At 36.0% G+C, this 66888-nt stretch overlaps 2 protein-coding genes across 2 annotated transcripts in view; one reads left to right on the forward strand and one right to left on the reverse strand.

The window, feature by feature from the left end:
• The window catches only part of LOC109096986 (opsin-5-like), a 10471-nt gene extending 1576 nt beyond the window's left edge, over positions 1-8895 (forward strand). Inside the window, exons 2-7 of the mRNA XM_042778016.1 lie at positions 463-614; positions 3420-3539; positions 6640-6810; positions 7331-7665; positions 7745-7989; positions 8379-8895. Coding sequence (XP_042633950.1) covers positions 494-614; positions 3420-3539; positions 6640-6810; positions 7331-7665; positions 7745-7989; positions 8379-8442 — 1056 coding nt within the window. The 5' untranslated portion in view covers positions 463-493 and the 3' untranslated portion in view covers positions 8443-8895. The remainder of the gene's footprint in view (positions 1-462; positions 615-3419; positions 3540-6639; positions 6811-7330; positions 7666-7744; positions 7990-8378) is intronic.
• A 12378-nt stretch (positions 8896-21273) lies between these two features.
• LOC109080396 (patched domain containing 4) lies at positions 21274-40427 on the reverse strand. The gene is made up of 3 exons (XM_019095463.2): positions 39351-40427; positions 35657-36137; positions 21274-23721 (listed from the first exon to the last, which is right to left on the reverse strand). The coding sequence occupies exons 1-3, from the start codon at positions 39954-39956 to the stop codon at positions 22058-22060; spliced, it is 2751 nt and encodes a 916-aa protein (XP_018951008.1). The 5' UTR covers positions 39957-40427; the 3' UTR covers positions 21274-22057.
• Positions 40428-66888: the final 26461 nt, after the last annotated feature.

Raw genomic sequence — 66888 nt, forward strand, 5'->3', positions numbered from 1 at the left:
CGTTTTTGGAAAAAGTGGTCTATAGTGGAGGCAAATACCAGACTCACAAAACAAAAATTTGACATAACTACAAAATCAAATGTAACTTTACTGTAATGGGAAGCAATTATTGTTTATTGCACTAGCATCTGTTCTGCTATTCTCCTAAAATGCCTGACGGGAAGAAGAAGACACTGCCATCTCTACAAAAACAGTGTTGTATAAAAATCCTGATGTAGCAGTTTTTCTACATGTTCTTTTGTCTTCGGACTAAAACTAACTAAATTGGTTTATTCCCCAAATTAATATAATTCTAAAAATGTTAAATAAATACTTAAATTCAACAAATCTCAAGGACTGCCCTTAAGCAGTCTATAGACAGTTTAATAGTCTAAATAAATAAGTAAATACATTTACCGAACTGAGTTCAAAGATGATTCTGTTTTTGTTTTTTATTTAGAATTTTTCCCTTTTATTCTGCAGGAAAGTAATCACACTCCTCAGTAAGGCACTAATGGAGAATGAGACCATCTCTTCGGGCTATGTCCCACATTACCTTCTTAGATCACATCCCTTCGCAACTAAGCTGTCCAAGGAGGCAGACATAGTGGCGGCGTTCTACATCCTTATTATCGGTAAGTGTACAAGGTACATGTTGATGTGAAAGTTCTTTATAAGCAGCATGTGAATTGTCATCAGAAATGATAATAACTTGAATTCAGATATTTAATTTAGGTTACAGCAGAATGTCTGGAGTTTTAGTGGGTGTGATTGTACTTATTTCTTGTTGATTTTAAGAAGTTTGTCTTGTAAAATGTCTTCAGACAAGTATTTGTAGTGAATTTTGTAGTGAATTTACTGTACTGAAATTTTCATTATATTTTAGTTACCAGCAATGACATGATAAAAGCATCAGATATCTTACTGACACTCAGTGATGTCATAGAATGAGGTTTTGCAATCAGATTTATTGTGTTACGTAATCTTGCCTGAACATATAACAGCCTTGGATAAGAACCACTTAACGTCATATTGGTTGGTAGGGCCTACATGCTAATGAACAGTCTTGGGAGCAGACATATTGACATAATCTTTAAAACAGTGGGTCCAAACCCTGATGGTTCATTATGAATAAAGCCCACCCTGGAACTGGAACTTAACTGAATATGGCTTTAATGGGTTTGTTTTTAATAAATATGTGTGCACCATTGCCATGTGTTCTGCCAAACGAGAACAATTCTGCAAGATTCTTTATGCTTTATTTATGAATTGATGGATTTCATTTGAAAATGTTTGTATTGACTAACAATAGTAGCCTGTGTACAGTACATATAAAATATATAAGCACATTATAGAGCTTTTTCTAACACTAGGTGTTATAAATGCCTATTTTCCTTCTGAATTTAAAAAAGTTATCAATTTAAATGAAATGTTAAAGAGAGGCTAAAAGGTGCAGAAGGTTAAAGCTAAACACTTTCTGAATTCTTAAGAAAAGAACCAAAACTTGACTTGTAACATTCACTCAACATATTTACTGACATATCGCTCAAGGCTTACTGATATATAAATTATACTTAAACTTTATTTGGAGTACAACTTGTGCACAATGCACTGTTCTTAATATTAAGCCTAAAATGTGTTTTAATGTCACTATTGACTAAGATTGTATGATCTTTGAATAATATCGGTCTTCAAATGCAAGATATTTCAAGTGTACCTGAAGTATACTTGCAATAGTTCCACTTGAGTACAATCAAATATACTTCAATATCTGTTTAGTTGGACTTCAGCACTACTTCTGCACAATTAAAGTGCATTAAGTACAAAATTAGTTGTTTCTATTCAGGAGACTTTAAGTATACCAGTTTAATATACTAAAAGTACATAAATACATTAGTACATAAATATGTAAATGTATTCATAGTATACTTAGCATGAAATAAATGTATTTCAGATAGATTTTAGTGTATTTATCACAAACCAAGTCATAAATAAATCATAACTAACATAAACTCTCAAATATGCATAGTTTTTAAAAAATAATTCAGATGTTTTCCCAATGCAATGTCTGTCATTTATGCAATACATTTTTGAAAAGTTTTATTTGAAAACATCATTTAGTCCAGTCGTCCATCAGCAACCATGGTATTAAAACTATTATTTGAAGGACGTTGCATTGCTTTTTTTTTTAATTGTTCAGATAGTTTCCTTTGCCAAGATTTCCATGTAATGGAAATTCTCTTTTGACCTGAAAGATGTGTGTGATTCAGTGAAAAGTCTGAATCAATAGTTCTTCCTTGTTATATTTCACAGTCTGTTCTCCTCTGTTTGAATCACGGGATCAGTCAGAAGGTGTTGCAGTAGACATTTACTCTAAGTAACACATACAGATCAACAAATGCCAGTGATGAACAGGGTTCAGTTTAGGTCATTTGGTAGGTAACTTTTGGACAACATGATAGTACTTTCATTTATGGATAGACTGTTTAAGAGCATAAAATGTATCTGTTAGTAATCTCGATGTGCGTGATCCATGCACATTGATTCATGATCATATGAGAACAGCAGTATTTTCACTTATGGATGGACTTGTTAAGAGCATAACATGTATCTGTTAGTGATGTTAATGTGCGTGATCCATGCACATTGATTCATGATCATATGAGAACAGCAGACTACAGGAAAGTGAAAGAATTCATTGAATAGTCACATGAAATAAACCATCTGTTGCATCAGTCAGCTGACACAAAAGGACAAGATGTGAAATTACTGTATGTGGCACTCACAATGACCTCGGCATTGGAAATCTGATTTTCAAAAAGGGGCCTTGGACATTATGGATTGAACATAAGATTTTGAGTAACAGATGTTTTATTTGATTGAATTTTCTGACATTTTGAAAGCTCTTTTAAGACAAAAATATTTTAGCAGGCACATAGTGGTCATCAAAATCAAAAAGAGAGAAAAGAGGAATAACATGAATGGAAACATTGTTTTATTTGAATGTATTTGGCTGTAACCAGAAAAGACTAACTATCACTTTGCTCTTTTGTTATAGTGACCTTTTTTTGCCCTTTCACTGGGAAACGGGATAACCAGTAACCTTCGACTCTTATTACTTCTCTAAAAATAACTGGTACAACAGAAGTCTTAATATGCAGTCATTGTATTTCAACAAATAGACAGCTCGCAAATACCTGTGACTCAAACTGATACAAATGACTCAATATAATGGAAAGAATTAAAAAGCCTATTTAAGGTCCAATTCTTTTTTTCAGGCATTTTAAAAACAGCATCAATGTCTAGTTGTGTTCACTATTTAAAAAGGTAATAATTTTTTGTTTCCCAACCCCCCCACCACCAGATATTATGTATTGTGTGCGTAATTACATCTTTTTGAGAAAACATGCGGTATTACAGTTTTTCTTATGTTTTCACAGGTATCTTGTCAGCCACTGGAAATGGTTATGTCATATATATGACCATCAAACGGAAGAGCAAGTTAAAGCCACCAGAGTTTATGACGCTAAATCTAGCTGTGTTCGACTTTGGCATATCAGGTGAGACTGTGAGTTTGACTGACTTGATGTCATGCTGCTGAAATATTGTTATTATCTGTCAGATGTGCTTTTCAACAATGAATTCTTATTTATAAAGTGAAATAGAAGCGAAATGATGTATTGGTTAACTTAAAGGATCTCTTTGTTGTTTATAGGATTTTCTGTCTTCTGTGTGTGTGTGTGTGTGTGTGTGTGTGTGTGTGTGTGTGTGTGTGTGTGTGTGTGTGTGTGTGTTGAAGATACATATAAGGCTTTCGGTGTGTAGTAAATATATATTAAATATAGCTTTTATTCATTACTTTTCACTGACTTGACAGCATGGCAGTAAATCAGCCAAGGTTATTCAGTGCTGCCTCTTTTATGATACTTTTCACTGTCATGTCCTTCTTACTGATTTATTTGCTGTTATTGAAATGATGCACCTCCATAAATCATACACAGAATTTTAAGCCACATGCTTACATTAGTGAACAAAAGATCAAATGAATGCCTTGATTGACTCTCTTTTCCTTACTCTGGTCATCTTTTTCTTATTTGAGTGTTTAGTCAGTAAAATACAACATTACATGTCATGAACACATCCCTCTTAATGTGATTTTGCACTTTTTTGCTATGAAGTCAACTGTAGATATTTATTATGTATACTATAAGCACTTTATGTGAATAAGGACTTGCTCTTAAAGCATGTTTCACAACAACCGTGGATATAAAGTGCATACATTACAATTTGTGTAAAAGTCATTGATTTTGCTCACAATAAACACTAACAGTATATAATTTTTAATTACTCTTTATTTAGATCATCATTTATTTTTAAAGCAACAATTCATATTTCATGATAGCTTTTAATTTTATACAATAAGAATCATAACAGTAATATATATTTTATGTATATTAATAGTAATATAGATCTATATTTAACATACATTTAGAAAGATGATGGCGGCATGATGTAAAGTTTCCAAGAGTTAGATGTGACCATATAACAAGAAAAAGTAAAAACTATGTTAGTTTTAATGAAAATCGTAAAGTGCTTATGATTATTGATTAAAGTGTGTTTCATTCTCAAATTTGACATTGTTAGTTCTGACACTAAACAGCTAATAGAAAACACACAACATGATTGCTGAAATATTGTCAGGGAAAATTATTATTCTTAAATTGGTATAATATAATCTCCATTATAGACATTATACATTTATACATTACATTTATGCATTTAGCAGACACTTTTATCCAAAGCGACTTACAGTGCATTCAGGCTATAAATTTTTTCTTTACCAGTATGTGTGTTCCCTGGGAATCGAACCCACAACCGTTTGCACTGCTAATGCGATGCTCTACCACTGAGCCACAGGAAGACAAATCTATCAGTACATTTTTTTAATGGGGCACAGAGGTATTTCATTGGGGCTTGTACCCCAGTAAAAAGAAACTACTGGTTCCAATGTCCTGACCTTTGTTCCTTCTTCATAACAAAGATCAAGAAATTTGTATTCATTCTTGTACTCTAGCCCCACCTAGTGGATGTTTAGTATCACTTCTTCAGGGGAGCAGTGACCACTGATGATATTACAAGCTCAATTTTCATTCAAATAGATCCGTTTTTGGTAACACTTTGCAATAACAGTACATGAATAATCATTTACTAATGCCTAAATTAAATATATCATGAAGTAATGATTATTAAGGCATGTACTAATCAAGAACTAACTTTTATTATAGCACAAGTCATATGAATTCATGTGTAATTAATGACCACTTTGACTACATGTTAGTATATGTTTGTTACACACGTATTCATATGACTCATGGTGTAGCAGTTAATGTTAGTTCTTGCTTAGTATATGCTTTAACTCATTAGTTCATATTTAATGAATATTTAATTTAGGTGACAGTAAATGACAGTAAATTGTATTAATCTGCATAATCTGTTTAGTCGCCATCATCCTTAAACACTCACTTTCTAAGATTTGCAGAACAAACTACCTTCCGTGTAGCTCATAAAGTTCATTCCAGTTAATTAAAGGTGGGGAGTGTCATTTTCTGAGCAACTGTCAAAAATAATGACTGTTTTCAAATAAGTTTCTCTCCACCTGCAACTGGTGAGTCGACAGTCCTGCCCCAAAATCACAGCATTGGTTTGATCAAAACAAACTGAGTAATAATGTTTTTTGAGAGAATCAATTTGCAAAGGGTTTACTTATAACTACATTTGTATATTATTTGGGATAGGAGAAAGTAAATTACATCGTAAAGTTGTGCTTGTCAGCTATAGCTTGAGTGTGAGGGATGAGAAAATTTAATTATAGATATATAAAATCAGATATGAGTTATTTTAAGCACTTGGAATCAAATCAATAGTTACTTCCAAAATGCCACTGAAGAAGACTGCCTTTTAAACTGGTCACCTATTATCAGGATGGCATCGCTGTATTTAAAAATAATGAGGCTTTTGTTTCCCAGGAGTCATGCACATGGCAGACTACTCTAGTGTGTAACATTTACGCAGACTTGGGGTCATTGTGTGCTTTGCACCTCTGGCTACTCTTCCTCGTTTTTTGTCCACATTTATGTAATCTATATGTATTAATGAGAATCTGCAGCATATATCAAATGTAAATTTAGGTATTTTAGACAGGCAGTAATCAAAGATATTAGAGCCATTTGGAGTGCTTAAGAGATTTTTTCTAACATTTTACAAAATTTTAAGAAACATCATGAACTATAGTTTGCACTTTGCTGTGCTCTTGAATGTTATTGTTGAGGACATGAATGAGATCTTATTTTATTTAGATTATTCTAGACATTCGAACATCTGCCATCACCATTCTCTAATTACGAGTTTCAATTACGAGGCTTTCATTTTTCTCCTTTTGCTGACTCTTTGCTAGTATCACTCTGTATAGTTTATCTATGGTCTTTGCTCCAAAACATGGATACTGCTCAGGTAGTTTTGGTTATTTCCAGTTTCTCTCTGTGAAATTGCCCTCTCAGCTGAGAGCTTGCTGTAAAACAAAAGTATTCTTTTGTCAGTGATATCTGCTTTGAAAATTTTGTGGCTTGTTTAACATCAAGTTCTTTTTGTATGTTTTGTCAGTCACTGGAAAACCATTCTTCATAGTGTCTAGTTTTTCCCATCGCTGGCTGTTCGGCTGGCAGGGCTGCCGCTACTACGGCTGGGCCGGCTTTTTCTTCGGATGCGGAAGTCTCATTACTATGACGATTGTCAGCTTAGACCGCTACTTGAAGATCTGTCATTTAAAATATGGTAATTAAAATGAGCCTATCTGTCTGTCTGTGATTCTGTCCTTCTAACTGTCATTCTATATTTCTATCTGTCTGTCGTTCTATCAGTTGTTCTATCCATCTATCTGTCACCGGATGTGTCTGTCAGGCGTTTTATTTGTCTGTTATTCTATCTTTTGTTCTATATGTCTTTCTGTGTTTCTATTTGTCTGTCATTATATCTATTGTTGTGTCTTTCTGTGTCTGTGATATCTATTCTATCTGTCTGTCTGTCAGTCTCTATCGTTCTGTAATCTGTCAATCTATCTATTGTTTGATATTAATATCTGTTTGTTGTTCTTTCTATGTCGTTCTTTCAATGATTCTGTCTGCCTGCTTGTCATTCTTTACTGTTGTATCTGTCAGTTTGTCTGTTGTTATATCTATTCTATTAGTCTGTCATTCTGTATTTCTACCAATATTTAGATCTGTCATTCTGTATTTCTAGCTATCGTTCTAGCTGTCTAGCTAGCTTTACTAACATCAATTTACTCTGCCATCAGGTGCATGGTTCAAACGGCATCATGCCTTTCTCGCTGTGGTTTTTACATGGATCTACGCTGCCTTCTGGGCCACCATGCCAGTGGTGGGCTGGGGCAACTACGCACCTGAGCCGTTTGGCACCTCCTGCACGCTGGACTGGTGGCTGGCCCAGGCCTCAGTGTCTGGCCAGAGCTTTGTTATGTGCATGCTCTTCTTCTGCCTCATCTTCCCCACCTGCATTATCTTCTTCTCCTATGTCATGATCATCTTCAAGGTGAAATCCTCAGCCAAAGAAGTCTCTCATTTTGACACACGGAACAAGAACAACCACATCCTGGAGATGAAGTTGACTAAGGTTTGCATGTTTTAATAATCAGAAATGCTATTTGGAAATGCCATGTCATTTTTAATATGGTTCCATTTGCTTCCTCCAGGTGGCGATGCTGATCTGTGCAGGGTTTTTAATAGCTTGGATCCCTTATGCTGTGGTATCAGTGGTGTCTGCTTTTGGAGAGCCTGATTCAGTGCCTATCCCAGTCTCTGTTGTGCCAACTTTGCTGGCCAAGTCCTCTGCTATGTACAATCCAATCATATACCAAGTCATCGACTGTAAGAAGAACTGTGCAAAATCATCCTGCTTTCAAGCTTGGAGTAAAAAGAAACACTACAAGACATCAAGGTATGTGCAACGTTCAGATTCTAGAGAAATGAGGGATGAACTGGCTTCTGATGACATTTTTATATATGTACAAAGGAATATTTAACCCAAATTTGCTGAAAATGTACTCACCCTCAGGCCATCCAAGTTGTAGATTTGTTTCTTCATTTGAACAGATTTAGAGAAATGTATCATTACATCACTTCCTCACCCACCAACCATCTTACCTGAGGGTATTTTTTCTTTTTCTTGGGTGAACTATTCCTTTAAAATACTTTAACTTAGAACATGAAATACTTGGGTACAAGCAACACATTGCTGATATTTCGATATAATAGTAGTTGTTTTACAAATTTGGTTTTAACTGATTGACTGAAGACTACTGAATGCAGCTCTCTTGTTTTTCCCAGGTTCTACTCCATCTCTGCCTCCCTAAAACAGAGACCAGCCAAGGAAGTTCCAATTGAGATATGAGGAAATGACAGGAACTCACAATGGGCCTGTGATAGGACACTGGCCAATTTGTTATTGTGCAATTTAGACATCAACAGTCTAATTGTATCCTATTGTATACTCTGCAAACACATTTCTTAAGTTGATCTGTGTGTGTATAAAATAATTAAATGGTAAATATGATGTATTTTTATATTTTTTATTTTTTATTGTTTATATTTTATTCCAGCATTCTCAGAACCACAATCGTTAAATCATCTGCTTGAAGTCTAAAGTGACATAGCTTTTCAACAAGTCTGTGTTCAGTTTATTCTATCTTATTGAAACCGGTCACACACACACACACACATCTATACAACAGCATGGTCACAGATAAACAACAATATAGAGATATAGCTGTATGCAGTATACACAACATGAGTGCATAATGTTATTATTATTATTTATCAAATTAAATGGGCACTGATCCACTGATTGAGACTACTGAATTTTGTTTACATTATTATAACAGACGTAGCATGATAGTTTCAGGGCATGTGCAATGATTGTATACTTACATCAGAAATTTTAAATAGAAAGGTGTCCCCCAAATATTCAGCCCATGGTCTTAAGAATTTTTATATTTTCTTCATTTTATTTTTAAACATTTAACTAATTTAACATTCTTTTTATATAGTAGCCTCTTTGCTTGTTATCAACCTGCAGAAAGCCTCTAAGGTTAAAAGAAGAAAGTGAACAGTTGGTAAAGATAAGTTGTTTACAGGTCCTAGGTCAAATGTTCTGTGGAAGTTGGACAACTAATGGAAGTTCTAACAGGTAATACTGTAGCAAGCTGCATTTACAAAATGTTAGATGTTTCTTAAAAAAAAAAAAAAAAAAAATCGAGACTAGCTTATGTAGAATATTAGCTCTTAGAGGGCCTAAAATGAACATTCACTGTATAATGGTGTTTTATTATAAGACAGAAACTCGTAAATACTCAAAAAAAATGCTAGCACAATAATAGCTAGTATTAAATATTAAATAGGTTAAACTTATTTTGATGCAGATCACTGTTTTACCTGAATGGCAACCAATAAGATTGTTGTAACTGGAGGTTTGGTTATACAATAGACATATTATCACTACAAAAATTGTACAAAAATTGTAGAAACAAGAAGTAACATTGAGTTAACTTGAAATTTTGAAATAGAAAGACTGAAATAATATTTTTTTTTTTCACATCTTTGAAAAAAATATTTTACAATGTACGGTGATAAAAACGCAATAAACAAAAGCGAATTGTTTAGAAATATATTTTCTTGGAAGGCAAAATATTTAGTAGAATGTCCAGGTTAATTTTATAATGAAAGTGGACTTTTACTTTTTGAAACTATTCTGATTTTTTTTTTTTTTTCAGCAGAAAAATCCTTTTGAAAAAGTGAACCACAATTTGAAAAGCTTTGAACCACAATTGAGTAAATGAAAGATTTTTGAATGAAAGATTTCTTTTTTAAATGCATCATACTGTATGTAGCTCAGACAATGGTTTACAAAGGTCTAGCTTTAGTGTAAATGAGTGTCTTTGTGGTGTGCTCTTATCGACAAATGCTAGAATAAAGTTCAGCTTGCAAATGCAAGGTTTGATCTTGTTGGGTTCAGTACTGAGCCTCTGACAACTGTATTACCAGAGGTACTTCAAATCCTTTCAGTCTGTTGGTAGATGATCCTTATGTTGTTGGATTTCCCTCAGCAGTTTATCCCGTTTTTCAGCTGTTCAATATAATGCCCACGTCTTTTTTTCTGATGCTTTCATGCCATTGGGACAGAGAGGGTGACTTCCCCTGCAGATCAATGCCCCAGTTGCAGGAAGTAAAGAATGCACTGGATGCCTCAATGCCTGCCTTCTGTTGTGCTTGTCGTAATGCAGTTTACAGCATGCAGGAGCCAAAATAACAACCAGACAATACGCTAAAAGACCATTCAATTTCCAGTGAAAGCTTTAAAAGCCACCTCTTATGTTGTCTTTAAGTGATGTTTGAATTGAAAGCCTTTTCATGTATCTTATGCTTTAATCAGCTTGATGAATTATGTAATGTACCGTACAGTATAGTATGTATGAGTATGAGTGATTAGTACCTGAAGTGAAAAGTAATGAAACCAAATGTAAACCAATCATGACATTGTTTCATGTAGGTAGATATACTAACCTTTTCAATCAGACCTGACAGGCTTGTCAATGGATAAGACTGATAAACCTTACAAAAAAAAAAAAAAAAAAAGAAGCTTTTAAAGAATTAGGAATTCCTGAAATCACCATTAAATGATAGAATAAACTATGCTACAATAAATAATATTTTATTTTGCTTATCAAACCTAAGAAAATGGTTTTCACATATGGTCACAGAAAGCACTTAGAAGCAACCAGAAAATGTATTGCCATGTGAATTTATGTAAAATGGGATAACAAAAGTGGTGATCTGGGAGACAAATAAAGCTGTCAGATCGAAGGATACCAAAGATCTGCATTTTTCACAAGAGGGAGGCGCACAATATATCTTCTATACTTTTTTTTAGGGCTCTGCTACTGCAATAAAGCATTTCACAACATACAGTAACAAATTATTGTTCTGATGCATTCAGTTTCAAAATGCCATTGCATTAGTCATTTAATATGATGCATTAATTCAGGCCTTGAGGATATCAGCATTTTGTCGCAGATGTCTTAGCACAACCCTTAATATTTTTATTGAAGTTACTGTAAAAGATCACACTGCACCTTGATTACTTCAAGCAATTGGATTATATAAGAAATTATAGTTCTCATTAACCTTTTTTAACCTCATCAGAGTACAATTTTACTGCAGAAGTGTTTAGCAATATGTAAACAGGGTTTTAATATTTCATTTCCACAGGTATGAATGTTTCTCTGTTACTGAGTTGATTTTGCATTTTACTAAAAACCTGCAAATTATGTCATCTATTTATTCTTACATGTTAAATTAATAGAAATTTGCTTATTGTGCTCATCAAATAGTTGGAACTATAATTGTTATAACTTGAAAATTCACTTTTAACGGATGACAAAGTAGTTGGCTGGATTTATGAGTTAATTTGTTTGTATCCATGTCATAAAATGTAATGTCAGTGTATCATCTACAATAACGATAAAAAAAAGTGAATAAAGTCTGTTTAAACACTTGAGCTGTGTTTGTGTTGGACAAAATTGCATGTATGAAGATAGTAAAAAAAAAAAAAAAAAAGGTCTTGATTGCCAATATTTCCAGTCAAGTACTTCTTAGGCTGATTAAAAAAAATTGACCAATGTAAATGTCAAGCGTTAGCAACCCAATAGGGAGGAAATATTATATATTAAAGTATTTTAGAAACTAAATAAAATAAAGAGTGCAGAAATTTCTGACACCAAGCCAGTTATGAATTTGAAGAAAACACAAAAATTCTCCAGTAACTGAGATATACAGTTCAAAAAAAAAAAAAAAAAAAACTTTGGGTTAGGGTTAAGAACCCTCACAATGTCATATGGAAAATCACATCAATCAGTTATTAAATAAAAGAAGTAAATAAAAAAAAAAATCATAAATTTTGGGGCATGAAGTGCCATTTTAAATTTTTCTGGTTAACCACTGTGCCAAAAAGCCCCCCAATACATGCTGTATACAGTACATACACCTTTTTAAATGTTCAGATAAAATAAACTACAACTTAAGATTTTTTTTTTCTGTAGTTTACTCACTGAAAGCCTTTGATAGCAGCATTCCTTCATCAGTCATTCTGCACCAGATAAACACGTGTGTCTCATCTGTTCCTGTAACATCCAGACATGACCCTCGTCGCTGTTCTCTGCCATGTTCGATATCCTCTCGCCTGGCCTCCTGGGATAGAAAAGTATCCATCGGATGAGCACTTCAGAATCTGGGCTGAAGCAGTAGGACATCCAAGGATTTCTCGCCTACTCTTTTATGATTACTGAGATTTCGGACATACTACTTTCTTCACATACTCTTTCCTCATACTATATAATAGGTAAGTGGGCATATTCAGATGTAACTTAAGTATACATACGTATGAATCTGTCTATGAATCTGTCTATGGGAGAATGCATTAAAAATATCATAATTTGTGCTCAGATAAACAAAGGTCGTAGGGGTTTGGAACGACTTGAGGGTGAGTAATTAATGACGCGTATGTTACGTAATCTTTTTCAGCTGTTTTGAATCAGAGAAGGTGTCCGATGCTTTTCAACCTGTCAGTTTTATTTTGAATCAACCAGAGTAGTCCCTGGGTAAATGAGTCACTCAGATTAATCAGTTAGGAGTTTCCTTTAAACTGGACATAGATTTCTTCTTATCTCTTACTCATCTTTTATTCAGAAAATACACATGAACACCAGCTGGAAATATAATCTGTTTATACTTTTTTGAGGGATTTTAAATAAACAATCATTTGATCAAAGTACAGTTTGAACTAACAACAATATATTTTTGTTTTCTTAATAGATAGAAAAATATAAAGAAAGACATAAACAAACATAGAAAAAAAGATAGAAAAAAATACAAAAATACACACATAGTAAACATTAAATATGGTTAAGCAAGGCTTGAACGAGCATAGCAGAAATGCTTGGAGACATGTCCATAAGTCCCTCAGGGATGGAGAGAGAAGATCATAATAATGAGAATAATGTGAAATATTATTACAGTTTCAAATAACCGTTTTCAATTTTAACATTTTTAACATTTAATTTATTTCTGTGATGGCAAAGCTGAATTTTCAGCAGCCATTACTCCAGGCTTCAGGGTCACATGATCCTTCAGAAATCATTCTAATATGCTCAAGAAGTTGAGTCAGTCATACTTAGAAAACTTAGAGTAATTAGTCTCAAAAATGTTTTCAAATCATATTTTTCCAGGGATCCTTTACTAGGTGAACAAATGAGAAGAATGGGAAAATTTCCTCCATGGAGAAATGGTCTCATAGACCTCCTTGGGTAAAATACTGTAGCTGACAAGCATGAAAACGCACTTGGTGGTGTCACTCTCTATTATTATAAATCTTATTAGAATATGTGTCTTAATAATTCATGGAATCTATAAAGACAAAAACTGTTACATTATGGATGACACTAACGAAATTAGTTTGATTCACACTAATGGTAAATACTAGGATTCTCATTCATCATTCTATGTCACCAGAGAAGAAAGATGCTAATTTTGTGCAAGAGAGAAAGACGGCCGATCCACCCACCCGGTAAGCATTATACACAGAGGGCTCCCAGTCATAATGCCATGAAGTTTCATAGACAAAGGCTTTAATGAAAAAAATCCATATTTCCATGTTTCCATATAAAAATGTACATCAGCATAATATTTATAGCTTCAACAAAGCAGGCAGTAAAAAATAGTTTACAATGAAAATATTCAGAGCATTCAAATGCATACATCTTATAAATTCAGACTTAAAGACATTCCTTTAAATGATCGCTTTACTATGGTTTCTATTTTTGGCTGATCGATTCAGTTCACATTACTTGCTACCTTGAACTGTGACGAAACTCAAATGGAATGGTGTTCTGGTGCGTCTAAAACTGAACACCATATTAATGGAAGACATATTCATTTAATGCTATGCTCACATCTACCGTTGTGCATTCTGTGACACAATAAAACAAAGTCATTGCATCAGAATGGAATCTAAAACATCATGTTTTTAAGTCTGACATATCCACTTCACAGTGAACTCAAAAATTTCAAGACACCCAACAAGTGTACAACTGCACAAACAGACTCTTATCAGTATGTGACATCAATCTTTCGGTTCGCTCACTCTTTTTTCTTTCGCCCGTTTGAAAAGATTTGATCTGCATGAGAGACTTTCGCTTTGGGCCTGTTTTCAGGGCTATTCACACTCTTTGAACAAAGCACAGAAGTAATCAAGTAAGTAAGAATACTCTGCAGATAGGTTATGTAACCCATTTGCGGCAGTTCATTGAATTAAGCAATGGAGCTGCTGAGAGCAAAGCAGTGAGAAATAAGAAAGGAGGAAATGGGGCTACATGAACACAATTCAGAGTCACACAAGTAAACACAGACTAGGAATTACGTAACAGGGGTTTTAGGCCACACAACCATAACATTGTCTAGCTTTAAGCCATTGTGAGCATCACAGTTTCATTACTGATGTGTTTTGTTCTTTAGAAATGGGTCCGTCACTATCACCGGGTTTAGAATCAAACGTCCCGTTTACATTACACCAATGGCTTCACTCCCGTTCCAATGCAAGCATGTCCGTAAAAGTAAACTTTTTATGAGCATCACAGTGTTATACACAAGCACAGGAACTAAACCTTCATGCTTTAGAACTAATGTGTTAATAAAAAAAGACAGAGAGCACATTGCATACGTACTGTAGTATCTTAACCATAATTTCAAATGTGGTGATCATCTTAGTGCCATTTTGAAAATGTTACACTGCTATTTTACCTAAAGATCTCACTTAGTGTTACTCTTAGATGACCCTAAATAATAAAATGCAGTAGACTACCATGTTACTGTAATACCATTTCACATCCCTATTATGTTTTGTAATCTCACATATTTTGGCTCATGAATGGATTTGACTAACTGTTAAATTTGTCAGTAAAGTTATACTAATTAACTACTTTGTATTGAGGTTGACTTGTGAAATTTTCTTTTTTTATTTTAAGAACTATCTTATATACTAAGCAGACAACAGTGAGCCTTGTAGGTTACATTTCATTTAGGTAGTCTCATTATTATTTACCAATTAGGTATGTACTAATTGCATTAGATGAACCAATGAAAATTCACATTACGTTTTGCATCGTGTATGCAGCTTATAAAAATTTACTGCTGGTAATACATACAACAAATGGTCACATTAAAATATATTTAGCACTTTGAACTGTCTCAAATTTTATGAACTTGTGGGACTCTGATCGTAAATGCTAACATTTTAAAAGCTTTGATATGACACAATCCATGGCAGTCTAATTCTTGTCTAATTCTTTTGTTTCAACGAAGCTGATGAGCACTTGATAACACGTGATAACAATCGCACATATTCAGAGTGCTTCATTAACATTATCTTAAACACTAAAGAAATAAATGCCAACAAAATTACCAAACATAAAGAACAGAACATTATCTTAAACACCAATTACTCTGCATTGTCAAGTATCATTTCCTAATATAAGTCGCCAAATCAGATCACTGACAAGTCACTCCTAATTAGCACCGACTTAAAAAAAATTAATTAAAACTTGCCCTCACACATATTATGCATGATGATGGTTTTACTGTAAAAACTACACAGCAGAGTTTATACAGATACAGCAGTGAACAACTTGAAGAAGCTGCCTTCTCTTCTTATTGTTGGCTTATACAAACACAAGACATGAATGTTTTGGGCTCATTATGTGAACTGGGGTCACAAATTATGTAGCCTCTTGTAAATCTAAGTTCTCAACAGTGAAGAGCTTGTTATACCATTCAGCATGGTAAAGCTGATGTCTAAGATGTCAGATTTATATTTAGCTTGGTCATTTTAGCTGATTTGTTTTGATAAACCTAGCTAAACACTGGACTTGAAAACAAGAGATGGTTATATATCATTGCTATGGCCAGGATCCAAAATGAACTTTTTTGTTACACTTGTCAATGCGTTGAGAAATTTTACATCATTAATATTTGTAACCTGACATGGAACTGTTTCACCTTATTTTTATTTTACAAAAATCCTGATGACAATAATTAGCAGGTCGTCATATAGTCTTGCAGCGAAATATGACTGCACAAATATATGAAGATTAATTGTTGCTTTTGTTCTTAATATTTTTATTTTGTTGGCTTAACTGTGAAGAATATTTCACATATAGGGGGAAAAAAATTATTATGTACATTTGTACATGTATTTTGTTGAAGTAACTGTTGAAGTAAGCCATCAAAGCCATTCTACTTGCATTTTCGGTTTAAGAGTAAGAAAAAGAATACTGATATAGTGCCTTTTCCAAGCTCAAGATCACCTTACAGAATTGCACTGAATTTAATTTAAAAAGTTTAACTTTGGACCCTGGCAGAGTCTGAAAAAGACTTGTACCAGAGGGGAAACAACATTTTTTTTTTTTTTGTCCATGGCAAAGTTAAATGTAATGTACAGTTAAAACTACACACAACAGAAAACCAAACAAGATCTATGCTGTTATTTGTATTCTATATAGCAAACCCCAGTTGTAATGTAAATGTTTAGTTTGAAAAAGAATATGCATGTCATTAAATTAAATCTTCAAATGTGTTGTTTTTGACCTGTTGTTTATACATCTACTGAGTAAATAATCAGAAGTTGACCTGAAAATTAAAATGAGTAAAATGAGCTTTTAAATATCACAGAGTGGTAAAACAGTAAAACTATCTGTTTGTTGTTTGACCTCTGAGGCTGCATTTCCAGAAAATGGGGTACAGCAAAATGAGTCCCCTTTAATGAAAACAACTAATATGTTCAGCAATGACTTGCAGTCTTAGCTTATGAAATCTAATGTGACATGATTGTTGTCAAAATGATTTGAGCCCAAAAGTGCATATTTGATTTATGGCCCTCAGAATACGTAGCTGCGTGCCTGAAGTCTGTAGTTTTACTGAAAACGGTGTTGACTTTGTGTTGATTTGTGGGCCACTTTGAAGTTAAATAAAGAAGATAATAAGAATGTCGACTAAGTGATTTATGGTCTGATCCAAGAAAATACATCACAACAAAAAAAACAGTATGCAGATTTTCATCTGTATAGTCTTGATTCTAAAGTTATGATCAGCAGTTTAGTAGACGAATATACACACTTAATTAAGTGTCCTGAATTGTCAACATAGTTATTTGGCGTTTTAATTGCTTTATTAATATATTCCGCAAATTTCTTATAAACTCTCTATACCTATGACTACACATTGCATTATAATTAAGATTTATAATTAAAATTCAGTTTTAGCCACCTATAAAGAAATGGATTATGCCGGGAGAGATGTTGTCTCCTGCAAAATTACACTGTGGTTTTCATGTAGGCTACTAAATATAGTAAGTAACAACAAAAGATGTGGTAAGAACTGACTTGGGAGGATGCAAATAACATTCCATACGTTATTACTGGCCTACTGACTATATAATTATTTTACTTTTATTTTACTTTTACTTTTTTTGTTCTTTATTGCTTTTTATAATAACATGACCTTAATCTTAAAAAAAAAAAAAATCAAATTCTTGTTTCTTAAAAAAAAAAAAAAAAAAGTAAAGAAAAATATATACATTTATTTTACAATTCATAATTTTTCCTACTGGCATAAAGCACACCAGAAAAAAGTAAAACAAAAATGTCTGAAGATGGTATCAAGTATGCATTAAAACAAAGTGTCCACTCCAGCAACTACAGCTCTCCAAATGTCAGGGAAAAATACACACACTAACCAAATACATGCATACATACAATACATGCATACACAGTCATTTTGGGAAGTAAATGATTTTTCATAATTTTCGTTATGCATCTCGTGTCTTTGTATAGTTAATTTTCATGCCCTCTTCCAACACAAATTATGTAGCTCTTACATATATGGGGATTCCATCGATATTAGACACTTAAGTACATAAAAAGCTCCATTGACTAATATTTATGAAACCTACTGGTTTTGAAATGTTGCATCTAAACACGATGGCCATTATCTCGAGGTGCCCAATACCTGTGACATTTAAACAACAGTCAATGACAACATAAGATCACCACTGTACATAAAGTGTTTTATCATTTCTAATGGACTTTTCTATAGCAAACCTTTGGTCCATGTATCTCAACCTCTCAAGTAAACTCTAGTCAACGAAACTTTCCCCAACTAGAGGCCTTCTGCCTTTGGAATGACTCCACAATGAACCCAGCTGTTTGACTGGATCAGTAAGGCTCTGGCAACCACATGCATTTCGCACAGTTTGATGATTGCGAAATGTGTACAATATACACAGCAGGACAAAAGCTAGCATTTTTTTTGGGGGGGGAAGGGCATGTTGACGCATACATTGCAATGATTGCTCTAGAATCAATCTGAATCTACATCTGAACCAATTGAAACATGGTACGAACGAGAACAGTTTGTGTATGAGATAAGGATATAATTACTTTGATTACACCTTTACACTGCTGATTAGGACAATCAGAGGTTGATGAAATATTTATACTAAAGATTGTTAATTTGTGATTATTGGAACATTAACCAAAAGGCTTCCCGGAAACAGGCATGGGGGGAATACGACTGGCAAAAAACAAACATCTGCTGATTTTTGCCTCCTTCTACACAGTCCATTCCAGATACTTTTACATTAAAAGGATAGTTCACCCAAGAATGAACATTCTGTAATCCTTGACTCACCCTCATTTCCTTCCGAACATATATGGTGTTGTTTTGGACCCCAATGTATGGACAAAAACAATCCTCAAAATATCTTTGTATGTGTTCTGCAGAAGAAAGAAAGTTATATAGGTTTGGATTGACATGAGGGTGAGTAAATGATGAGAGAATTTGCATTTTTTGGGTGAACTACTCCTTTCATGTTTACATTTTCCACATTACCTTTTGTGTTGCTTCTTAAAGAGTTACAGTACCAACAGGTTTGACTGGTGCTATACATAATTGTGACACATAAAATAACCCATAGTTCAAAATGGTCTGGATCGACTGCTCTGATAATACACAACATCACCTGATATCTTGACCTCTGGACAAGAGAACCGACAATTCTAACATAACAGACCTACTAATTTCCACCAGAATGTACCTTTATATTGATTTGTGCAAGATATTACTTCAGCGTGAACACAGTGTATATCATCTGCACTGCTCATCTGCGCAAACACACACAAATACAGACAAAACATGCTACACTCAAAAACAATATCTACTCTTGTCTTTTGACACTGTACTGTATTTTAGACGACAGCCATCAGTGAATCTGTCTAATGTGCAAATAACAAAACAACAGAAAGGAAAACACTCTAATCTCTTTTTCATTGCTCAGTTTAACTACATGAACAGGTGCAAGATTTGTGGTTTTGTAACAAACAAACAGACCATATCAGTGCAGCTTTAAGACATGCTATACGTCTCTTTTCTCATGAATGAGTCATTTGGGTGTTTTGGAAAATCTTTTTTAAACGGCATATGCAGTTTAATATTATATGCAAAACATTTTAGTGATTCATGTCTGTGGTCTCCACACAAAAGACCTGCTGACACTGTTTATTTAACCGGAAGAGTAAAACAAATTACACTCTAAATATCTGCTAAATGTCAAATTTGACAAATGTACTTTCACCGAACATTTAATGGAGAAAAACACCTTTTACAAGCCTTAATAATTCATTCTATTGACTAATGCATTGCTCGGAGGATATTTTCTAGGTATAAGGTCGGACCTCTCGGGGGGAGTCTCTGTGAATACGTCTAAATAACTGCTACCAGAGAAACTGCAAACACACTATTAGATTTGCTACAGGACATCTGTGATGAATGCATGCCAAGTGTTACTTGTAGGAGAGTGCTGCGTAATTTGATGGACGCTGAAAACTGCTCCTTCCGTTCGCTACTATTTTTCACATAGTTATTTTTAAACAGAGTTGGTCTTGATTAATTATGTAAGCAAAAGGCTGAAGGAACGTGAGGTGCATAATGGTTACCCTTACGAAAAAGAAGTTTATTCAAGTGTGCTATTAGTATACTTCTTTTAACCTAAAAATAGGAAAGTATGCTTTTAGTTTACTTTTTATGTACTTCTCAGAAATGGGCTTTATTTACTTCTCAGAAATATACTTAAAAAATGACATTTAAGTATACTTGACTTATACTTACAAAAGTCTAAATATACTTGAACTTTACTTAAGTATACTTAATAAAATAAACTTGAAGTATACTACTTTTTGGTAAGGGTAGAAATACACGGAGTGATCAAAAAGAATCATTTTGGTGCTAAATAAGAGTAAATGTACTTGTTTTGATATCTGCTCTTACAAAACAAATGCCGCGTTTCCACCAAAATTACCTGGAACAATTGTATCAGGAACTTTTTTCCCCGGGAACTTTTTTCCCCAGGAACTATTTTCCCCTACAGACCTGTTGCTTTCTGCGTTTCACCGTGGTCTAAAGTACGGTAAAGATTAGGCAAATAGTCTGGTGAAGTACACCTGCGCGTGTTTCTCAATACAAAGTACGCAAATTTCGGACTTGCATCCTCGGTAGTTCGGACTTCGACTCGGGAGTGTGATCTCCCGCGGACGAAACGACGCAAGTCCAGTAATTCTGCAAACAGCAGCGTACTTGATAACATCAGTCAAGCTCGCCTTGGCTACTGCAGTTTTCCTCACTGTATATTTACAGTAAGACGAAATATGATATCAAATACCACTGCCTCCTTTCGTTTTCATTTAAACATAATAATAGCCGCAGAAATGTACTTCGTTCAGGGAAATGTGTATATATACAGCCTACATTACAATGAAACGAAATATTATATCAATTTCCTCTTTTTATTTTCATTTTAACATATAGATAAATTGAAAAAAAAAACAAAGATTACCTGTTAGATTTACCCTAAATGAATTATATTTTATGTTTAACCACTAAAGAGATATCAGAGCCAGCGGAAAAAATATCAGAAGGACTAGCCGAGTTGAGACTGCTCTAGGCGGATACATAAGCACTGAGCTCCCACTGATCGCGTGGAGCTGATCGTCTCCGAAATCAGCAAAACAGATTTTTAAATAGTTGCTGTCTTTATAAATAAACCGCAGATTTGAGTTTTAAACAACTACATTCTCGCCTGAAATACTTTTTAAATTACATTTCATTACACAATAACAGTAATATTTGGAAAATGATCAGAATAAATGGTGGTGGAAATCACAATGCTGCGTGAACTCAACCAATCCGCATGTTTATTGCCCAAGTCCCACCCCCGAAAGTTTCGGACCTTTGAAAAAGTACTACCTCGTGAGCAGGGACTTTCTGAGGGGCATTTTTCTACCTGGAACTTTACTTAGATCCTGGTTCCTGCGGTGGAAACACACCGAGTACCAGTCCAAAGTCCCTAGTTCCTTGGTAAAGTTCCAGCGGTGGAAACGCGGCTAAAGTGAACAAGCACATTTTTGTGATCTAACGCCGTTAGTGACCTTAACACGTACCCTCAGTCTATATATGAATACCCTTGAGAGTACCCCTAGAAATCTAAAATAAGCAGGTAACCACCTGCTTAGATTCAGGCTAACATTTTTGGAGGCCTTCTGTTTAGGTCTTTTGTATTAGTTCGTGTATACAGACAAACTTCTAACGCAAACCTTTCATGTTAACAGCTAATGTAATCTAGCAGCTGCAGATGTTATACACTGTTCTGGACGAAGTGTACACAAGAAATGAGTGAGAAGGGGTTTTTAACTCTGGACAGCACTGCTGTTGATTGCTAGGGTCGCAAGGGTCATCCCAGGGGCAAGAGTGCCAGACTCGGCCACCTCTGGACCTGTGAAGTGCTGCCTGACGTCGCCCCCTAATGGACAGGAGCTGATATCATACCAATTATGTTCACACACATCTTTCAATCAAACACTGGTTACGTGGTCTGGGTTTTCCCTGACTTCAATGCACTCAGTTTCCTCTCTCTCCCTCTCCCGCTCCCTCTCTCTTTCCCGCTCTTTCCGTTTGGCCCGTTTCTTTTTCTTGTGGCGCTTTTTAGAAGGCGGGAAGAATGTCAAAAACACAGGTAGGATGACGAAACAGTGCAGCACTGTGCAGCCGGCTGTGAGAAGGGAGCACTTGAACAGTGTGTAGGTCAGGTTAGAAGGCACAAATAGAAGAGGCATTATCCCAATCACAAAACACGAGGTGTTCTGCAAAATGGCCGCCCCATGCTCCTCTAAAGAGATCTTGATGCACTGAGTCCGCGTGTGCTCAGTGGCCAGTACGAATGTGTAGAGGTGGGGGGCACAGTGATCCATGGCAAAATTGAGAGTATAAATAAGGCACAGGATAGAGATGCTGTCCATGTCTACATTCCAGAGCGTCATGAGACCCAGGACACCCAGTTCCACAGAGGTGACAGTCAAAATCAACCAGAAGTTCCCCAGTGGGTTTATGACCAGGAAGAAGGTGAGGATGAGAATAGTGAGCACGCTGAAACCTGATGTTAAGATTGGGGAGATGATGGAGGAACTGTAGCGGTCCATGAACACGAACGTTGGGTTAAAAACAATGAATTTGATGCTGTTTATGAGGGAGAGAGGTCGAAGTCTCTCCAGCAGCTCCACGACCTCCTCCCTAGTCTTCTCAGTCGTCCTGGCCACCAAGTACATCTTGGACGCGATGATATCATACTCGTCTCCATTTTTGGAGAAAATGATGTCGTCTACAAAGTGTTGATATTCTGGGCTCCTCAGAAAAGAAGTCTTGAGGATGTTAATGAAATCACTTTTGGTTGAGGCGCTGACATTCACAACCCTCAGATAGTGAAAGTAATTATCGATCCATGAAATCTTATTAAAGCCCTGGCCCAGTGTCTTGAGGTGCTCCTGTACTGTGGAGTTCCAATACTCAATGGGTTCGTAGATGTAAAACCCGATTACCGGACTGTAGCTGCTAAAGTATTTCTGTTGGGTCAGGGCGAACGACACACTGGGAGAATTACTAGCTAGCAGATTAATGATGTTGGAGCCATCGCTGATTTGTAAACATCCCATGAATGAAAAGGAGGCATAAATCAGGTAGAGGATAACCACAAAAGGCTTGACGTAGGTGTTGGTAATCCATTCTGTGTAATGCTCCCTCAGAAAGTGCTGAATAAAGTGGTCCTGGTACGGTACGCTGTCGTGGTGCGTAGACAGGTCGTGGCCGTCACTCATCATGGTCTTAAACCAAGTGGGCTGGCGGTCCAGATACTCCACCGAGGGGATCTTGCAGCAGAAGACGCTGTGATAGCGGTTTTGCTCCAGTTGCCCAGCAAACACCAGACAGGAGCCATAGAATGAAAATACGTAGAAGTAGTTCACCAGGATTGCTACACACATGCTCTGGCAGAAGACCTTCACGGATTCGATGTTGGTGAAAGGGCTGGCACCCATGCCGAAGGTGATAATATAGAGCGAGCTAGTCATGGTGTAGCACACCATCACGTCGGCGAATGCATCTGCTACTCTCTCCTTGAAGGGCAAACTCTCTCTGGTTCTTCTCCAGCCTGCCAGAAGCTCAAACACACCCTTTGTTCCATGTCCTGAAAACAAAAAAATAAGCAATTTATAGTTTGATGCATGGAAAATTCACAGAGAAACTTCTACAAAAAAAAAAAAAAAAAAAAAAAAAAAAAAAACCATGAGTATTGAAAGACCAATATATCAGCCAGGGTGATTAATTGGCAATTTTCATATCATTAGCATTGGGTGAAAACTGTGTCCACTTGGCTGATTATAGTGATAGTTGTGTCAGTTCCAAAATCTAACAACAGACTAGTTTCAGTAGGCAATATTTTTTATTATATCATATTATATGTACAAAATTTATTTTTTTCAGTGAAATTTAAGCATCTGAATTAAATTAATTACAAATATATATTCCAAACTACTTATACTAATATATACAATTTACTTTCATCCAACAGCCCTCAATCAAGTTTGATTCTGAATATTAATTTCTATAAATAGATAAATTAAATAATTTAATTAAATTAAATAATTATTTTCAGCAATTATATGAATACTTAATTTTTTTTATAGATAGATAGATAGATTTACTTACAGTAAAATCTGTAAATCTGCATTGTTTCTTATATATTTTATGTTTCTTTGTTTTAAAAAATCAACAGTTGTCAGAAACATATGACTTGTATTAGAATTTCTGGTTTTCAAAGTGCCCTCAGACTTTTGGACCCCACTGTATCAGCATTTTTTCAGATACTGGCATATTCATCGGTCATAGTGGTCAAACATTAAAGTTATGGAATAATAAGCCTTTCATGATAGTTGTAAGATGAGCAGTAATTCAATTACTCTTCTACCATCCACCTATGAGATCACTCAAGCTCATACATCACATCTAGTGTGTGCACAATGATTCCTTTGAACATTTTTATACTTTTGACTTTCATCCATCAACTAAATATTTCACTCAGCATCAAGGACACCGCAACTCATCTCTACGCATGCTTTCACTGTCAAGAATATGTCACAAAAACTACTCTCTTACCTCTTTCTACAAAATCATAAATTTTTATTGACCTGACAAGACACTGAGAAAAACCTAATTAACCATAAAGGATTATGCCAATGTAATGAGTCAGATGGACTGGATTTCCCTGCTTTTAGCTTTATTAGTAGGAAGAAGAAGTCCATTAGCTTGTGTGAATTCATCTGCAAGATGAGGAGGGCACGTGGTGGGCTGGTGGTCACCCAGTGGTCGTAGATCCAGGCTGCTAATACAAAGACTGCATGTTCAGTAGCATACACTTGCCAAATTATATAGATCAAAAAAACCAATGTACAAAGATATTAATTTGTGATTAACTGCTGACCATGCCATCTCATGAACAACACTATTACTGCTTGAGCAATTCTTTTGAATTCTCCAATTAAGAAGATTAATTAGATTCACAAAGTGAGTGCCATTTATTATTTGGAAAATGTGCAAAGAATTGTAAAATTAATGCATGATAAAAAAAAGTTTCACTTCATCTTTGCTAAATGGAAATGGAATTGTAATCTCTTGGCTGATGGAGGCTAATTTATTTAATTCAGTGATTCCCAACCAGGAAAGTTTTATTCAGTAGCCCCTCACTGCAGAACACAAGATCCAGGGGGTGTGGTTAGATCCACATCTAGGGGCATGGAGATTGGTAGGTTTAGGGGTGGAGATGGGTGGGTTTAGGGATCAGGGGGTGGAGACTGGTAGATTTAGGTAGCATATGTATCAACAATTAGTGTGTGTGTGTGTGTGTGTGTGTGTGTGTGTGTGTGTGTGTGTGTTTTTTTAATATACTACAACTATTACATTTAAAAAATAAAAAAAATACTACAACCATAACATTAAAAAATTTAAAAAAAAACAACAAACAAAAACAAGCAAATTTCAACAACAATTACAAAGAAACAGCAAGTAACATTGAAAAAAACTCAAAAATAAAAACTAAAAAAACTTATCTTTTAAACATATTCCAAAAATATTCCAACAATATACACACAATCAACACACACACACACACACACACACACACACACACACACATATATTAATTTCTAACAACCACAGATCATAAGAATAAAAAGAAGAATGCAAGTATGTTTTGTACAACAAGCACAAAATAATCAAAGCAACATTTCTGTAAATTTTGTGAAAACAAAATAATACTTTCCCACTGAATGTCTCAAAGCAATATACTTGTCAAAATTGCCTCAGAACACTGAACTCATGCTATTAACTGTTAATAATTAATTAAATAAAATTTAACTAATTCATTAACTAATATTTTTTTTTAGTTTTTCATATAGTTTTTCAAATGGTGGAATGGCTGTAGTTCAACTAGTTTAAATTATATTTAGCTTGTAACTTGACAGTCTACACTTTAAAAGCTACTCCTACATTGTCTACTAAAATGCACATACTGTATATATGCCATGTTATATTGCACTTTCCCATCACTAAGGGCATTTATGTGAATAAAATAAAATTATGTGAATAAAATGTAATCTGTGCTATTTTGCATGAAAAGGGTTTGTGACGAAAAGAATGACACTTCATTTTAGCATTTTGGATCTAGTCAAGATGTATTGCAGGTGTGAAAGGACAATATGCAGTGAAATATTGTTTAGTGGGTTTGCTCCTATATGTCCTTACTGTTGTATGTTAATGATATATGATCATGTTGAATTATGATAGTGAAGTAAATGTATGTATGTCTGGAACAGTGAGAGCCCCATTGGCCCTATTACACAAGTGCTGGTCGAATGAAATCATCCTAGACTTTGTTGAAATGGTCTTATTCTGTTCTGTATAAGCGGCAGCCTCATACCAGGGCTTTGTGCTTTCACTTTTGAATACACTCTATTTGCTGCTGCACTTCTTAATGTTTGGCGCTGCTGCTGTGGCAAAAAATGTCAATCTTGTTTCAAGATGTCACTTTACTACACGCTCCTTTAGTGGCCCCGATTTAATTTACACCCTTGAATGGATGGACCCCCTTTGACATAACTTGTTTGAAACAAAATTACTGGCGTACAGTAGATGTAGTATGCTATTTTAGGAGTAAGCTTTTGCATACCATCGCAAGACTGTCTAAAATTAAGTTTGTCACAAAGAAATTATGTTTCAAAGGAGAAGCGAATAAAAGAATGACATAATAGTGGATATTAATAACTGAATACATTTATAATGGATAGAATATAATGGATAATATTTTTCTTATATTTATTAAGTGCTAGTGCAGGGGGCACTTAAGCAAGTTTGTGGAGGTACTTAGCAAGATTAAACCTATAAAACAGAAATGAGAAAATATTAAGGTTACTAAAAGATTATAGTAATTAAAAGCTATTTAACTTTTTTCTTTGTAATTAACAGGTTAACAATTTTCTGACTTTTTAAGGGAAAAAAGGTGGAACATAGTAATACTGGCCATTTGGATTATATGAATGTTAATTCTAAATGATTTGTAGTATAACAAGAAACTTTTTTTTTTTTATTTGGTGTAGATGAAGATAGGCTTGAGCCTCCTTGATGTGGTTGCTTGGGAGCATAAGACAAAAAAGGCTTGATCTTAGCAGATATGCAGTTTGTCCTATTTAATAAGACCTTCAGAACTGAGCATATTTTCTTTCTGCCCTTGACCAGCAGCCTGATGGCACTCCATTTATGTTGCAGTGATTCATTCTCAGCCCACACTAAAGAAATCACCATGTCATTCTTAAAAGAGTTTTAATTACATTTAGTACCATTCCAGTGCCTCTCGTTTGTCCTACATAAGGAAATCCCTCTTGCATCATGTTTAAGTGATATGTTAGCATCTGGAAGGTGATATTGTCCAAACTCACAGTGCAACAGTGCAGTACTAATGCCTAAATAAAACATCATCATTTTGTTTTTGTTTGTATATTTTTATTTTATTTACGTTTTTATATTTTTAATATTTAAATCATTAAAATACCTGTATTCAATAATAAGAATGTTATGATAAGTGTTTCCCAACCTTTTAGTCTTATGGCTCATCGGTAAGGCTCAAATATCACTGCATTGGCACCAAACCAGAGATATGTTCATTTACTCATATTAACATTTATGAAATATCCCACAAGTGAAACTCATTTTTACAAATGTTACTGAGAAGACCGTCAAAGGAATTCTACAGCAGACCAGTGACAAAATATTTGATATGCAAGGTTAAAAAATGACATGCAATGTTATGGTTATTTTTTGCAGAAAACCTGATTTTTTTAAATGTATTAGTCAATGTAAAACATAAGAGCTACATAAGAGAGAGAAACATGAAACACTGTTATAGATGAGATACTGAAACACTGTTAATACACTGAAAAACAACATAAGTAACACACTGAACCAAATATGACTGTAGTCTTTCTACTTAAAAAAATCGCAAATTTTCTTGTAAAACATACTCCAATAGTCTGTTTTATTCTCAACTTTGAAAAATCATTTTGAATTGTTGTGTCTCTACTTTTAGTTCCCAACAATGGTAGTCGAGTAGACTTCCAGTATTTCAAAAAGCAGATTCAGATCCCAGGGTAGTAAACAGGATTGTGGTAAAAACATCCTACACAACCTAACACTCAGAACTGACATGCAAAAGGAGAAATTGCACTGCGCAAACTGTTTTTTTTTTTTTTTTTTTTTTGTGGGTATGTTTGTGTGTTGCAGGATTTGCATAATTCCTTTAGTGAATTGGGTGTTGAAACAATGCAGACCCCATGCACAAAAAAAAAAAAAAAAAAAAAACCGTGGGCGCAATTTATTCATAGTGAATTCCCTCCCCCAGAACGTTTTTCCCATGCTACTTTGTGAGAACACCTGGGAACTGAACTGCAGTGTTCCCTTCAAGTCTCACAAGGGGTACAATAGGAAATAAAGGGCTGTACCTCATGTCTCTGGGTGCTGGTGAACAGGTACAACATTCCACATAGCTAAAGAGGGCAGTTTCTCACAGGCCTCCCGTGGACAGTTCCAGCCGGCACCGGCTGGAGGAAAGCTACTCTGAGGCCGTGGCTTCAATATAAAGATCTGCAACACCTCTCTCGCTGCAGTGCAGTGAGTCATTAAACAAAATTACTGCTTTAAAACTTCAGCACCAGAGCAGCTGCAAACACATTCATCACTGGCAGGAAAACACCCTACGGATGGGCCCTCTGTACACCTCTCATAAAGCATGTCCAGTTGTGACAGAAGATGGGGAAAATATTACACAGATTTCCATACTGCATCAGTCTTTCTGTGCTGCACTGACAAGACATGTACAATAGCCTATATCCTCTGAACAGATATTCTGGAAGTAGTGCGTCATTTTTTAGTTATTTATTTTGCAAATTATATTTATTTTCAAATGGTAATACCACATTTTTTGGATATGCAACATGGCATTATCGTCATAGTTCTTCTTTGTGGCAAATGCTACAACAAAAATGGTTTGATTTAAAGGAATAATTCACCATATTTGGAGTAACTCCCCAATGGATTCCCTGCAGTGAATGGGTGTCGTCAGAATAAGAGTTTAAACAGCTAATAAAAACATCACAATAATTGGTGAGCAAGTGATGTAACGCTAAATCTCTCCAAATCTGTTCTGATGAAGAAACAAACTCATCTACATCTTGGATGGCCTTACAGTGAGTAAATTTTCAGCTATTTTCATTTTTGGGTGAACTAATGTGCTTTTTATATATTCATTTCTTTTTTTTAAATGAAGAAAAAATACATTTAACAAATAAAAAAATTCTAATAGGTTTTTTTTTCTCATTTAAGTAAAAATATTTGATTTTTTTTTTTTTCATTAAATAAAAAGTTTCTTACTTCACATTTATTTCTCAAATAAATATATCTTGCTTTTGCAATGCAAAAGCTTTAAAAAAACTGCTTCATTTTGTTGCATGACAGTATAAACCAGTATACAGGCAGCACTTCTCGTTCAAAAAATAAAACATGCTGAAAACGCTGCATTACAAAAGTACCCAAAATTATCATCTCCTTTGACAGTAAAAATGTCCTTATCTTAACGCAGCACACATCACAGCTCACCGTTAATCCCGCTGCTAAGGATTAGGTGTGTGATCTGCACAAAACTCAACACAACTGTGTCTAAGTAAAAAGCTGGGCACTTCGCGGAGCCAGTCAAATGATTGCAGTCAGAAGATGGAGAGGATGGTGTGACACTTCTGTCGTAACGAGAATCATTGTATTGAAAGCCTGCTGCTTCTTGTGGCACCCCACACATCTGCTGCATCTGAAACTGCTAATGAAAAAGCTTGTGCAAATGCACCACATGTAAATCAGCAGAGGGCTTGAGTACACACATGTAATTTCATTGGAGTGGACCTCATCAATCTCATCAGTCCTGCTGTTGACTTTAAGAACCATCATTTAGCTGTGTTTGGCAGTGAATAAGTTTCCATTTTAAATTTTAGTATTTCAAGATTGCATTTCAATAGAAACACAGTACAATAATCTACCATTCAAGAGTTTGGGGTAGGTAGGATATTTTAATGTTTTTGAAATAAGTCTCTTATGCTCACCAGGACTGCAATTATTTGATTAAAATACAGTAAAAAAAATAGTGTAATATAGTGAAGTATTACAATGTTAACTAACTACTTTCTATTTTAATACATTTCAAAGTTTTATATATTCTTGTGATGTCAAAGCTAAATCTTCAGTGTCACATGATCCCTCATAAATCATATGCTGGTTTGGTGGTCAAGAAACTTTTATTATTATCAATGTTGAAATCAGTTGTGCTGCTTAATGTTTTTCAGCAAACTATGATATTTTTACAGGATTCTTTGAAAATAGCAAGTTTAAAAGAATACCATTTATTTATTTATTTTCTGTAAAAAAATAAAAAACTAAAAAAAAACCATTAAAAAAAAATATTAATTTCTTTGATCAATAGACTTATAAATAAGACATAACAAACTACCCTAAGATCTCTTTTTTTTTCTAAACAAAAAGAACCAATGTAAAAATAGCCAAGAGAAAGTACAAAGTATTCACATATGAAAAAGACTGTCCAATAAAAGAAGACTATTTAAAAAAGTTGGGGCTTTATATCAATCTCAGATGAATAGTTAAAACTTTCAGATTTTTCTTACGGCCTACTTTTCTGCTGAGACCCCAAATGAGCTGAACAAAACGCCCTGCATTTACTGTGCCATGGGCAACACTATTTCAACTAAACAGTTCAAATTTCTTGACCTTAAACCCACTAGGAGGACAATTTAATTGTTCATTATCAGTTTTGCACAAAATAATGAGGCTACTTTGATATCAAAAAGAAAATGAACTACAGTCATAGAAGGAAAGCAGCAATCAAGGAAGTGGTTGAATAGCTCATGATCGCCCTTTTCCATCTCTCACCTTCTATATGCTGTGGCTTCAGTCACATAAACTTACAGGAGAATCTACCTTACAATCTATGATGGCATTTCATGTCATCGTAAAACATGCCACTGTCAGCGTATGTCAGTGTGTTCAAGGCCTTCACCGGAAGATCTATTTCTCTTAACAATTGTACTCCCACACTAAAAACATCACTTTTCCTTTTAGTGGCCTAGAAGCATAAAAATGACAGTAAAAATATTGTCAAGTCCAAACAGTTTCAATCCAAAACACTTGTATTTTTAATGGCAATTATTCCATTATTCAATCAGAAAAAAAAGTGAAACATAAATCATACAGCTGAAGGATAAAAGGACTGGAATATTAATGAAAAATGGAGGGAGGCTGAAGAATTGATGGACGTCTGTTACTATTTCTATTTCACGCACCGATTCAGTGATCGCACATCATGCCTGACCAAACTATGCAAATGAATTTTTTTCTCTTGGCTTGCGATGTTCAACAAACCTTTCTCAGCCTGATTCTTCCTTCTGACAATGGCAAATTATCCAGCCACAGGCTTAATGGCATGTAATATGTGATGCTTGAAGACATTTGTTATAAGTAGTTCATCTGACCCCTAATCTCTTCCCCAGGACTTGTTCTTGCCCTCTAGCACAGAGGCAAATCAATGGCATTCACCATGGCCAGTTTTCAATCTACTAACACTACATCATCTATATTTTCCTGTGGGAGACAGCAAAGGTCTGCTGTAAATGCTGGCGGTTGCACGTGTTTGTTTCTAGAATGGTGATTGAGATGGGATTGGGCTTCCCAGGCACTGTGAATGTGTGTTAGCCATGACCGGCCACAATCATGCTTGTGTCGAGAGAATTGCAAGGAGACGGTCCAGATCCCAGGGCACATGCTGTTCCACAGTCTGTGGTCCTAAATGAGCTCAATCAATAGGACTGACATGCTGGGGAGTGACTACGCCACTGCACACACACGTACACACACTTACAATCTGGCTCACGACAGACATACACACCTTTAAACCCAGACACTAACTTGACTGCATTTTTCCAGTAGCACAATTCAGACGTTTTCAAAACAGCTGTATTCTAGTAACAAGCTACATCTAGCCATCTTTCTTCTAATTTTGGCTTTATCTGTCCTTTGATTAGTTTTTTCATTTGTGTTTGTCAGTGTTATTTATTTATCTTTCATCTGTTTTCTAATATAACAATCTAATTTCTTATGCTTATCATTTCTGTACCATTATAATATTTTAGCCAAATTTCATAAACGGATGTGCTCAGAAACAAATGTAACCCACTGTGTCTTCAGTGGCTCAGATGTCGGGAGTAAATGATGACTGCTATGTTAATTATTACATCTAACAACAGAACACCTCAATTGCTTAGGAAACATTCTTGTCTATATCTGCTCTGACTGACGACAGCTCACTCAGGGCTGGTCTAAGGTAAATCACCAGTCCAGTCTGTGCTGAAATGCTACTGTCAATCAAACTATCATGGGAGGGCCCTGTCTGTGTGATGTCACAAAGACAGGCATCTGAGATCGGCTTGATTTGAGAAAGAGTTAAACATTTTAGTAGATTAAAAAAAAAAAAAACACTGGGTGGATTTTTATTATTATAGGGTGGTTGTGTACACACACTGCCAACACACATTTCAAACAACTTGTAAAAGTGCATGTAGCATCCGATGACACCTTTAAGAGCTGGTTGAAGATTCTTTAAAAATAATCCTTTTGTGGTGCATGAACAAACAACAGTAGGTGAGTAAATAAGGACAGAAATAAAAATTTTGATTCATATCTCTGTCCTTTAAAGATATTTATTTATCTTTATAAATGTGATATTATGAGAACTAGCCTTACAATTCCTATTATCATACACTAACAGCAAACAGCTTTACTGTATGTGCATGATGATCAGGTGAGTGAGTACTCTGACACTGATTTCCTACCCTGTCATTTGTCCCAGCAGAACAAAGCATTCGCCACTCTGCCACTAAGACATGTGGCAGGAAGCAAGTCTATAAATAGTCCCTTTGCTGTATGCGTCTGAACAAAAATAACCTCTAAACTTTAACTGAAGGTATAGCATGCACTCCATTCATTGTCACAGACAACAGTGTCGCATGTTGTTTTCTGCAGAGCATCCATCTTCTGCCAAGTCCTTTTAAAGGGACAGTTCACCCTAAAATGAATATTTTGTCATTATTTACTCACCCTCATGTCATTTCAACCCTTTTTGTCCCATTAAAGACAAAGCAGACAAAGTCAAAGAAAAAACATAAAAAGTAGTCCAAACTAATGCACTATATTCCAAGACTTCTGAAGCCATACTATAAATTTGTGTGAGGAAAAGCCCTATACTATCAAAAAACCTTTCAGAATCATCCACAAACTTGAATCCAATGTCACTTCACCAACTCGATGGAGCCACCCCGTGTCCCCGGGGTCCCCGCAGCACATTGTGATGTGCCTTGTAGAGTGTCACTATTCATCTTCGCCGGTGGGACAAAATTTATTTCTCCAGATTGTCCTTCCTGCGAAGCTCAAATGCAAAGCACAGTAAATCACAGGTCCTCTGGTATTGTGCAAAGAGCTCAAAATCCAGTGGTCAAGGAGCAATTAATCTTTCACACTGGGCTAGCCTTGCAATAAGACTGAGCATCTGAGGGGTCCAGATCATTAGGGACTCCGTAAACGGCTGGCTGAAGCTTAAGAGGTGAGTATACAGTACAGCACCAAGCATTATTAACTTTGATCCATCATAAAATCCTACAGTATAGTTAGTCTCTTCACTGACAATGTTGCTGTCTTCTTAAATTGGGAAGCCACATGTAACTGATGGTTGATTATGCTATTGCACTGCTGCAATAAGCAAACCCATCGCAGTAACTGACTGAGAGTAAGAATGCTGTAAGCAGTTATTCTCTGTAGGTTGTAATTGTGCTTTTGCACCCTGTATATCCTTGTTTTGAGAGAATCATGATTCTACCTCCACAGGTGAAAACAAATCGACACGCTTTAAATCCGAAGCTAATTAGTTCCACTCAGTTGAGGGTTGTGACAGTCGTCACCTAAGGGCATCTAATGCAACCTAGACAGGTGCGAAATCTAAAGGTGTTTTAACACCTGCAAGATGTGTTGAGTTCGGAGTTCGTTAAATTTCCAAGTTTGTTTTAGCTTGCTAGATTGTGATCCCAGGGGTCCACAAAAATAACACGTCAGAAAGAACACAGCTCTGTCAGAAATTAATGACTGTTCCTTATTATTCTCCCAAAATCTATGAACAATAGAAAGAAGGTAAGCTAATTGTCATTAAAGGATAAATATTCTGCAGGCTAAAATGTTCCTTTAGATTCACACTGCAATTATTGGTGCAATGACATGTTTGCTATCTTATATAATTTATTTATTTATTTTTTATTTTTTTTTAATTTTGGATTAAGTTTCAGTCAGGCAGACACTATTATGGAGGAGACTAAATCGTACATTTGTCATCAAATGGATCCAACACAGTGACAAAATGGCACAAAAGTAAACAAAATATCATCACAAATTATATACTAAAATGTATTATTCTATATTGCTCTTCATCTCATACACTTTGTTTTTTCTGTCTCTCGACAGGATATATCAGCCAGAAGGTTGCAACAAATGACTTTTCACGACAAAACACTGATTCATTCAGGAACAAAACAGCACTGTACTGTAGGGTGTTGACTTCGTTGGAACTATTCCAATCGACCGAGCAAAAATACGGGAAATAACGTGCTTAAAATGTAAGTTACCTGATATGAATTATTGTAGTCTAGTTTTACCTTGCTTCTTTCATGGTTTTCTCAACGAGTGCATCCAGCCTGTTCATTTTAACATCTGCTTGAAATGGCTGGGTTTTACCAAATCACATGAATATGAAAACACAGCAGAATTTGATTGGATGCATATCTTGTGAAGTCAATACAAAACAATACGTTCAGATATGTGGAAAGTGTTTTCTTCATTTTTTGACCCTGTTTATAAATCTTTTTGTTTTGCTATTATAAAAATGAGTGAATCTTCTTCGTTGCATATTATTATTTACATTTAGCATTGTTTTTAACTGTTAATTAATTTCTTGCCATTGATGGCCCTATAAGAACGGACTTGCTACCCACCAGGTGAGAACCACTGCGCTGGATCAATGTGTCCCACCACATGATTCTGTTCTACTGTATGTAAAAGCGCCAACAAATTACTGAGACTTTCAGTGGTTTATCATAAGCAGTACATTAACTATACCATCCTTCAGATCTGCAGATCATGTTAATGCTACATCAGTTTATACTCATTTTAATTTTCAGGCAAACTTTCACAGATTTTTTCATTGTACCACAAAAACGTTAAAAACATCTTCCATTTCCATTCATAATATCACAGATTCTCCCTCCGTAATGATGAAGCCCATTATTGCTCAAGCACTGACCCTGATGACTGCCATGAAAAACAATTACACAACCCCCCACCCCCCTCCTGAGGAGTCACACAGCAATTATAATAATCCTACATACAATCACCGCAGTCTCTGTGAACAAAGCCGCACTTACCCATGGCAAAAAAGGGGATCCCAAGCAGCGTAGAGTTAAATTTCCCATCAGAGATGAAAAAAATCCCAGCTGCCGTCACATTGGCGATGCAGATGGTAAGGACACCCAACAGACCCAGGAAGGGTTTCCCACGCAAGCAGTCCCGCATAGAGCTGGAGATGGTGGCTGCCAGAAGCACCAGCACCAAGCTGACCAGTACCTCGCTCTTGGCTAGGACGCCTGTCTTGTGGAAGTCCTGCCATAAGCTGAAGGACGTAAGTGACAGGATGTGTAGTTCCTGGCTGTCTGTAGCCAGCTGGTGAACCAGCTTACAGAATTCACTCTCCCACTTCTCAGAAATTACATCCTGCACCACTGGTCCAAGGTTGCGGAGGTAGTATGTGATTTGGATGGCGCGAGCAAACTTGACTTGTTGATCCCGGCTATTTACAGGCAAGGCCACGCCACCCAGCTGATGGCCAATAAAGGACACTCGACCATCCTAGAGGCAAAACAAACCAGTTATTAATTCATTTCTTTCATTAAAGGAAACTTATGAGTGAAATTGAATTTGAATGCAATCTAACAAGTGTACTTCGCAATCAGTGAAAATCAACTGCCGTCAAAAAATATGTTCAATAATTGGAACGTTTGGAACATCTGAGGAATACTAAAGTTGATTAACAAATGAATTGAGATCTGTAATATGGACTACTGTAAGAAATAGAAGTAGCAGCCATGTATTGATCATAAAAACTTATTCCAAATAATTTATCTTATAATAAAATATATCCTATAAAATCAAAATGAATCTCTGTTTAATAAATCAATATACTGCACATTTTTACACTATACATTTGTATATTGTATAGTTTAGTGTTTTATTAGTGGATTAGTAATAACACATTGAAGTAATTTGCAGTGTCAGTCTTTTTTTAAAACTACATTACAAGTAAAAAGGGAAGAATTAAAATATGTGTCCACATTTACTAAAATGAGGGAATAGATTCATAATTTGTGACCATGATAAATAAATAATTAAAAATGTGCAGGGCTCGAAAGTTGGTTAGGTTTAGAATGGACAATAAAATACAAACATAAAAGTGATGGGGCCTTAAAGAGGAAAGAGAGGGTGGAGACATCAGTCAGAAGGATGAACTTGCCAAAAGGAAGGCCCTGGAAAGTGCAACTAAAACAAGTGAGTAGTGCATTAATTTTATATTTTCATATCTGTTACGTAAATATTTCATTGGGCTGCCATGCCGATTGTTTCTGTTTGTGTGAAGTAGTTTGGTATTGATGTTGTGAAGTTTGTCTCTGCCTTGGTTATTTTAGACTTTTGTTAGTTCCGATCTGATTTTTGACTAGTACTAATACTACTCTTGTGTTGGATCTGGATGGCTTGTTACTTTACAGAGATAATGTATTTATACTCAAATGAAAATAATGAGATATACAGTAGAAGTCATTTGCAACACAATGTGTTTGGTATGGTATTTTTCTAATACCCTATGATTCTTCATTGCACTTATAGTTTGAGGCCGTTAAATTTTTTTTTGCATATGAACCAAGGGCTGATTGCTGCCACTGCTGCATTTTAATATTAATTCCACATTATAATCATGTGTAACTTGCAGAATCAGCAAGCCAGTTAATGAGCAGCTATGCTGGTGTGGATTTGTTCTGGTATTTGAATTGATTTAACACATTTCAACAATTTATTAAAATTGTCTTCCATAACAAAAAAGGGGGGTTTTCTCAAAGGAAGCAGTGTGTACTTAATGTTTTTTAGCTAAATGTCAGACAAGCAAAACTGGCAAGAAGAAAACACAAGCTACAGTATATCAAACCACAGCTTGAAGCTGGAATGCTGGATAAATATGTTAAGACAAGCTCCACAGTTGAACGACATCATTTTTGCACCAAAACAATTCTGAATTTAAAAAATCCAGAGCATATTGAGTGTTATTTTTTTTTTCTCAATAGTCTCGATATTTCAGCATCCAGTAATGAGTTGGACAGTGCATCTCCCTATGCTGAGAAAGCGATGTAGCCTTGGATGCAGCAATACAGCCTCTAGATGTGCTGAAATAGATTGGCACAATATGAATGAGCTCTTGTAGAGGCCACAGTAAGCGCCTCATTCACACAGATCTTGCTCCTACTCCTACTGACGTAGGCTTGGGAAAACAATAAGATATCTGGCTTGCTGTACTGTTGTGTTATATTTAGTCTTTCGTCTGTGAACACTGCAGCAATTTTGATGAAGACTGTTAGTCTTGCAGGTCTCAAGATACAAGATGTATCTTCATATTCAGTGTATATTCAGACTCAGTTTAGGACACTTATTTCAACAATGTGCATTACACTGCATGAAATAATTCAATGCTACTCATGAATATAAACTATATTTAACAGAATTTTGTTCATGTTTTAATGCTACACATTTGGGCTAACAATCATTTAAAAATGTTTGGGGTAAAAAAGTACTAATACATTCTGTTAGAATTCTGTAATAATTTTAAATAATCACTCCTTTAGATTATTGATGAATCTACGTAGTTTAAGCAGTTTTACAAGCATTTCCTATATAAGCGCACCTTTTATTCATAATTCTAACAATGGTTCTCCCAGCATTCATTGGGGCCTAAAACATTAACATGGTTTCACTGTTTCCCCAACAACTGTTGTTGCTTTATTGTCATATTTACTGTAGTACAAATACACTGCAATATATGATTCTGTGCTATTTTAGATCGTGAAATGCAATATATTAACGACAGTATATTTAACAGATCAAAATTTGGATGAACATCACTGAAAATATTTGAGGAAAAATGTACTAATTATTATTTTGTTTCAAATTTAGATTACTGCTGAATCTAAGTCGTTTAAGCAGATTTATGTTCAAGCATTTCTTATATAAGCACAGCTTTTGCTCATAATTCTAGCAATGGTCTTCCCAGCATGCACTTGGCCTGAAAAATTAATATGGTTTCATTGTTTCCCAACAACTATTGTTGCTTTATTGTCATTTTTAGTAACTTGTCTTGTGATGGCAGGATGTGTTTGTTACTCAGTTTAAAATGATAAGTTAGTTGATTGTTACTTGTGTATGGGTGTAAAACATTTAAAAAATTGCATGAAACTAAGTGAATACAATTTAAGGAATCTTAATACAGAATAACGTTAGTGGTTCTTGTAATTGCAATTTGCTCAGTGTTTTTAAAGATCTGTTTGCATCTGAATGATTTACAGTAACAGCTTATCTTATTCATACTGGATTCTAAACAGTGTATTTAATTAATAATATTGCTTCTTATATGTTCTCATAATTTTATTGATTGAATATACTGCACAAGGTAGGCTATTATAAAAAAAAAAGATAAAATGTAAAAGTTTAGGTTGGGTGAGTGTCTTCTATCTAGTGCACATTGCATCACCAGGCTTCTCGAGTGCAGTAGTCAACTTTCTATTCAGCTGATTCCGAGGCAGCACACACTAGAATGCAGCAGCAAGGAGTCTATTCATAATTCTGAGCGTTTTGTAAGGTTTTACAATAAAAAGTCGCAATATGCCGAGATGGTTTTTGCAGTTTCATTGTTGCAATTTCGCTCCATCGCACACAAAGGCTGCGTCTCAAAAGCCTCGGAAAAGCGCCGTCTCGTTAGGCGGCTCGCGAGCTTTTGAAACACAGCCAGACAATGCCTCTTACCTTTAATGTTGTATTCGGATAGCTCACTGGGACCTTAGAAAAAGTGCTGTTAGACAGAACAGCTAAGCGAATGTCTTCGAATATGGTGATGATATCATCCAGGAGGCATCTCTTGTCCCGGTGGCTCAGGACACAGAGATGCGCGAAAGTGTAATTGAAGCCTTTATAATTGACACGCATATCCAGGACCTTCTTGTGCACCTGGAGCACCTGCTCGGCCAGTTCCAGGATATTTCCCCCGGATTTGGCCAGCAGAATGAGTCTGCCATATCTGCCGGGGGTGTGCAGGTCCGAGTACAGCTTGTGCTTGGACTGGTCGACGGGGAAGAGGCTGTTGGCGAGACTCCGCTCGATCTTCGCGAGGCTGTGCGTCGGGGCGACCAAGATCTCCAGGTCCGTTTCGGGCTTAAACCGGCTCAGCACCGTGGATCCGAAAATGATGGTCAGGACTGCGGGAACGGTGAGGAAGAACACCGGATGCCTGCTCACGAATAAACCCAGCCAGTAGAAAGAAGATTTCAGCCCTCTGTGTATCACTTGCCGCAGCATCCTCCTCCAGATCCAGCTTGCAGCAGATGATGCCCCGGTTCTTCCTATGAAGCACATGTGACATGTGGCTCCAGTTCAGACAATCCGTATGAGAATACTCGAGTGTACACCTGTGAAGCACTGCAGTGATTTGCAAAAGACAGTCAGATATTGATCACTATAGAGGCTTTTTGGCTCCATCCATCCCCATGATGTGTGACCGTTTCTCTCGCTTCTTCTGCTGCAACAGCAGCCAGACCCAATCTGATGTGCATGTGTGCTTAATTCGGACTATTCGATCGGAGGCGCATGATTTATGGGCTTGATTGTAACCATGTGCTGCTGTGTGCATGGAAGGAGGCACGACAGGGAAATGCTGGGTGGGTGGGGGCTCATTTGTAAGAGCACGCGCGATTCAAAGCACTTCACGATCGTGGACTCACCTCTTGAAATAGCCACTCGATTACTAGCTAATGAATGAGGCATTCCCATCTTAAAGCTAAGGGCGGCAGTCCGCACAGAAGGCCAAATGCAGTTACAATGCAGACAAGCTAAAAATAACGTTAAATGTACGAGGCTACTCAAATCTTAGTCCTTAGGACTTTGCTTATGAAGTGACTTATGTACCATGAACGAAACCTAGGCCATAGTTAATACACCAGTAAACCTTAACTTACACTAGTAGTATAAGTATTTCTATTTACGCATTTAAATAGCGTTTTCACGTTTTAGTAACTACACAAGTTGTGCCAATACGATAAATAGACGCTTCTAACAGACCACAGCAACCTTCCCTTGTTCACTCCTGTTCTGAAGTAGCCTACGTTGACAATCCATGACATTCTTTATAGTAGCCTATCACTTCATTATGGTTTATAATAAATATTATATAATGCTATCTTTTTAATTTTGTGTTATACGCTACTTTATTTGCTAATGATTCAACTCTGAATAAAGCGCTCTCTAACATGAAGCTGCTATATTTTTCTTTTCTTTTTTTTTCATGATTGTCTGCATGTTGTACAGCCTTCATCTCAGAGACTGACTCAGTGCTCTGCATAAAAAATAATACACTATCAGCCTTGGGTGATTTTTCAGTTAGAAGACAACTGACCTGAAGTCTTGAGACATAAAACTTTTCTTCTATGTTAAAAGCTTCATGTTTTTATTTCTTTGTGGAGCAGAAGTAGCTATAAAGCCTATTTTAATTAGCACAAAAGAACACTGTCAGAACCAAAAATGGATAGTAAAAAAAAGACTAAAAATAACTACTGTACTCCATACTTATATATATATATTTATCGTATTTATATATTTATCGTCTAGTTATTTTATTTGAATTCATTTAGTTTTGTTTTTGTATTCATGATTAAGGAACCGTTTAGCACCTTTTTGTGAAATGGTGGTTCTGGGACATAACTTACTTCAGGCTGTAACTTAATATGATCTAAAATATAATTTACAAGCCTGAAATACAACCTGTAATAAAAACTGGGGTACTCCATAACTCATTTATATGATTTCATACTCTGTAAATAAATAGCTATGACAACATGATTAAAAAGTCTGTAACATTGTTTAAAAAAAAAACAAAAAAAAAAAAAAAAAAAAAAACAGTAGCAGTCAAAAATAGATTAAACCAAGATCTTTGAGTTAAATAGTGAAGAATAAATTCACTGTGATCTTGCATTAGAATAATTTCCCATTGTTATTCGTAATTTTTACTGATGTTTCCCAAATGGCATAACCTATGAAGTGAAGTGAATGCACAGTTCTAAACAGCTACCCGTGTTTTGACACAAAACACTCTACACATATGCAAAACTGTTGTTTGTGCAATGTTTTAACAGAAGCCCCTCATAAAATAATTTTCTGCACTGCTGATCATGTGTGACTGCAGAGATGACCTGTAATCCATTTCAGTTAAAGCTTCTTCATTATTTATGTGTGGATAATGCTGTGTGTACAACCAGTGAATGGCTAAACATGGTCATCAACACAGGAAAAACTGTGATTTGGTTGCTGGCTATGAATAGTGAGAACTTTACCACCTTTGAGCATCTGGAACATAACTGAATGCAAAATTTGTTGAGAAAAACTACTTTACAAAAAACTAATTTGAGATGGTTTACATCAAAATCAATGGACATGTCAGAATGACTAGTGAAGAAAGATGCTTTTAGCCTGCAAAATATTGTATTTACAGCATCTACCAGCAGGGGATACCTGCAGAAGCTAACCAGCAAAAGCACTGGATGCACTCATGGATTGAACCGTATGAATGGTGCAGACAAAGGCCTCCCACTCTACATAAATGTGACATGGCAGAAAACAGCATGTTGCAATTTAATTGGGATAAAATGGAAACCATCACAGACTAGCATGACTTGTCCTAGTTTATTCCCCAGACCATTACCAAAATGAGTGCACTCCTTTTCCAATTTAACCTAAATTTAGAGCCATCAGCAGTCGTCTTCTTTACCTCTTGAGCTCAAAGGAATCAAAGGTCACCTAAAACCACAACATGAGACAATTAAATGATATATGTAGATTCTCAACACTTCCCACACCTTGTAAGGACAGACACTGCAAACATTTAGGCTCTTTAGTAAAGACTACTGCAGTGTTGCCAGGTCTCGCTAGAAAAACAAGCAACCTAGTCTGACAAAACAAGCCCAAAATAGGCAACATGCCTCACTAAAATAAGTCTAAATAAGCAAGGTTGTTGCTTCAGATAGAAAGGTGGCACTGTGGGGTGTATTTATGCATTGTTGGGGAAGGTAAATGCAGAAATACAGGAGCAAAAAGAAAATGAACTATACTGATTAGTAATGACATTATGTAGTGTGCAACCCAAAAGGAGTTGCTGTTTGTGGTGGCCATATTTCATTGCTCTATAAGAGCCAAGCACTAGCAAGCCCATATTGTAGAAGTAAGCCAAAAATACACAACTTGTGAAAAGAATGACAAATGCGATGGAAAATAAGCCCAAAGTTTCTTAGAATTAGCAGATGTGGCAACATTGGACTACCCAGATGTTAAAAGATAAATAGCATTATAAATAGAGTTGGAGAAGGACGTGGAAGAAGAAAGTGGGACAGGGTGTTGTGTGGTTGAGAGGAATCCCATATTTTTTGCAGTCTCAGTTGATACGGGCCTGCAGTCAAAGCTTAATGTGCACTTCCTGCCAGCCGCTGTTGCCAGGTGGTGGGATTGTGCAAGAGTGGCAGGCCAAACGCACTCAAACATGCACACCTTAAAACACAGCTGTGGAGAAACCACATTGTGAAATTGCTACAAAATGCACAAATACAAAACAGACATTGAATTCAATTAAATTTAATTCAAAAGCTAAGATAAAAAAAGTAGGCCAATGACTTGTAAAGTAGCCATCACTATAAAAAGAAGCCATAAAGAAAAAAAAATCACCATATTAAAAAAAACAGGCTGTGTTGCATGTATGATGAATTGTAGTCTGAATTGCCAGCGATGCCAAAACATAACAAACCCTGTATTATATGGAAATTTCACATATATATCTAATAACACACTGTGTTGCGTTAGAAATACCATAAATGGTGTGATGCTACTTCAAGTCAGAAGTGAAAATGCAACAGAGAACAACATGTTGTAGATTGTGAATAATGCGCCTCTCAGGTTCACATCACAGCCTGAGGCCATGACTGTCAGTCACGAGACCTGTATAATAATCCATTCTATGGTTTTAACCTTACAATCATTTATATTGTATGGTGGCTTTTCTTTACAGTTTTTTATGGTGGGTTTTCATTTATAGTTATTTAATATATGTTATTTATCATTTAAACATATGCTACCGATCTTTATTTTATTTTATTATATATATATATATATATATGCGCTGATGGTTTTAAAACAGCAAAGCTCATATTTTATAGATATAAGATAGTTCAGAATGGGGCTATTATTTCTATTGTATTGTTTCTGTGACACATTTTGCTCAATTTATCCCTCTGAACTTATCTTCGATTACTGTTGGTTTGACTTGATATAAAAATTGTGACAGTTATTGGGGTGAACACACACTTTCCATTCAACACCCATGTTTCTTCTGAGGGTTATGACCAGGAAAATAGAGCTGGAAAAATAATCTCATTACTATTCCTTTGTGCTTGGTTCACGGCTTACTTTCCTTCACAAACATCCTCTCCACACAGCTTTGACCATTGATGAGAACAGCCACTAACATATATGAGTTGACACAGAGCTCACGGTAGCCTCCAAGAGAAAAGAAATGACCCGTCTTAATTAAAACAGCCTCTTCCCTGCCATTAACCCTCATGTTATTGGCTGCTGTCAATACATCCATTTCACAGGAGTAATCCCATGCATTATAAATAGCTAACTGGTTTAATGCAGTTTTAAAGATGCCCCTGGGACCTTGCTTATACCTGCCTATGACAACGTAAGAGATGTTTCATTCTTACAAGGCAAAAAGTATTGCAACTTGCACTTTTCATAAATTTGAGGAAAACAATTGCATTAAATTATGTTAATAAATTATCTTATTAAAATGGTAATAAAGGCACTTGACTTTTGAAAAATGCTGACTGCAGATCAGTTATTTTCATTTCCATTAATTTTATGTGAGTTTTGCCATTTTTGGCAGCTGTTGCAAAACTCAGGCTGTCTAAATACAGTCTAAAACCATGTTTTTGTTTGTTTCTTTTTTTTACCTTTTTTTTTTTTTTTTTTTTTTTTTTTTTTTTTAGAAATAAGCATTAAAATAAACATCAGAATTAAATAGGACAATTTTAAAGATAGACAAGCTTTTTACCACAAACTGAATGTCAATTAAACATATTTTAAAAAAGAAAGTGCCAAGTGTCACGATAAGCTGCCGGTAGGAACGAATGAGCTGTGGATAAATGAAGCTGTCATTTATTAAATCCAACACACAGGGTAAATCCACATTTGGAAGGGAAGGAAGGCACATGTACACAACTGGTTGACCCGACAAAGAAACATGGGGCAGATTAAACCTAACAAAGGATAGACAGGTGAGGGGAATCAACTAATAATGGGATAACGAGAACAGGATCGACCAAATATGGGCACATTAGGAAAAAAAAAAAAAAAAAAAAAAAAACACAAAACAGGTCCATAATCCTGACATATCATCCCCTGCCAGAAGGCACGTCCTCGCACCGTAGAACCAACAGAGGGAGGGACGGGTGGGAACTGGGAGGAGGCTCAGGAGGAGGATGGACACCTGGGAGGGGAACAGCAGACAGAGTCCAGGGAGGTGATGACGGAGGGAGAAGCCAAGGAGGAAACAGGAGGAGCCAGGGCAGATCAGACGGAGGAAGGAGCCAGGGAGATGACAGGAAGGATTTGTGGCGCCAGGTGGGACCCAGGCCACAGCCATAATGGCGACTCACCGTGGAGCCAACGGAGGGAGGAGCCATGGAGGAGGAAGGGCTGATGACTCCAGGGGGCCAACCGACTGTGGCGGAGCCAGTGGTGGAGATGGAGAGCCGATGACCCAGGGTGATGGGGAGGATCCAGAGGGACGAGGCGGAGCAGATGGCTCCGGCGACCGAGGCAGAGGCTGGGATCCAGAAGGCCGTGGTGGAGCTGGAGCAACAGAGGGTCGAGGAGGAGCCGAAGGGATGGAGGAGCCTGACAGAGCCAGAGGGACGAGGTGCAGCCGGAGGAGTGGAGTCCCGAGGCGATGGATGGTCGATGACAGACCGAGTGGAGCCAGAGAGACAAGGGAGCCACTGGGTCGATAGGCCGAGGCGGAGTCTGGGTCTCAGAGGCTGGAGGCAGAGACCAGGGATTCTGCAGCCACTGTGAAGGAGGATGGCAGGCCCACAGAGCTTGCACCGTATAGATGGTGGGCTGAGGGTGAGCAGAGAGGCTGTCAGAAAACAGCGGTGGAGGAAGCAGGAGAAGGTGGGTTGGTGGCCATTAGTGAGCCTCTGGGCTTAACTTGGGACAAGGAGCCCTCTCAGGGCTGGACGTGGGAACAGGAGCCTTCTCTGGGCTAGACATGGGAACAGGAACTTTCTCTGGGCTAAACACAGGAATGGGAGGGACAGAGTTCACCAACAGAGGAGGAAGGAAAGTGGGCAGGTCGGTGAACAAGTCAATTAACTTTTCCTCTGCTTTGCATTCTCCCAAATCCATTTTCAGCTCACCCTCAGCCACAGAGTTGGAGGGGGTGGAGCTCTTCTCCGCGCTCTCTCTGTACACAGCTTTCTCCCTCATGGCAGGCATTGTAGCCGGCTCTCGCACCTGGTCTGAAGATCCGTGAGGCTCTGGCTCCATGGCAATCCTCAGCTCTGTCGCACTCCTATGCAATGGCTCGTTGGTCGTGACGGGCTCTGGCTCTCCGTCAGCAGTGGGCTCGGGCTTGAGCTCGGGCTTGAGCTCAATGCAGTGGGGAGATGGTGGGCTGGGCTCTGGCTCTGGCCGTGTTCCGGATCGGGGGTAGACACTTTTCAGACACCTGATGATTGCTTCCCTCCAGCTCAGTCCAGTGGTGTCTGGGAGGTCGATCCAGAACAGTGAGTTCAGCGTAGCGTCATCAAACGCCATTATAACGGCAAGCTGGCTGAACTCAACCGCATACTCCAATAGGGAAAGGTCCTTTCGGGCAAGGGAGGTAAACTTCCAGGTGAGGGGATCCATAGGAACATGGGGAAAATAGAAAACAAACACTGTAAAAAACATGGAAAACAAAAACGTTTAGGTCGGGCCTTCTGTCACAATACACTGCCGGAAGGAACAAAGGAGTTGCGGATAAATGAAACTGTCATTTATTAAATCCAACACACAGGGTAAATCCACACTTGGAAGGGAAGGAAGACACACATAAACAACTGGTTGACCCGACAAAGAAACATGCGGCAGACTGAGCTTAAAATACTAAACCTAACGAGGGATAGACAGGTGAGGGGAATCAACTAATAATGGGATAACGAGGATAGGAACCGGAATGACCAAATATGGGCACATGAGGGAGAAAACACACACAAAACAGGTCCAAAATCCTGGCACAAAGTGGCCATTAAAAATACTTAATTTTTCTAACTTTTTCAAACTTTCCCATTAAAAAAATAATGTTACTCCATGAAAAATAATGTCACAACTGAGTCTGCTGCCACGTTTACATCTACTTTATCAGTTACCAAAAGAGTCTAAATCATGTCCTTAGTTAAAGATTTTCTTCATATCCTCTGAAAACACTGATCTGTTTAACACTAGACCACAAACAATTCGATAAGACCAGTAACATAATGCAGCTGACAGCGAAGTCAGTTCCTGGCACTGTTGCTCAAGTTGTGAGCTGTGATAAATTAATCAAATCGTGAACGATTGCTGAAAGAAACAGGGCTTCTCTTGGAGGTGACAGTGTGCTTTGCTATTGTTGTCAGTATTATGAATGGCCTTCATATGGTCCTGCTGCAGAATGTGCCTCGTGCCCAGCAGAGTCCGTGCAACCTTGAGTCATGAATTGCTTTGGCTCCCACTCAGGAAAACAGGAAGCACCACCTGCTGTTCAAATCTGATGTTAATTTCCCTGAGTAAGACTTCATTGAGGAGGAGAGGCGGTAACAGGCTGTAATAGTGAAAGACAGCATGGGCGTCCTCTTTGTCACTGCTGCTCTGTGTTATATGCAGGATTACCAATGCATCAAGATCGCAGACACCGTTTAACAAAGTGTGACTTTTTAAAGAGTTCTAGTAGGGTGAAAAGACCATATTTTATGAGTCTCTATGTGTATTTTACAGTAGTTTGTGACCCAAAAATGAGTTGCAGGCCTCTTCTGAAAGGGTTTTGGGTAGTAAAACAGACATGTACCATACACAGTGGGTAGATTACTTACAAATCGTAGTTTGTTCCTGATTTCACATTACATGCCGAAAATTGTAATTAGTACGGAACCCTGCACATGGCATGCAGGAATTAGTAGGCTAAATCGTGTGCACACATTTCGCTCACTCGATTTATAAATTGTGCACACGATTTACTAATTCGTTCCCTCGATTTGCTAAATCGATCACACAAAACAGTAAAAAAAAAAACGAAATAGTAAATCGTGCGCACGATTTAGCAAATCGAGGGAACAAATTAGCAAATTAAGGGAACGAAATAGTAATCGTGTGCACGTTTTAGTACATTGAGAGAACGAATTAGTAAATTGTGGGCACAATTTATTTATTTTTTCTTGCATGTCATGTGCGGGGCTCCGTAAAGTAGTAATGTAATTTATTACATTACACATTTTAGGTTATATAATCGAACTACTTTTTGATTGCTTTTGACATAACTCATCACATAAAAAAAATACTTACATTTATAATTTTTTGATATAATAGGTATAAACATTATTTTTCTGTCAAAAAAAATTAATAAGTGAAAATAATTTATGAACAGTGTACTGTCATTGTATGAATAACGTGTAAACTGTAATCTGACTATGAGCATTTTAAAATGTAATATATAATTCAATTTCAAGTACTTAATTTTTCGGAATCTGATTATGTAATCCAGAATATATATATTCAGTTACTACTCAGCACTCACACATTATCCTATCCCATCCTATCCTATCCTATCCTATCCTATCCTATCCTATCCTATCCTATCCTATCCTATCCTATCCTATTCAAAACTATATTATACTATTTTAGTAATTGGGGTTGAAGTTACAGTGCAGATCAATACAACTTTCATTGCATGCAAGTGTGAATATAAAAATACAATGTCTTGATATTTGTTACTGTTCAGTAAATGCACTCCAAAACACCCTCATTAAAAATATTACCCCTTGTTAAATGTCTGCAGCAGTCCTTCAAAGCTCATTAATCATTTCACGTATCGTAGTGTACACCATGCTGACATTGCTTTTCTGGGAATGCATTTCCTTCAGCCAAGGGACTTCACCAACAGCTCCTCCCGCAGTGCTGCTTTGCCTCATGTGAGAGTGAAATTCATTGGCAGGGATTTCATATTTTATTACCCAGTAACTAACATTAGTGAGCAGCACCAGTTAAAGGTTGGCGCTCTTGGCCTATCCCCGTAAGTGAGTTCTCATGTACGATGGTGACTCATCTGACTGGCCCAGTTTTGTAATACTGCTGAAACAATCATTTCAGATGAAGGTCAAATGTAGCCTTAGGGGCATGTGTTCCAGCCTTTAACGATCCGGAAGACTTTACAGCTGAAGATCTTTGCACATCAGTGTGACAGAGTGGCTTATGAACTCAAGGGGAAGATCTGGTAGTGATAAAGTTGTGTGAAAATTGGAATGTGGTACTCTTGTGTAAAAATGGGCTGTGTTAGAAAAAATGAAATAGAGAGAAGTTAAATCAACTGTAAGCTTAAATCAGTGCTGACAGTAGTTAAAAATGCTAAAAACAATTCAATAAAGGCAAAATAAGGAACATCTTGTTTACAGCAACAAGAAGTCAATGTTAAGGTCATTATTTCAAACATCACAAATTAGGGAGTGACTCCTGCTTTCAGTTTAATTATAGTGATAATTTAGAAGATTCACTCTCATATTTAAATATGGATTGCACTCATATAACTAGATGCCTAAAAATGCAACTAAAAAATACTTAAACCTACCTGGATTTAGCTGGTTTAAGATGGTTTCCTAATTTGACATGCTAAAAAGTGTCTAAAATCCCATCTAATAAACAATCCTAAACTCAGTCAAGAGACCAGCCAACAACTACAACCAACAAGCCATCTAAGGCTGGTTTACATTGTTTTTATTTCAGTTTAGTTCAATTATTTGTTGCTTTTTATAGAGTATCACGCTCTCCCTAGTCAAAAATAAATATACTAAATTGCACTTGAAATGCATTTATTTCATGCTACTACAAATACATTCATTCATTCAAAATGGTTAATGTCTCATTGTTAATTTGATAGCTCTGTACTTATATCTCCCACAACGTCTGTCCGAGGATTAACACCAGACTGGAATAAGATAAGACTTAATACGCCCTACAAAACTCTAGTAACAATAAAAATTTAGGATTAGCAGTTAGCACCAATTATTTAGGACTTTTTGGGTCATAAAACCAATTGTCTTCTTCTGTGCATATGGCCTATTAGGTCAAGACAAATATGTGGATATAGCTGTAGAATATTTTAATAATCTGAAGAACATTTTCTAGAATGGTTCCATGGACGTTAAAGGTTCTTCTTGGAACCAACCAACTGATGATAATAATTTTTTTTTTTATGAGTGTAAGAAATGAATTACTTTTGATCTCTCCGATGAAGCTGCATCATCACTAGCGATGTAAAATAGGGCATTGTGTGCCTGCATGCAGTAACCTATAAATATTAACTGCAAGGTTTCACGAAAAAGTTCAGAAGTTCTACATCAATTATTTTTGCTGCTATATAAAGCTGATCATTGATAAGAGGATACAATGAAAAGCTGAGGGTGAGCTAAAAAAAAATGGTTAAAAAGGCGGTTTGCTGATACAAATCTCATAGTCTATCCAGCAAAGAAAACAAAATGCTAATGTCAGCTTAATTAAGGTTAGTTTCACTTAACAGTACAGAAATGACAGTTGACAATGCACTCTGCATTAAATTATCCCTTCTTTGAGATGGTGCATCAGACACTCAAGTTGAGAGGCACACTGTTAGAGGGCAGAGCATCTCTGTGTCTTTTTAGCTGACAATTAGAGAAGACTCACCATGGAGGAGCCGGAGAGTGATACGGCACACCAGATGCTGCAAGGCCTCTTGAGAGAGCTTGCATTTTTTCTGAAACAGCATCTACCGTGTGTGTGTGTGTGCATGTGGTAACATCGACTCACTGTTTAGGAACACAAAAAAAGTACTTTCAGGTGGAAATATAATTCAAACCCTCATAGGTATTATTTGATGACTGTGTCCTTATTCAAAAACCCTTAAATGTTAATTTAGCTGATCATGAATCTTCATTTCATACAAGTTTGCAACTCAGCAATACTGTGTTCTGTTTTCCCTACGTGGCTATATATATGCCTGACCTATTTTTATTAGAGGACATTAAGAGTTCTGTGCGCTTATCTTTGACTTTGTTCTTGTGCTTGCAGAAAAGAAAGTTCTTCTTTTTTTTTTTTTTTTACCATTTCTACTTTTGGGTTTGTCCTAATGCTTGCAAAAAAAAGCTTATGTCCCAGCTGAATGCGTTTTTCTTTTTTCTTTTTTCTAATTAACTATACATGCACTTCAGCACCAAACAACAGTGCCTCAGTTCCAGCTTATTAGATTCTTTCGCTTCAGCACTGGAAGCAAGATTTTCTCATATCTAAATACTGCAGTTAACTGAACTCATTAGCAACCAGATAAATAAAAGGAATTAAGATAATACAGATTCTTAAGATAATAATGATTGTTGAGACATGGGACAACACCGACAAAACTGTTTTGCATTACATTTCATTTCCACAAAAAAAAAAAAAAAAAAAGTTCAGAAAAGTCAATGAACCCTATCATTTGATTTCCATAATCAAAATTATGACTCTAAACTCCTAAAACCACCTGCCCTCAGACCAAAATCCAATAATAAACTTTGCCCCACAATATTGCAGGTGAAGAACATTACCGCATAGAGTTTGACCCTAAAAAAATTAAAGCACATGAGCCTCAAAAGCATCTTTAAATGCATTGACATCCATCATTTTGCAATAATATATGACATAGAGTGTCTTCAGAAATGTTTAAACACAAATGTACCAGTTTTTCTCACATTATATTACAACTCAAAAATTCATACAGATTAAAATATATTCAACTTAAGAAAGAAATACAATATAAATACGTGCATTTTAAACACTACTACTGTGTTTTTTGGACTTTGAGGAAGTTTTCAGGTGTGATATGAAGAACTGCAGTAGGAAATACATGAATAAAGTTCCATGAGGCCATAAATAATACTTCAATAACAGGACAGCCCATTAAGATAAACAAAGAAGCTCCAAGCAATAAAGAACAAGCGATTCCTGTGTCTTGTGCTCGGCAAACAGGCTTCAACGTCAAAAGAGGATTTAGCTCGCCTAAATCAGCACATTTACAAGGCCAAAAATGATGTCATGCATATTGATAAGGATGAGTCAACATGCAGCATTTCTCCCTGGCTGTCATTAAGGAGATATGTGCTGCATTCTCTCCTCCCTCCCTACATTTCATCCCATACAGAAGTTGTTTTGAGTCATAGAAACACATTGAATTAAACATGGAATTTTGAAGCAGAAAGACTACCATATTTTCTTGTAAAAGATACTCCAATAATCTTTATTTACATGGATTTTTTTTTTTTTTTTTTTTTAACAGTGCACATACAGTTTAGTGGTTATTTTGTAAATATATTTGTGATTTTTTTCCTAATTTTTAACCTACAGATGCTTTCAAACAACACATTAAAAAAAATGCCCTTAATTAAATACTCAAGGAATATAATTTGAATTAATCTCACTTTTATAAATGAGCTGTTTTACACGTGCTGACCATGAAAAGGATTGACTGAGATCTTCATGCACAATCCATTTACAAAGCCTTTGTAAAAAGTATGACATACAGTATGATGGCTGGAAATCACTAAGCATATAAATCTGTTAATTACTTTTCTTTCAAATGCAGATACCATGTATTACATGAATGACTGGAGTCAACTAATAAATCACCATCTAATTATTAATTAGACAAAGAGAGAGACATCACCATTAATTTTATCTAATTGTTAATTAGACAGAGAGAGAGAGACATACATAGATAGCCTTCATACAGATTTCTGCAATGTTGGCCCATGTGGGGCTTTAATTCAATGTGTAATTCACATTAAGTGAGTCAGAAGACCCAGCCTTCCCTGTGATTTTTAATCAGGTGGCTTGTCTGAGGAAAGACTCCAATAGGAAACGGCTCTTCCCATGTAATCTCTTTCTGATAAGGATTGTTGGGCCCCATCAAATTGATCTTTCACCCTTGAGATAAGGAGTGTATTTCATTAGAGGGCATTTTTTAAATTCTTTAATGAGCTGATTCTGTGATATGATGGGCATTCCACAGCTAACAAGAATGAAAGCAGATGGCAACCAGGTCAGGAAAGAATATTTTCACAAATTTAAAAAGCAAAACTAAAAGACTTCATAAAGATCTAACCTTTATCAATTAAAGCCGAATGTCACAGTTGCACAGAGATACTGTATAACACAAATCTATTCTTATTTTCCCATATAGAATGACTGTCTGTGTCTGTGCATATGGTGTTCTGTTAGACACCACTAATCCAACTCAAAAGTGTCAGCAGACTCTAGGTTTTTCAATAGCTAAATTCTAATTCTTCTTTTTTCTCCTCTGTCAGTCAAGCTGGATATAAAGGAGACTCACACAAGACATCAGCATGTGTGTGTGTGTGTGTGTGTGTGTGTGTGTGTGTGTGTGTGTGTGTGTGTGTGTGTGTGTGTGTGTGTGTGTGTGTGTGTGAAAGTAGATAGCAACCTTAACAAAAGAAATGCATGTGTAATATATTTCCAAAATTCCACAATGATATAGGAAAACAAAAGATACACTGCTTTAAAAGAAATTTCAAAAAGAAATTTAGCTATAATAGACTCTCTGTAAGTGGAGCTGGTTATACTAAAGGACCATATACAGACGTTGGTGTGTGTAGCCTATCATGCAACTACCTGTGAATCAAAACACAGCTCAGAAAGACTTAAAAAGCTCTGGGTTTATTCTTAATGCAGCTGGACCTTTGTCTGTATATGGGTAGGTAGGTAAATAAATAAATGTAATATATCGTTAAATGTTTGTTTCTGTACAGTAGAATGTGTCATGTGTAATTTTTTTTTCTGAGCAAACAATATTGACTATCATACATTTTGACCACGATTTACAAAAGACATTGATATTTCAGTATTAATCAATATATATACCACTTCACCACTATCCTTCAAACCACTAGGTTTTACCCATTTGTCAGCAAGAGGAATTTGTAAGGAAGTGAAAATAATTTTAAATATGATAAAATTTAGTATGATCACTCATAAATTTTAATAATTTCAGGTCAGAATAAGTATGTTGCTTCATTTTTACATAAATACTGTACATCTGTTATGCTGAATGACCATGGTGTTGTTACACAAACTGTTCAAACAAAATTATTCAGTAGAATGAATCAGCCTTTTTTTTTACATGTTACATACAAAAGAGAGCGATTACTAAATATTAGTAAAATTTCAGGAATATAAAGAGAATGACAATTTGACAGAGGATGAAGCAATCACATTATGTGATTAAACGGCTGTTGAATTGCTTTAATACACAACAGGTAAAAACATCAAATTTGCCCACATGTTGGTCATTTTCTCCTGCCCTTGGCAGGTGGTATAGAAAAGAGAGTCAAGGAACTTAATGTTTCTTACAACCACAGGATATGGTTTCAAGGACATGGTTTTATATTACAATAGACCGCAGGCTATTTCGGAAAATAAAAGCAGAATTGTTATACTAAGTGCAGTCTGTAGAATGGCTTTGGGTAACACTTGGTGGAATCTGGCACTTGCCTGAGAAAGATGCATGATGGGTAGGAGAAGATTAGTAAGGGTAATGTAGCTTGTAAAATGCCAGATATATTGATGGCCTCTATAGATTTGGCAAGGTAGCACTGGCCAATGAGCTGCACAAAGACGTTTTTAAGACAGGGCTTGAACCATCTAAAAATAGAGCCACTGGACAAGAGAGAACGGCCAGTCCGCCAAACAGTATGAGGGGAAGGAATGATTTACTGGCTTCAGGGTGTAAATCATGCCATACTTCATGGTAGGAAATTAAACTCATTTCATGCTTTGTGAACAGTTGAATAAACCGTATCTCATTGGGGGTTACCTGGGACAAGGGCGTGTCAAAGTTGATTAGTATCATAATGACAACGAAAGGTCATATTAAAGCATTTTACAGAGGCAGAGTTGGTGGGTACTCTGAAATGTTAAAGAACATTGAGGGCCAAACAACTCTGGACCTCACTGACTTTTACTGTACGGACAAGAAAACCCCACACATTTGTCAAAACATCTTTTGTGTTCTACAGAAGAAAAACGTCATCAAGAATGACATGAGGGTAAGCAAATGATGACAAAACCTTTAATTTTCGGGTGAACTATCCTTTCAAAAACAACCAAATCCTGGTTTCATGAGGTCTGTAGAATGCTGTATGTAATATGTAGAAATGAAATGCCGGATGATTGTACATAGGTGTCTTAAATGTAACACATCCGCATCATCACTTTCAAATGCTGCATTTCTTTTGAGTTCTTGTGTTGTATTTTTCTAATTGTGTTGTAACAGGTTCTAATGTGGCCTTGCCTGGGGCTGATATTATTTCCTGTTCTGTTCAACAAAAAAATCCCTTTCACAGTGCTTTGGTGCTTATGGGTATAACCTTACTGTAACAATATAAAAACTCCATAAAAACCTTAAAAAAAAAACATAAAAACACCACAATCACCACAAAAATTAAATCACAAACCGGCGGACACTCAAATAAAACTTTAATACCCAAATAAACACAAAACAGCGTGACAGCCCCTCACGGACGACTGCCACGCACAAACAAAAACCAAACCACAAAATAAAGCCCAGGCCTGGTCCTCTCTCGTCCTTCACTGTCGTCGCTCCTCTCTTGTATCCTTCTGATCTCCTCCGTGGGACTCGAGACTGGTGAGTGAAGCAGGTGTCGCTCATTTCCCAATCACTCCACCGGCCTCGCTCCATTCCCACGGCTCTCGGCCCCACCCCACTCGTCACACTTACTCTTGCCAATGTCATTTAACTGAAAAAAACATAATGAGGACAAATGTTAAAAATTACATTTAAACCATCAACTACTGCATTCCATATAAAGAAATTTGGCTGAGAAAAAAGTCATAGAGTTGTGTAGAGATGTATGAAGCAAAGCTCACACACTTAATTTGCATAACCATCTCAAACCCATGTCGAAATCTGAATGGAGAAATATTTCACCCTCACACAAAAATTCCAGATTTTATGCATTCCTGCATTTCACCTGTGAAAATTTACTGAACAGTGCAAGCACTTGATCTTTTTTTATTGTTGATCTATTGTATTAATTCTATTGTATTAAACTGTTATATTCATGTTTTCACCACATGGTCAAGACACCAACTGCTAAAACATTATACTAATGCTCACACAGGGTCGTATCATACATACTCCCTATACATTCTGCAGTGTAAAGGGTGTTTAGTGCTTTGTCACAGGGTCCAGAAAAATGTTCCCGTGACGGCAGCCTTATACTTAAACTCTCAGAAAAAAAGGTACAAAAGTTGTCACTGGGGTGGTACCTTTTCAAAAGGCACACCTTTGTACCTAAAGAGTCCATATTGGTACCTTAAATGTACATATTAGTACCTAAAGTGTACCTTTTGAAAAGCGTACAGTACATTCATTTGCTGAAAATTCCTGGTAAATCTAAGCAAATTGCAGCTACTGCCAAATAAGTGCCTGCATGTGCTGGTCGCTGGTGGGAATAAGATTTCAATGTTGTTTTGCAGTTGTTTCACTGAAAGTGATGTAACACTTTCAGTGCTGCTCATTTCTTGCTTGAATATCTCTAAGCACTGACCAAATATAGCATTGTTACTGTTTCAAACAAAGATCTGCTTTTGAGTTGTTTGGGGTACTTTTTAGTAGTACAGAAAGGGAGAAATGGTACATTTTCCCTGCAGCGCAAAATAAACCAAGTACAGCAAAACAAAAATGAGAAAGCGCTTTTAGAAGGTTATCTTTTAAATATTTGTCATTTAGTATTCATATCACCACCATTTGTTTTCCTTTTGTTTTTCCTGTCCTAGGAACTAAGTCTAACAAGTGTGTTCAAAAACCCTAGGGAGGCTAGTTTGAGATGAGTGAATATTTCAAAAAACACATTTCAGTCACCACACAACTTAGATTACAAGTTAGTCAGAATGGCATAAATAGATGCTCACAAGTAGGGGGTCACCATAGCAACAGTATGCTGCTTCAACAACTTGCTTTAGGATCAGTATCAGAAGGTATTGTTCATGCACAAAACATTAGTAACTAATTACTAATTTGTTACATGTCACAAAAATAAAATAATAACCTTTTAAAATGTCTTTTATGATAGCTGACAGCATAAGCTAACTGTGATACGGTGTATAAAAAAATCCTTTATAGAATAACCTCTAAATTTTACAGTTTAAATCTGTTGCAATTTACATAAATAAACAGATAAATCCAACAGCCATTTTATGTGGTATTTTGCTGAATCCACTGCCGACAAACTCTGTTTTGATTCTTTAAGGTCATCACAAGCTTGATAACTTTCATTGTGTAAAGCGTTAAAAAGTGGTTTTCATCACTAACAGAAGGTTGAAAAAGAAACTCACTGAGTTTAGTTATTATTTGCCTTGTGTGTTTATAGTTACTGTCCCTCTTTTTGAATTCTCAAATGACTTGATCTTTTGAATTCACAACCTCTAAAAAGTTCTAAACGTCCCAACTAAAAATAGACCTGTTCGCATCTTATTCAGTAAAAGCTCCTTGCACTCCGAAGCCAGGGTTTAATGTCATAGTGGCTTTGATGGGGCTTAAACTGGGCTTAAGCAGTACTTAATTACTAATGAGCTCCTTGAAACCTGCTGACTCCCTTCCACTAAAAGGCCATGGTTTGGATCACAGGTGGCATACTTTTATTGGATTCACCTAGTCATCTGAATATATTCACGTCGTATTAATATTTCCATTGAGCAAACTGTACAGATGTTTATATGAGATATTAAGTTGAAGTATAGGACCTACATCACTGCTCCAACATTAAAATAATCTGACTGAGCTATGTTCAAATCTATGCAATGCATTAAATAAATAATATAATAATATAGTTCATGCCTCACAGACTCCATGAAATCACAATTGGAGTATTGTTGCTTTTTAATCCATGTTAGAGCTACTACACATGTAATGCACATGTTTCTAAACATAGGACCATACAGAGATCTAAGGTTTCTGACACTTGGTTTTTACTAAAATTAACAGCTTTTAACCACAATCAAAACTTCAATATATCCAAAAACTCTTTTCCTTTTTTCCCTTAATTATGAATTATATCATTAGGAGCCTGTGAGCTATTTTATTAAAAGAGCTTATTAAATAAGTAATTTTTCTTTCAGACAAGAATGGCAAGCATTAAACTACAACTTGGCAGACCAACATCTTCCTTCCTTGTTTTCTACATTCCTCAGCGGGATGATCAGGACAGTCTGCCAACTCTAAGACTGTCATAAGTTGTTAAAAAAATACAATAATTACAACAGAGGCAATGGTTAAAGATAATCCTAATCCACATGATTTAATATGCATTCCCAAAATCACTCACATAATTAATACAGAAAACAAAATGTGAGAGAGGATTATATTAGGATAGACACAATAGCTCTGCCAGATCAACTCTGTAAATCATTCATGAGGAAAACAAGCCACGCAAGCCATTTTACAGTATTCCAAAATCCGATCAGGGAAAACGGTCTAATAAACTCCCAATATGACAATTGATTTAATCTGTACTGAGGTCTGCTGTGATAAAATTACCCTTATAGCTTGACGTAAGATATCTTGGTGTGTAAATTTAATTTGGCTTCAGCCATCCTATGATCCTTCTCTGAAGTGGGTTGAATTTAAAAGCACAGCACCTTTCCTTGAGGCATTGACTCTTCATTTCCGTCCACTGCCCTCATTATGTTTTTCACTTGAATTACATTTGGCAAGTGTAAGGTTATACCCATGAGCGCCAAAGCACTGTGGATGGAAACTGTTTGCTCACAAGAAGGAACCAAGGGTTATTGCAAAATGTTTTGGAACAGCAGGACATAATATGAGCCCCAGGTGAAGCCAAATTAGTTGAGGCATATGAATAACATGCCAGATAGATCACCCAAGAAGTAAACTTCTGTCATAATTTTCTCACCCTTATGTCTTTTCAAACCTTTATGACTTTTTTATTTTCTGTGGAACACAAAAGACATTTTAAAAAAAATGTGAGATTTTTTATTTTTTTTGTCCATACTCTCTTAAAAATAAAAGTTCCAAAACAAAGTTTTCACAGTGATGCCATAGAAGAACCATTTATGGTTTCCCAAAGAACCATTCTTTTCTTTTTTTTGTGTGAAGAACATTTCAATAATCTGAAGAAACTTCTTCCACTACGAAGAACCTTTTGTGCAGTAGAAAGGTTCTTTGGATGTTAAAGTGTATTAGGAAAGTCAGTGGGGTCCAATGTTGTTTGGAACCAAATATTCTTCAAAATATCTTTTGTGTTCTGCAGAAAAAGGAAAATCATACCAGTTTGGAACAACATGAGGCAACACTTATTCCAATCTCTGTGTTTGAATATGCGTATATTATCAAGTCCATTGATATATCCATTCAAATGTCCTACTTTTATGTAAATCAACTGATTCACAAGGCTTTAAAAACCTCAAGTGCTGTTAGTTGCATTCTCAGATTCTTTTTGGGTTGATACTGTTGTGATATGTTTTAATTTATGCTACACACAGCAGTGAGATCATTAGCATTTTAGCAGCATGGAAGCTGTAACTCAAATTACCCATTGCAGGGAAGTCTATGAAGATACTGGCTAATTGCATTACCAAGGGCAAGTGCTGGAACCGAAAGAGAACCCCCAAACACACACACACACACACACACCTTTTTTGTGACAGTGCATCTTTGCCTCAGAAAATGCAAGCTCAACCGACTGATTTATGAAAATATGCCATCCACACTGAGACGTATCCCTTTTTCTAGGTCAGGGTTATTGCTGTAGACAGCCTAGCCTGCATCACAAGAACATTTCACTCAAGAAAACCTCTGCACTACTAAGCTCAGAAACCCAAACAGCTTTACATACATGACAGCACAGGTTCTCTGCTTCATACACTTGCTTCATGCAGTTGCCATTTATCATTTATGCAAACTCTATAAATGGTTTATGCTAGCTGTACAAAATCACTTAATTAAGAATATGACTAAACGTTTCATGGCTGCTTCTCGGAGACGTGCCGTAATGTGACAGAATTCATTTACATCACCCACTGAGTGTTTGGAGTACATTCCTGGCAAAGAAAGGGTGCAATAAAATCAACCAATCACCTTTAAACTCCAATACCGCTGACCCTGTTGCATGTTAGTAGCTAAATCAATACTATGAAAAGGAGGATTGCTGCTAAGTGCAGAAATGGCTCCCTTATCAAAAACAGATTGTGTCAGTTCTATTTTAGAAATGAAAATGACCTTTTGGTGCTATATCTAGGGCGTTCTCTCGATAGTTCCCTGCAGAGAATATCAAAATGCAGTTAGATTTTTCACACTTGTCAACTAAGGGCTTTTTAAAAAATATTCCTGCCTTTCCATGAAAGAAACTTCAGCTTTGTGGAATGCAAGAGTCTTGATAGACATCCTAACCATCCTGTGACCACTGATTTCTGTGCAATATTTACAAAAGGACTTTATATTGAAGCATTTAAAAAAAAAAATCTTACATTTATTATTTTGTTCTTTTTCTAATATAAACCCATCCTAAAAACAAAACAAAAATTCAATGGATGGCTGTTGCTAGTTGCAGTTAATAGTTACTGGGGCTACTTTTTATTCCAGTGACTGTTTCTAAGAGTAGATTTAGTTTCAAAAATCTATTTCTGTACATACACAAACCTTGATATCCTGTCTTCAAAAAAGCTATCAGACATTTTTACCGTTATTGCCCAAGAATAAAAAGATACAGTTCAATAAACACACATTGACCTTTGTGACAACATGCCCCGATAGCAATTAATCTGAATATCAACTATAAACACATAAAATAAATAGCATTTCCAAAAATGGACCTGTCAGCTCGTATAACTGTCTGGGTTACAGAGACTTTGAAGTTCTAAAAATACTCCAATAGAGGATGCGTGCAAATGAGGAATGATGATAGGAATATGTATTTTACCTGATATGTGGAACAAGAATATTTTCACTAGGGACTTTCAATTTTCCATGTGAGTGTGTCCGTCTGTTTTCTACCTCTGCCTCAGCTCAGTAACTTCAAAACATAAGTCCATAATGGAGCACACACTGTATCTTTAAATAATGAAACCTGTCTCCAGGCTTACTGGAAGGACATTTAGAGGCAATACAGGCCTATTGTACTTTTTGGAAATGGCGAATATGGATCTTTATGTGTTGTGCTAATAATGCACACAGTTTATTAGGTTAATATCAATAATAATGATAAACAAGGATAACAATTCACATAAGGCAAAGCTGTACATAAAGATCTGCATAAAGTCTATTCTTACAAGTTTCAATTAAGTCATTTTTCATATTTTTCATAATAAATGATCCAAGACAAGTCAGATTTAAAAAATTTACGAAAAGACAAAATTATTTCATCATATAAAAAATTATTTCTTCTAGAACATTTGCAGAAAATGTCTCAATTTAGGTCCCCATGAGTCTGTGTGTATTCAGGTTTAATTTCCCACCGGGATAGAAAAACATGTACACACACACACACACACACACACACACACACATACACACACATAATCTCAAACTTATAAAAATGACAAATTTAGAAATAGAATAAATTGTTGTTGAAGTACTAAAATGATTAAATAAAATAACCAAAACTCAATAGAAACACAAGGAATAAAATTACATTTTAAAAAAATGACAAAAGTATAATACAAAATTTGTAAAAAACTTAAGTTGAAACTAAAAACTAAAATATAAAAGATATGCACAGCGGAAACCCATTTAGCCAAAGTGTTTATGATTAGCTGAGGGAATTTCATGTGGTTTGGTTAGTTCTTTTATTGAACACTGTAGTGAACATCAGCTTTGTTAGTTTCCCCAAGCCATGCCGCATGCCCCAAGAAAATGCGCTCAATTACGGCTTGTGTCCATCAAACAGCCCCTTTTTCTTCCTTTTTGCAGCACTGTATTTACAGTCAGCCATCCTGACAGGCAGAGTGCTTCTCCCCATCCCAGATCGGGCTGATTGATCAATTGACTTGAGACCAGCACGTCTCCTTGATACGGCAGTGTGTTTGACTGATGGTATGTTCTGGTTTTGGGTGTGTCAGCATGTGTGTGTGTGAAAAGGACGGCAGACATTACAACCAAAGCCACATGGGGTTACTCTGACAAAGGGTTGATTCACTCCATTGAACTATGAAGTGCAGCAATTTAGTTTTACTGTGAATTGATGGCCTGTGAACGAGTACTAGATGGGGTCAGTTATGATACATGGGCATTCCCAGCTCACCTTGGGTTCTTCTTTGGAGTGCTGGCGTCTCATTAGCTTGGCTTTTCTGGCTCTTACAGTTGTGTTTAAATCTGCACAGTCAGTCTGCAGTCCTTTGGTGAAGCAAAGCTATCATTTGCAAAGCCAGTTTTATTGGAGTTTTAATGACCAAACTTGAACATAGCTTTTTCTGTTTGTATACAAGGCGAAATTAGTTTTTCTCATCTGTTTTCTTGGTTTAAGTTTAAGCTCGTAATCCTTTGTAGATCTTTTGAGTAAAAAAAAAGATCTTGCTGCAGCAAATCAATACAACTTTGGAAAATCATCAAATCAAAGTGGTATTCTTCTGCTTGATGCCAACGGTTGAGAAATTTTCTGTTCCATTGTGGTCTTGTGGCATTTATTTGGAGATTTATTAATTGAATGATTGTAACCTCATGACTATGCTGCAAAACATTAAATGTCATGTGCAAAACAATGCTGCAATTGTTTCACTGGACAAATATTTACACCAAAAAATAATTATGACTCACAGATCACATGGAATGAGACTTAAACTCTTCTAATGGCTTTTGTAAGTCACCATTATACACGTTATATTCTTCTGTTTGTGTGAAACTGCTTCATGTCTTTGTCACTGAATGACATATAACAGTAGTGTCTTGTTTTGATTATTCCTGACCGGGTATGAGATGTCAAGTTGCAGTGACTTACACTTGAAAGAAATTCACGGTCAAACAGAGATTTCTGTTTATCAAACCATTCATCACTTGTCTCACTGCGAATACATTAACGGTCCATTGCGGTAAGAGGCAATATGCTGGATGTTTAGAGTTTGATTGGCACTACTAGAGGAAATCAGCAATTCCACACCAATTCGTGTGCAGCATTGCTGTGCTTATATAACGTCTGAAATGAAAAGTGAATGTTCTGTTTACAAATGGGTTCCTTTAGATTTTTGAGACAAATGGTTTTTTAATTATGAAAAAAAAATGATAAAAAATTATAAAATATTATTTTAAAAAACTGTAGATACTTGCACAATAATTGTAAATAAAAAGAAATGCTGAAATCATCAAATTAGTGATGCACCACTGTTGAGATAATTTTTTGGCTGCTCTTAAAATTACTTTAATTTCTTACTAAAAAAAACAAAAGAAAAAAAGTTATTATTAATTGAGAGTATGCTCTATATACAGTATCTATATACATATATATATATATATATATATATATATATACACACACACACACACACACAAAATTAAGTCTTTATAATTAAAAATTATAAAGTTTAATTCTTTATAATTATTTGTGAAATTTACATGTGATTTTGGAGTGAAAATGGTTTCTACACCAATTTATTTTCAGTATACAGAACTTCATGTTAGGATCAGTGTTGAAATTAACAAAAACTATTGAGTTACCTAAATTGCCAAGTAACTGAAATAAAATGTTTAGAAGTACTTATATGCTGTATATTAATGTGTGTGTGTGTGTATGTATGTACCTAAATTGCCAAGTAATGTGAAATAAAATGTTGTAGAATGTACTTATATGCTGTATATATATATATATATATGTGTATATATATATATATATATATATATATATATATATATATAAACATACACACACACACACACACACACACATTTAAAATGACAAAAGTACTATATGACAAAATTACCAAAACTAAAAATTTAATCAAAAACTGAAATCAAAATATTCATAAATACTATAATACTATGTAAATAATAATAAAAAAACAAAACAAAACAAAAAAGCACTAGTTAAGATCTACCTTCTATAATGTTTAACAATGTTGTTAAATTGTATTTGCTGTCATTTTTTAATAACACTACTAATCTCTAAATGTAAACATGTATGGAAATCAGCATGCACCATTTAACATACATGCATGAGTATGTTTATGCATATACACACAATTCCAACAAATAAACAACAACAACAAGCATAACCAATAATAGTAATTATAATAATAAAATCAACAATATCAGCATCTGATATGAAATAGATATATTGTGCATCCCTTATCTACGTACATGCTTTTCTCTATATGAAGAAAATTCATTATGATCGCTGGCTGTCAAGTTCAGCTGCAAGTTTGTTTGATTTGGTTTATGAAACAACAAACCCAGTCCACTTTTATGCTAACCAACAACTATACCACTTTACTATACCATCTTAGATGATATAAGCAACTGCTAAAAAAAATGATCTCTTGTTCCTTTAGTAATGTCTCATCCCACCTAGTCATCGTCACACCAAGTAAGCCAACGCTACCATTTCTGCTCTCTCAAATATAGGTGCATGACACCTCTGAATACAAGAATAACTGTGCCGTATATATGCAAATAAGTGTGATCACTGCATTCTATACAAGGATGTGTGACATGCATATTTGATATGTTCTTCCTCAAACATCCTGTAAATGCAAATTAAGTATTCGTACAGTTCCACTGGAAAGAAGAGCTGGGAAGAAATGGATTTGAACGTCTGATGAGTCACAGAGTACTTCAGATGTTTCTCTGTGCTTAAGTGAATCATCTGAGTGTTTTGAAGCTTCATTTTAGCCTGAATAGTTTAACTTAAAATGATTGGCTGTCTTAGGGATATTTTATTGCTACGCTTGCTGTAATATCCTAACGCCTGCAGCTTTACTGATAAAACAGAAATGCAGGTGCAAAAATATCAATTGCTATCCAAATGTTACTGTATACCAATCAATACATTTCAAAGAAGTTTCCATCTCTGGAAGAGAAAGCACATGAAGAGGAAAGCCATTCCTATATGTAATGTAAAGAGTTATTATGGCAGGTGAGCTTTGTGACCGTGACCAATGTAAATATTGAGCACATTTGTCTGGCTGGGGAAACAACAAACCAAACAAACTTCTCTGGAAACACAAACAGGCCCTTATGAATACTGATGATGCAGGCCAAATGTGAATTATTCTTAAACAGAGGGTTTTTCCTCTTTTCCTGATAATACGCCTCCACCACAAAGTCCTAGAGAAAGTGTTGAGTAGCACAATGATGAGCCGCCATCTGTCGTTTTCTCATTAAAGTGAGGAATATGTTAATGCATCTTCTCAGTCTTGCAGAGCTGCTAAGTCAAGGACAAAATTAGATCGCATCCAACATTGTTATCCATATGTCAAGTATTTCTCTTTTTATTGGCTGATTGAAACTTTATCTCCTGTTCCTTAGCTTGTAAAAAGATAAAATGGGGAGTTGGACAATAAAGAATAACTAACTGTTTAAGTAAAAGAGCAGTTAACATAAATTTTACAGAAATTTACATAGATGGTATTTGGTTTATTTACAATTAATTTGGTAACACATTATAATGAGGTCAAGTTATTTAATGTTGGTTAATACAATTACTAACAATAAGCAATTATTGGTTACACTAATTATCTACTAATTATCTACTTATACATATATATATATATATATATATATATATATATATATATATATATATATATATATATATATAAAAACAATCATCCATGACTTTTACTATTCACCCAGGACTTCATTTCCCATAATCCTTTGCCCGAACTCATCAGCGCTCACCAATTGTAGTCACCTGTCTCTCATCACCATTGTTTCTCAGGTGGATGTAGGCTAAGTGATTTTCACCATTTACAAGGGGTAGTCCGTGATTTAATTGCCGTCTGAATCCAGGATGTCTGTGTTTTTCTCTCACCACCCCCGTAAAATTTCCCGGCCAAATTACCTACTGTTTTTTTGACAAACACTGAGGTTATGAGGTAATTTAATTGCCGTCCGAATCCACATCTCTGAGTTTACAAGATGAAATAGCTTCAAAATTCAGTGCTTAAATCCTTTTTGAGCACTCCCAAACACCGTAAGGTAGCCTACGTTAACTGTTGTACTTCGGTGTGATTTGCATACATATTAATTTCTGAAATGCTGAAAAAAAAAATTTAAAAGAATAATAATTCATAACTTCTCACAGCGACTGGGAGCAGAAAGAAAAGAAAACCACGCAAAAATTCGATATGGGTCTTTATTATGGCAGCAGCAGTTACTGTATGCAATACAGTTTTACAATGTGTATTATAAACTGATATATAGGCTACATATCACGTATAATTATATACAACTATAGCATGTCTTTTTAAACAGGAGATTTAAATCAAATAAATGATTATATATTATAAAATATGCTTGGCATAATAATATATTTTACATAAGTATTTTTAAATGCATTTTACACAATAATAAGTATACATTTATGTATACAGCAGACAATTATGTGACTGGTCACGTGAGCAGCGAGTTCCCAGGTTAGTATGATCACAGAACTCACTCCTCCTCTGTGAGTATATCGCCATCCGAATCCATGAGTTTTATCACTGAGGTGAAAACTAAATCAATATATACATAAGAACACATGAGAAACAATTACCGTCCGAATCGGCTAAAGAATGGCATACATACACTCTCACACCACTGATGATTGTTAAGCCTGTAGTGTTCCCATGTTTTTCTTGTTCCTTGTTTCCAACCCTGGACTAGGGATGCAAAGTCTGATTCACTTCCGCGCACCGGTTCTGGACCGGTTCCGGTTTTGGACAGATCGGCTCATTGAACCGATTCAAAAAGCTGATTCATCGGTTC

This window comes from Cyprinus carpio, chromosome A20, assembly GCF_018340385.1.
Source record: "Cyprinus carpio isolate SPL01 chromosome A20, ASM1834038v1, whole genome shotgun sequence".
NCBI lineage: Eukaryota > Metazoa > Chordata > Actinopteri > Cypriniformes > Cyprinidae > Cyprinus > Cyprinus carpio.

Excerpts from the sequence above, each read along its gene's own strand:
- LOC109080396 (XM_019095463.2), bottom strand. The coding sequence starts at position 39,956 with ATGTGCTTCATAGGAAGAACCGGGGCATCATCTGCTGCAAGCTGGATC. Across the intron at positions 36,138-39,350 it reads ATCCGAATACAACATTAAAG|GATGGTCGAGTGTCCTTTAT; the intron begins GTAAGAGGCATT and ends TTTTGCCTCTAG. Across the intron at positions 23,722-35,656 it reads GATCCCCTTTTTTGCCATGG|GACATGGAACAAAGGGTGTG; the intron begins GTAAGTGCGGCT and ends TTTTGTTTTCAG.